The 72089-nt window shown below is 36.6% G+C and overlaps 2 protein-coding genes across 3 annotated transcripts; both read left to right on the plus strand.

The window, feature by feature from the left end:
* Window positions 1-44657: 44657 nt before the first annotated feature.
* LOC120090968 (heme-binding-like protein At3g10130, chloroplastic) lies at window positions 44658-46861 on the plus strand. The gene is made up of 8 exons (XM_039048709.1): window positions 44658-44960; window positions 45049-45135; window positions 45280-45350; window positions 45469-45570; window positions 45652-45756; window positions 45878-46013; window positions 46310-46419; window positions 46530-46861. The coding sequence occupies exons 1-8, from the start codon at window positions 44729-44731 to the stop codon at window positions 46602-46604; spliced, it is 918 nt and encodes a 305-aa protein (XP_038904637.1). The 5' UTR covers window positions 44658-44728; the 3' UTR covers window positions 46605-46861.
* Window positions 46862-49614: 2753 nt separating this feature from the next.
* LOC120090967 lies at window positions 49615-56382 on the plus strand. 2 transcript variants are annotated; one of them, XM_039048708.1, is made up of 13 exons: window positions 49615-50015; window positions 50515-50579; window positions 51114-51186; window positions 51379-51397; window positions 52295-52414; window positions 52835-52904; window positions 53319-53362; window positions 53504-53545; window positions 53683-53742; window positions 53866-53933; window positions 54801-54858; window positions 54975-55092; window positions 56022-56382. In XM_039048708.1, the coding sequence occupies exons 1-12, from the start codon at window positions 49696-49698 to the stop codon at window positions 55062-55064; spliced, it is 1029 nt and encodes a 342-aa protein (XP_038904636.1). In that variant the 5' UTR covers window positions 49615-49695; the 3' UTR covers window positions 55065-55092; window positions 56022-56382. The 2 variants fall into 2 exon arrangements, with proteins under 2 accessions (XP_038904636.1, XP_038904635.1); XM_039048707.1 differs by having other exon boundaries at window positions 56027-56382.
* Window positions 56383-72089: the final 15707 nt, after the last annotated feature.

Genomic DNA, 72089 nt, shown 5'->3' on the forward strand with positions numbered 1-72089 from the left:
GTTGCAACGACAGCGAGAGTTGCTGGTCTTAACGAGAGCGAGAGATACAGAGAAGAAAAGTTCTTCAAATGTGAGTCTCTTGATCCTTTGTATTTATTGTTAAAAGCATGTCGTAATTTATTTTGAATTGCATAACTTGTATGTATGTTTGTGAATGTTGTATTTCTGTCACAATGAATTTGGAACGATCTTGCTTTCGCTCATAGGTACTTTTTGATAAAAGTTCCTTCATATGGCATATAAACCAACATAGATCTCATGTACATTAAATAAAAGTTGATGAACCGGGATAATTAGCCCCAAATAAACTAAGCTAACTATTACAAATAGCAAAGAGTCTCTGGTTCAAATAGGTGAATCGGGTCTTGAACCGTTCGGGCGAAGAAACGCGTCTCTTTGATCGTGTACCAAAACCTTGTGATCGCCTACACAAGAGAGTAAACACTTTACTCAATCATTTACTAATGCTTCCTGAGCTTAAACGATCGTGTACCTTTGACTATGCGATAAAGCATGAAGGCACGTGATCATGCAGCACGCAACGTACAACGCAAGCCTTAAACGATCATCTAAACGACAATGATGCAGTGAAGCACAATCGTCTAAACGATAGCTGAGCAAGCGCCAAGGTTGTTATGACTGTCCTAGAACTCGCAGTTCGTGTTAAACATTATATTTATCAATAATAATAAATTGTTGATTTTGCATTCTATTATGAAAATCCAATAAACATATCCATGGTTATAATCTGAATACTGTAACTTTATGTAGTGATATAAATAGGATCAAGTTAACAGTATATAGCCTAAATAGTCTAATAAGTATAAGGATGAAATTGGATGTCTCATCCTAGTAACACTATTGGATGCGGCCCACTTTGTAGTTGTTACAAAGAGTTGCAAAGTGCTACAAACGATGTGATCCACAGATCGCTCATGACTACTGGAGTGGCCCATTAGTTAACGAATAGGGGTTAGATCGGTCTAATGAGTTTAGTTGATTAATCTCGGATCGTTGGAGCCCATGATCTGTAGGTCCGCGAGGTCCCCCTACTAGCTCATAAATGGATAAGCTTTAGAGTAGTTTGAGAAATTAATTTGAAACGTTCAAATTAAAATTAAATGAAATAGGAGAATATATATCTGAATATGATTTAAATATTTGAAGGTGGATTTGTGCAAAAATTAATTTAATATTTGATATTAAATTAATGGTATTATTTAAAAATTAATTTATGAAATTAATTCTATAAAATTAAATTTTCAGTTTTAAAATCAAAATAGATTTTGAAATCAAGTTTTGATTTTGAGAAAAATTAAAAATGTTGAAAATCATGCACAAATGGAAAAATGAGATTTTCCATTATCCATCTTCTTCATGCTCACACAAAACTCATTTCCTCATCTTCATTAACTCCAAGCATGAGCTGAAACTCATGCAACATTCTTCTTTGCATGTTCACCTGCAATAAATAAAGAAGAATGGAGTGAAATTGATGCATGCATTCCATTAGAAATTTTAGAGAAAATTTTGGGCTGAAGAAGTGTTCTTCAAATGTGCTGGTGCAGTGAGCTTCCCTTTGGTTTTCTGTTGCTTCAAGCTGTTATTGAGTCCCACAACTCATTCTAAAGCTTCAAGGGAAAAGTGGGGAAGATCTTGAGGTGGTTCACGATGTTCTTTGGAGAAGACAATTGCTGCTGATCGAGATCTTGAAGAGTTTTACAAAGGTATGACTACAAACCCTCTTATTTTAGATGAACATGCTTTAGTTTCTGCCAAAATTAGTGAATTTGAATGCTTAATGATCCTTGTTACTTCCATTGCATGTTAATACACTCTTTCAAAGGTATCATATACTGTGTGATCGTGTAGTTAATGACTACGCGATGAAGCATGCTAACTACACGATCGTTTAGTGCGTGCACCTTTTATTAAACGATGAGCATCAAATGCTCTATACGATCGTTTACCTCCAACGTCCAGCGATCAAGCAACCAACGCTACGCGATAGAGTAAATGATTTACCCCATCGTTTAGCACGATCATTTAGTAAATACTACACGATCGGGCAGAACTTTTCTACATGATTGTTTAGTAAAAACTCAACTATCATTTACCTTAGGCTACACGATACGACAAATATTTGGTCTTTTTCCTTGTTAAGAACCGCATCTCCATGCTTCGAAACTTCATCACGAATGACTCAAAAAACTCAAACACTTTGAATTACAGACTCGATTGCTTGTTAATTATACCCAAAAATACAGGGGCCCTTACAAATTAACACTTTGTAATCGAAATGAAAGCTTTAAATAAAGGCAATTAACCCGTAAACATTCATCAACACATCCACAAACGCATTTAATATTTAAACGCAATGCAGAAAACCCACCACGACTGTAAAAGAAGTTCAAAACAGAAGTGAAATTTGGAATATCACAATGGTATGATATTGTCCACTTTGGGCATAAACCCTCATGGCTTTAGTTTTTGTTTCACCCCAAAAGGCCTCATATTAATGGAGATAGTCATCCTCACTTATATACTCATATCCTCTTCTTATCTAACCAATGTGGGACTTTGGTTGCATTCCCAACAATCCTCCCCTAGAACAAAGGACCACTGAGCCTTCCCTCAAACAGTCATCCATCCATCCTCCCTAGAACGGAAACTAGCAGGTCATGCACAACAAGAAATTACAACATGTTACCATATAATCAAGGGATAGAGTATGCATACCTTTGAAGAAACGTTCTTCAAGAATCCCTCAATTAGTCTCCAAGCTTCCAAGACAGCACCCTCGAACGCAACAATCGGCACACAACACGAACCCAATCAAGTCCCACTCGATCCACGAAGTGAGTGAGGATACCACCACAATGGTTATCTTGGTATTCTCGTTGTGAGAATCCAGAAGTTATGGGCTCTGTGTGATCTTGGCTTGAGGAAGATACTGGAGGACAACGATCATGTAGACGATCGAGCAAGTGGGAGATAAGAAGCTATCTATTGTATAGACAATACACTCGATCGTTTAGTAAATGGCAGCCTATCGTATAAACTATCAACTGAATAACTATTGTATAGTCAAAGCTGCACGATCGTTTAGTCTCTGAAAGTCTATCACTTAGTGAAACACTTTCACTTGATAGCTGTTGGATTTTATGTCATAAAACTCGTAGTTTGTAAATTAATAAACATATTCTATTTTGTTTTTCGATAAAATTCTTATTGAAATTGTAATCTTGAATCCAATAAACTAAGGTCCTAAGGCTATTTATTGTAGTTTGAACTTTATGTAGTGACATAAATGTAGATCAAGTTTAAATATATAGCCAAAATGGTCTATAGTATATGAATAAGATTGGGCGCCTTATTCTGGAGACACTATGAATGCGGCCCACTTTGTAGTTAGTACAAACGATGTGATCCTAAACCGTTCACGTGGAGACATGAAAGTGGGGGCATCCTATATAAAGAGTTTACATAAGACTGAACCATGAAATAGTCACTTTTTACGTTCTAAATGTCGTTTTATGTATAAAACTGACTATTTCGTTAATTGATGACCTAGGTAACTTAATCTTAATCCTAAGCTAACTATGAACTCCTGTTCACTTGGAATTATCCTAAGATCTGCATAGGTGAGGGCAGTTCATTATCGTTGGCCCAATAAGCCTCCCATTTGAGGGGTAAGATCAAGTGGATAGCTGGGAACATAGGGTGCAAGACGAAATTCACTCCTACCCGTTATAGGGATAGTAGATAGGTTATTCCCATTAGTACTGAATCCAGGCCTTGAACAAGGGGCCCTACCCTCTCTTAGCTCAAGAGGGGTTCGGTTTATAGGTTGGACCTTAAACCAATTGTTCATTAGAGGATCAGTGGAACTTAAGGAATAAGATGTAGTCTTGGGGGTAAAATGGTTTTTATGACCCAGCCGAGATTACAAACAACCTATGAAGGATTAGCTTACTAATCATGGTTACATCATATGGACACAAATATATCTATAGTAAGGGGAGTGAAACTACGGAACTATAGTGGAATGACCCATGAGTTAACGAATGTTGATTATCTTAGTCTAAAGAGTTTAGCCAGCTAATCTCGGATCGTTGGAGCCCATGATGTATAGGTCCGTTAGGTTCCTCTACTAGCTCATATGGAATAAACTTAGAACAATATGATAGAATAATTCGAATTGTTCGAATTAGGTGAAGAGAGAGAAACCGACAAGTATATGTGATATAGTGGTCGGGTTTTTCATTTTAGAGATACAGCTTTAATATTTGAATGTGATTTAAATATAAAAAATATGAATACGTTCATATTCGGAATCTTGGAAATAATGGAAATGGTGAAAGATGTCAAAAGTTAAAGAGTTGACTTTTGACTTTGAAAAGTCAAACTTTGACCGACCTTATATTCAAATGTGATTTGAATTTCGAGAAAATGAATGCGGATTCATGCTCGGGAGGTCAAAATTAGTCAACATGGAAAAAATCATAAAAAGTCAAAATGTTGACTTTTAGGTCAAAGTTTGACTTTGACAAAATGACTATTTTGTCCTTTGACTAAAGTTAGTGAAAAAATCCAAACTTTTGTTGGATAATTTCACTAACAAATTAGTGGGCTAGGTGTTGGCTTATAGTGGAGACATTAAGCCCACTTAGATAGTGGATTCTAGGTGTTGGGTTTTTATGAATTGATTTCACGCAATTTTTGCATGGCTCTTTTCGATAAATATGAGATTTGAATTTGGATTAAAAATTTTTGCCTTTTAGCCAAAATTGTTTTCTAAATTTGGGCTGAAAAAATCACTATGTTGGAGTGAAATTCAAAACCCAAACCCAACCCAAAATTCCATCTTCTTTTCCATCTCTTTCTCTCTCTCGAGTTCTTCATCCATCAGGTCCCACAATCCAATTCTGAGTCCAGAGCATAGTAGGTCAGCTCTAGTGGTGGTCTAGAAGAGTTCGGATCGAGATTCAGCGAAGAAAAGCATTTCGGGAGCTACAAAAGTTGTATTACATCCCTTTTAATTTACTGGTTTTTCCTAATTTTTGCATGTTTTTTTCCTTTAAATTAAAAGAAATTAGAGTGTAATTAGATCCTTATTCCACTGCTTATGTCTCGTGTTCCATCATGTGGTATCAGAGCATGCTTTAATTATGCAATTGCTTTTGGTGAGTGTTTTTTTCCTTACTATTCAAAGGTTGAATGAAATATGGACTAAAGTGGACTTACTATGATTTTGGCATTGTTTTTCTCTAATTTTCTTATGAAAATTTTTAATTGCTCACATATTTATGAGTATTAATGTGTGAAAAAGGGTCTGTAAATTTGTTAGAGTCATTAGAGTTGAAGTTAGGTTGTAATTGCTTGATTCCGGGAGAGAGAATAGTAGTAAAATTGAAGGTTTTTTTTTTGCTTACAGACCTGAATTTGGCCACTAGACCCGAGACAAGCTCCTAGACCCGACCCACAGCCCGAGAGCCGACCCGATTTGAAGAATCCCCACGCGCGCCAGCTGTCGATGAAGTGCTCCGGCCGTTCCGCGACCCGACCCGGTTTCTCCGCCTGAAGCAGCTGCATGAGCCGCACACCCGTCCGTCGACCCAGTTCGCCGCCTGCGCGCCCACGATTTTCGTTGACTCGACCCGACCCGCGCCTCCGTTGACTGCGCCAGCGCGCATTGACCAACTGGTTCAGATGGTCTGGACCGGTCTGTTTGACCTGGTTGAGCCGGTTTGACCGGTTCAACTTGGTTTTTGGTGTTTTTGGGCCGGTTCGAGTGGTTTCTGAGTAGTTCTAGATGGTTCAAAGTGTTTGAAGCCAGTTCCGGGAAGCTGGTTACTCTTTTGTGTAATAGATTAGTTATTTTATGTTTTTAATGCCAAAATCGGTCCACTTTAGTGTTGTTTACCTATTATGCATGTGATGTATAATGTTGTATGATTATGTGTGCATATAGTATGCCATATTGTTTTAAATCCGCACCATAGGAAAAGCATGTGACATGCATTTGTTATATCTTATAAGTATTATAAAATATATACTATGCATGCTTAGTTTTAATATAAGTGTTATATTAAAGCATGTTTATTTGAAGGAAGAATGTTATAGATGAATCCTTTAGGGTTATAATTGTTATAAAATAACCTAGACTTCTAAAATCTATAATAAAGATAAGATGCATGCTCACATAGGGTTAACCATCGAGCAATCCTAATTTTCATAGAAAATAGGTCGATTCTTGTAAAATCGAAGTTACAAGAAAACTCACCCGACAAGATCTTGGCAAAAAGTCAGATAAGATGACTAAGGTTGAAGGTTTTTAAGTTGACGGTTCACGGAACACCTACTATCTAGAGATCGAGCTGGGGTCTGAGTTAGGTTAAACCGGTTTTATGAGCATGCGTGAACGGTGTGAGGTAATAAAATTTGTTTATCACCTAGACATCTTAGGTTAAAAATCCAGTATAAAAGTTATACTCAGATGAATCACCTAGACTTAGGATATGTTTAGTTAGCCGAAATGTATCGCTAAGTATTTTATACCCTAACCATCTAGAGCACTTCAGCTGGAGAGAAGTAATGTACTTTTAGCTCTAGCATCCCTAAAAGTTCACACCGTGAGATTTATGCTTGGCTTTGGCCGCCCTGGTAGGGGGGCCGCGCAAAAGCCCACGCAGGGCCCCCCCCCCCAGGAGAAGGGCCCCCCCAACCGCGGGGCCCCGCCGCCCGCCAGCCGGAGGGGGGGGATAGGCCCCCCCCCCCCCCATAGCCCCCCCCAAGGCCCCGAGGCCCCCCCCCCCGGATCCTCCATTCGGGAGTGTGTTGCATGAGTCATAACCAAGTGAATAGGGGAAGTTGTTCATAGTAAGTGGGAGAGAAGTATGTCAACAACATCCTATAGTTTCTTCCATTAGGTCGCACCATGAGGATTCCTATAATGCACCTGCTTGTCGCCCTGGAGCGACCTCACAGTCGGAGGGCTGTGTTTTATTAAGATTCGGAACTTCGCGAACTCTAGAAATTGAATAGGGTCTCTTAAGTCTATTTTCATTCTTGTCTTTCCAACTTCAGGAGCATAAGGATTATGATCTTTAAGGTTGAAAATGGAGAGTCACACGAAGAATTACTAAGTGTTTAGTATATTCTTGACCAAAGTAGACGATAACTGAGTTACTATAGGAATAGAGTCATTCTGGTGATAGTATCTAGTCAAGATAGTCCTTGTTATGGAGGAATAGTAGATCACCCCTCGGTGGAGTTAATTCTAAACCATTGAAATATCGTTGCAAAATATAATAATGAAGGGTACATTATTAGTTTTTTTTTTTTGCTAACTTGATTGGATTTAAAAGACTTAATGTTTTACTAAAAAGGATATGTTTTTTCTTTTCAGCATGACTAGCTCTTTAGTTCAACTATTAAACTCTGAAAAACTAAACGGCGACAACTACTACCATGGAAAACAAATTTTGAATTCAAAACTAGTAATAGATAACCTGAGATTGTTTTAACTGAAGAATGTCCTCAGGCCTCTGCCTCGAAAGAAGCACAACGAAATATGATTTACTAGTTTGCTGAAACATGTTTAGTGGAATATGATACTCAACCTGGATATTGGATTCAGGAGTCATTAATCATATTTGCTTCTCTTTTCAGGAAACTAGTTCCTGGAAAAAGCTTAAGGATGCGAGATCACCCTCAAGGTTGGAACAGGAGATGTTGTCTCGACCGAAGCAGTGGGGAGACTGAAGTTGTTTTCAACGATAGATCTATATCATACTTAAAGATGTTTTGTATGCTCCTAAATATGAGATGGAATTTAATATCTATTCAATGTTTTGGAACAAATATATAAAAATCTTTTGAAGTTAATGAATCGTTCATTTTAGAAAAGAGTATTCAAATTTTTTATTCTGCTATACTTGAAAACAACTTATATAAGTTAAGACCAACTAAAGCAAAATTTGTCTTAAATACTGAGATGTTTAGAACAGTCGAAACTCAGAATAAAAGACAAAAAGTTTCTTCTAATGCCTATCTATGCACTTAAGACTTGGCCACATAAATCTCAAAAGAATTGAGAGATTGGTTAAGAATGGACTTCTAAATCAGTTGGAAGACAACTCTTTACCTCTATGTGAGTCTTGTCATGAGGGAAAAATGACTAAAAGATCTTTTACTGGAAAAGGTCTCAAAGCCACAATACCTTTAGAGCTCGTACATTCGGACCTCTATGGACCGATGAATTTCAAAGCTCGAGGTGGGTATGAATATTTCATGAGTTTTATTGATGATTATTCAAGGTATGGTCATATTTACCTAATGCATCACAAGTCTGATTCTTTTGAAAAGTTCAAAGAATATAAGGCTGAGGTTGAGAACCAGTTAGCTAAAACAATTAAGACACTACGATCAAATCGAGGTGGGGAGTACATGGACTTAAGATTCCAGGACTATATGATAGAACACAGAATCAAGTCATAACTCTCTGCACCTAATATGCCACAGCAGAATGGTGTATTTGAAAGAAGAAACAGAACCTTGATGGACATGGTTCGCTCAATGATAAGCTTTGCTAAGTTACCTGATTCCTTTTGGGGACATGCATTAGAGACCGATGTCTATATTTTGAATAATGTTCCTCTAAACGTATTTCAGAAACACTTTATGAGCTATGGAAAGGGCGTAAAGGCAGTTTACATCACTTTAAAATTTGGGGATGCCTGGCACACGTGTTGGTGTAAAATCCTAAAAAATTGGAACGTCATTCAAAACTATGCCTATTTGTAGGTTATCCAAAAGAAACAAAATGTGGTCTATTTTATGATCCTCAAGAGAATAAGGTATTTGTATCGAAAAATGCCACATTCTTAGAGGAAAACCACATAAGAAGTCATCAACCTCACAGTAGACTAGTATTGAATGAAATTTCCAAAAATGCTACAGATAGAGCTAGTTCATCTACTAAAGTAGTAGATAAAACTAGTACATCTGGTCAGTCACATCCTTCTGAAGAATTGAGAATGCCTCGATGTAGTGGGAGGGTTGTTCATCAGCCTAACCGTTACTTGGGTTTAATAGAAACACAAGTCATCATACCTAATGATGGCATAAAGGATCCTTCAACCTATAAACAGGCGATAAAAGATGTGAACCGTGATCAGTGGGTCAAATCCATGGACCTCGAAATGGAGTCTATGTACTTCAATTATGTCTGGAAACTTGTAGATCAACCAAATGATACAAAACGAATTGGTTATAAGTGGATCTACAAAAGAAAACGAGACCAAGCCGGTAAAGTACAAACTTTTAAGGCTCGACTTGTGGCAAAGGGTTATACCTAGAGAGAGGGAGTGGACTATGAAGAAACTTTCTCTCTCGTTGCCATGCTTAAATCGATTAGAATACTCTTATCCATTGTCACCTTTTATGACTATAAAATTTGGCAGATGGATGTCAAGACAGTCTTTCTAAATGGCGATCTTGAAGAGAGTATTTATATGGCTCAACCAGAGGGGTTTATTACACAGGGTCAAGAACAAAAGGTTTGTAAGCTTCAAAAATCCATTTATGGGTTGAAACAAGCTTCTAGATCTTGGAATATAAGATTTGATACTGCGATCAAATCTTTTGGTTTTAAACAGAATGTTGACGAGCCTTATGTTTACAAGAAGATCGTCAATTCTACTATAGTGTTCTTAGTTTTATATGTTGACGATATTCTACTCGTTGGGAATGAAGTAGGTTACCTAACTGACATCAAGAAATGGTTAGCAACGCAGTTCCAAATGAAAGATTTAGGAAATGTGCAGTATGTTCTGGGGATTCCGATTATTCGGAACCTCAAGAACAGAACACTAGCCATGTCTCAAGCAACTTATATAGACAAAATGTTGTCTAGGTATAAGATGCAGAATTCCAAAAGAGGTCTGTTACCTTACAGATATGGAATTCATTTGTCAAAGGATCAATGTCCTAAGACACCTCAAGAGGTTGAGGATATGAGATGCATTCCCTATGCTTTCGCAGTAGAGAGCCTGATGTATGCAATGTTATGTACTAGACCTGACATATGCTACGCAGTAGGGATAGTCAGTAGGTATCAATCTAATCCTGGATATAATCATTGGACTACCGTTAAGAATATCCTCATGTATCTTAGGAGAACGAGGAACTACATGCTCGTGTATGGTACTAAGGATTTGATCTTTACTGGATACAGTGACTCTGATTTTCAAATCGATAAAGATGCAAGAAAATCTAAATCGGGATCAGTGTTCATTCTGAATAGAGGAGCAGTAGTGTGGAGAAGTGTGAAGCAAAACTATATTGCAGACTCCACAATGGAAGCTGAATACGTAGATGCATGTGAAACAGCCAAGGAAGCAGTATGGTTGAGGAAATTCTTGGCAGATTTGAAAGTCGTTCTAAATATGCATCTGCCTATCACCCTATATTGTGATAATAGTGGTGCAATTGCAAATTCAAGAGAATAGGAAGCCACAAGCGCGACAAGCATATTGAGTGCAAATACCATGTTGGAGCCTATGATCTATAGGTCCATTAGGTTCCTCTACTAGCTCATATGGAATAAACTTAGAACAGTATGATAGATTAATTCGAATTGTTCGAATTAGGTGAAGAGAGAGAAACCGACAAGTATATGTGATATAGTGGTCGGGTTTTTCATTTTAGAGATACAGCTTTAATATTGGAATGTGATTTAAATATCAAGAATATGAATACGTTCATATTTGGAATCTCGGAAATAATGGAAATGGTGAAAGATGTCAAAAGTCAGAGAGTTGACTTTTGACTTTGAAAAGTCAAACTTTGACCGACCTTATATTCAAATGTGATTTGAATTTTGAGAAAATGTGGGCTTTTCTATAAATATAGGCTTTGAATTTAGATTAAAAACTTTTTCCTTTTAGCCAAAATTGTTTTCTAAATTTGGGCTGGAAAAATCACTATGTTGGAGTGAAATTCAAAACCCAAACCCAACCTAAAATTCCATCTTCTTTTCCATCTCTTTCTCTCTCTTGGGTTCTTATCCATCGGGTCCCACAACCCGATTCTGAGTCCAGAGGATAGTAGGTCAGATCTAGTGGTGGTTCGGAAGAGTTTGGGTTGAGATTCAGTGAAGAAAAGGGTTTCGGAAGCTACAAAGGTTGTATTACATCCCTTTTAATTTAGTGGTTTTTCCTACTTTTTGCATGCTTTTTTCCTTTAAATTAAAAGCAATTAGAGTGTAATTACATCCTTATTCCACTGCGTATGTCTCGTGTTCCATCAATAGCTTATCTGCGAGTTCTTTCTGAAAGTGGCAACTCTCTAAAATTAGGAATTTTTTTTCCTTTTATTTCACAGTTACCATAAAACTACCAATAACCTCTCACTCAATCGGTTATTAGAGAAAAAGATTTAATTATCACATAATTAATTTATTATAAATAAATATGATAACCAACTTAACATATTATATTTATAACCTATAGTTTTAATATTTCATCTCATGAAACATACAAACAATAATTCTTTTTCTATTATATGGTACTTAATGTAATCATATTTACATTAATCCTCCACTTGATGTATCTCATACATCATACCAATATCATATATAATTGAATTTCCTCTTTTTATTCTCAACTTGAATTCGAGCTACCAAGAGGTTTTTATGGACCTGTAGCTTGAAGCTCCAATGGTACGTGAATAACTGACTAAACTCTTTAGTCACGAAATCCACCAACTGTTAACTGTCGGACACTTCACTAAAGACCGACAACTGCACTCTCCTCACTATAGATATATTTTTGTGTCCATATCAACCAATCAACAATGCGATAACCCTTCATAGATCGCTCGTAAGTACAGTTGGGCCAATTTACCATTTTTCCCCTGTAGTTACATCTAACTCCTTAAGTACCACTGATTTCTCTAATGAACAATAAATCATAGTCCTACTATGATTAGGTTCTCTCTTCCAAAGAGAGGATGTGGCAACTATGTACAAGACCCGAAATTAGCTTTTAAAGGAGCAATCTATCTATTTACCCCTGCTTTGGGGAATGAGTGAATTCCATCTTGTGTAACTGAGTTCCCAGCTCCCCAATCAGATAAATTCCCAAAAAGGTAGGCTTGTTGAGTTGGCAATCTGGCCACAATCACCCATACTAATCAAATGACCGCGCTCAAAGGCAGTAGTTTCTAAAGCACTCAGGATTAAGGTCATGTCACCTATGGTCGTTTAAGTGAGATGTAAGTCTCAATTATCAACAACGTTATATAAAGCGACGAATCATCTCGCGGTCCGATCTTATACAAACTCTTTGTATAGGACACCCCCGCTCGAATTTCTCCATATGAATGGTCAGGATCAAACCATCTGTAGGAGTTCACAGCACATGTAAACCTCTACAAAGCGGGTTGTATCCGTAGTGTCACTAGGATAAGGTATCCCTCATTTATCCTTATACTATAGACCTTTTAGGTTATTACTTAAGGCACGATCCACTTGTATATCTCATATACACGCTTAAGTTTACATATAATAACCATGGATCTTTGTTTATTGGATATGAGTAAATGCAAATAAAATAACTCTTATGTTTATTAATAACAATGTGTACAAAGTTTACAAACTACGAGACTACGGGAGAATTAGGACATCAATCCCAATAGTGTACCCAGCGTTGAGAGTTGGGAAACGATTCCATGTTCTATTATATAGTTCTAGAACTCAAAATCCAAAAACTCTCTATCCCGATCCAATCAAAGTGTTTTAATCTGTCTGTCCAATGCATTTTCAACTTCAGCCTTGAACTCTCTAAACTTTTCAAAGGATTCAGACTTTCGTTGCATCAAATAAACATACCCATATCGAGAGTAATCATCAGTAAAAGTGATGAAATACTCATAGCCTCCCCTGGCTCCACATTCATCGAACCACAAAAGTCTGAATGCACTAACTCTAGAGGCTATTTGGCTCGATAACCTTTTCCAGTAAAAGTCTTTTAGTCATCTTGCTCTCAAAGCATGACTCACACACAGGTAAAGAATTTTCCTCTAATTCGCTTAGAAGTCCATTCTTCACCAACCTCGCAATCCTATTGAGATTGATGTGCCCTAATCGAAGGTTCCAAAGATGGGCATTTTCCTTTAGAGAAACCTTAAGTCGTTTATAATGAGTTACGACAGTTTTAAACATCTTTATGTTATGGAGGGAATTTGTTGCTAACGGCCTTAGCACATACAAATTGTTTTCCAGTTTTGCTAAACAAATCTCAACACCATCTTTAAGAATAAACATTTTATTCAATTCAAAGTGAAGAGTATATTTACATTCTATCAGACAGTTTACAAAAATTAAGTTTCGCTTTAACTCGGGAACTACATACACATCATTCAAAATGATAAATTTCTTCTGTAAAGTCAACTGGAGTCTTCCCACTGCCACAGTTGAGATGACGTGCCCGGTGCCTACTCGCATCGTCATCTCTTCAGCCTCAAGCTGCCGCTAGGATCTGATCCCTTGAAAAGAAGAACAAATGTGATTAGTGGCCTCAGAGTTAATAATCTAGGCAGAATCATCATTCTCCACTAAACAGGTTTCCAAAAATAGTAAATCATATTTTCCTTGTTTTGCATTGGCTTTAGCCTTTTTCTTCTCCTTTATCCAACAAGGACAACTCTGCTTCCAGTGCCCATCTTGGTTGCCATGGAAACACTTTCTTTTGTCAAGCGGCGTTGATCGCCTTCTCGGCTATTTCAGCTGTGGGTTAGCAGGTGCCTTCCCTTTCTCCTTACAATTCTTCTTCTTCTTCCATTTGGAAGTGTTAGAAGTATAAGATGCTGACTTTTTTCCTGAGATCGAACCCCGATGAAACTTCTTTGATGATGAAGCAACATTTACCTCATCAACCTTATTCTCCTTACTTTTCAGCAAGGATTGGAATGTCTACAACTCGTTGAGGAGAGTTGAAAGGGTATAGTCAACTTTGTTCAGTATAACGTTACTGACAAAGTGTAGGAAGCTATCTGGCAATGAGTGCAAAATGATGCGAACCTAGCTGCCCTCATCAATGTGTGACCCATTCATCTCTGCCACATGAAGTGAACCATCATATTCATGAAGGAAACTAGATTCGCGATTTCCATGAGCAGCGGAAACAAGATTATTCCAAATTACAATCATGAATGAACAATATATTTACAGTCGACTTCAAACAAATGGTTATGCAATTAAAACGGAAATTACAGCATGAAAAACTCAAATGAACAAAGACCAAACTCTACGAACATTTGAAGATGCATTTTCACACTCCTTTGCGCACGACCGCTCGAACAACAGCAATCTCGAATGCTCGATCTACACGACCGCAATACAACAATGAACACAACATGAACACTTTGCGTTCGTCCTCAACGATCGCCTTCGCCACGAAATCCTCAGCAACAGCACGAACAACCACCAAAGCACCTCGACGGTGTCAAGTTGACTATGACACCACCAACAAGGCTACTGTTGACATAATTTTTTTTCTTTATCTTCTAAACTACAAATTCATGCCATAAACTTGTAACGCAAATTTTATGCGATGATATGTGATACTACTTCTAGATATGTGTTATTAATGAATGTTCTTGTAGTAGGCTATGCGTTGTCACAAGTTTCCTTGCTTTGAAACCAAGTATAATTTCACCACAAGTTTCTTGGTGTGATCCGAGGTCGAACACAGGGACTATTTTAGGTTATTGCGTTATGTTTGTGATATATGCAACTAGGGGTTTTTCAATTTATAAAAGAATTTATGTACAAGAAATTAAAAATGCGATAAAGTAAAGTAAAGCGGTAAAAATGCGATAATAACATAAATTGCGTTAAAGTAAATTGCGATGATGTAAATCTAAGCTAAGATGTTACAAGATACAGGTTTCATGATACAAGATACTGAGGTCAAGGTTGGCTGTGAAGATTATGCAAAGATCGTGTAATGCGGTGACAAGTCTTATGTGCGAATCAGAAACAGAAAGGATAACTAATATAAACAACACAAGTTCTTTAATTGTGTTAAAGATATAAGTACTGTTTCACTTTTCCCTTGGCGTACACCTCTCGATAATCGGCCACATTCCCATATCTCTGTGGTGAAATAAGGGTGAATGTAATGAACGCAAGGTTGCTTCCATCTCTGGAAGTACTACTCGCTTTAGTTAATGCATTCTTCTAACCTTCTCTCAACAGATCAGAATGACATCTTCACTTCTGCTCTCACAGGTGAAGATGTCGTCTAGCATGCCTTAGCTAAACGCATTTATCTCTTTAGCACAGATTAAGTTACTCGTTTAATCCATATTAATTACCAAGGTATTAAGAAAACTTCAAGGAGAAATCGATTAATGGAGGAGCAGAAATAGACAGAGAAGTGGTAATGGAAACGATCGAGACATTCAATAAAACTATTTAGCATCTGATACATGATTTGTGAATGAAGAGATTAAGAAAGTGAAATACAATTGATGAATAGAGTTAAAAACAGATACAAATAAATGCCAACGTCTTAGCACCGATCTGGATGGAGATTTGCTTGTCGACGTGGATGAACTGAACGGATGGATGAGCTTCCCTCTCAGGCTTGCTCAACTGGTAGCAGGGATCTAGGCACAGAGCTTCACGATGGGGATCTGGTAGATTTGCACTGAGACTCACCTCTCGGCTTTGTCTCTTCTCTTCTGGATTTCTTCCGATCAGTACTCAGCTCAGCCTTTCTCTCAATAATCCAGCATTAATTAGCCCTCGTATCAGTTATACCCGTATCAAGTATATCTTCTCCGAATTGTATGGGGGTATTTATAGGTGAAAAGCTTTGACTCTTGGCTTGTGGACCCCACTTCTTGTTATGGAAATTCTGAAGATGGAGGAATAAATAATTCTTCTGTTATGCAATCAGACCGTCAAATCTGCACAACGGTTAGTTGTACACGTGTCACAATCTTCCGCATTTGCGTTGCTCAGCTGCATCTTTCGATCGGTTGCTCGCATGCGGTGTTGTTTTTATTACCGCATGCGGTTGAGATTCAGCTCTGGATCGACTGTCGCATTGCACCATCATTGCATTAATCATCTCTTCATTGTTGATTGACGGGCGCAATGTGATAGAGATGCGTTGTTCAGTTTCTCGTTGAGCCTTGATCGCAAATGTTGACTTGGTTTTCTGCAAAATAGAGTAAAAATATCCGCTTCTACCATCTTGACGATGTTAGTAGGTGTGATTGCGATAATTCATAATTATTGTATTTTTGAGCTAATTTTCATACAATCGACGAATATTCCTTTTCTTTTGGCCGCAATATCTAAATAAGGCAGCATAAATAACTTGTATTTCTACAAGTTATCACACCCCCAAATTTAGATATATGTTTGTCCTCAATCATATTTTCTACTAAGGCAATAAAGCTCAATTCCTCTCCTATATTTTCGCGTCGATTGGTTGCTCCGAATGTTAAACTTAGGCATATTTCTTAACAACGCAATTTCCTTCTATCCTTGCTAATTCTTAACAAAGCACTACTTTATTCTTCTAAATAACAAAATTCTGCTGAAAGATGCTTTTCTAGTTTTTTTTTTTTTAAAATAGAATGTTTATCTCTTCTTTATCAAAACAACTTGATATGTCTACATGCGGTGGTCAAATCTTGCGTCATTTATTAGAGACTGTTGGTCATGGTTACACTCTTCATTTTTGTTTGTTCCCACGAGTGTTATGCGAACATCCAACTACGGTTGTGTGTCAATTTAAACTCTAATTCATGATATTCAGAAGAGTTGTCTCTTGCATTCTTTTATTATTTTTTTTCTTATTTTTCTTATTTTTTTCTCATTTTTATACTACGTTGTTCTTGGAAACCCACCTTCGTTTTGGATTGCTCCTACGGGTGTCATACGAACATCCAACTACGAGCAAACTCCTTTCACAACTAAACTTTTATCAGGTTGGGAACATTTTTGAGGATTCCCTTACACTGACATTGGAGTTGGGCATAATTTTTTTTTTTCAAATGAAAACATTTTCTTAAAGATCGCATATTCTTGATCTTATCTGCTCAGACCTTCCCTACCCCCAAATTTAAAGATGAGCAAGGTCCTCATTGCATTTTTTGGATAGACTAGAAAAACACTCAGAATAAAAATTTCAAAAAGAAGGTTTGAACAGAACTTTGAAAGATAAAAGGTAAAGTACTGCTAAACTAAGAATTAACTAAGTGTTAGTTAGAATTTACAAAGTATGGTAAATGTTTCTAAGTATAAGCATATATTACATCATGGCAACGTAATGAATAACGCAAAAGTAAAAGATCAGAACATCGCAATATAGACAAAGGATGATAAAGAAAAAGGCACAGGCAAAAAGAAGTGAATATGTACTCATTTGTATTGAATATTAACAAAGTATACAATAATTAAAAAATAACGCAATACAAAATTGTTGCATGTACAAAGAATCAAAGAATTTAGTAAACTTAGAAAAATAATGAATTGAATAAAAATATAGAATGGCCACAAAAATGTAAAGATTATTGTTGAGGAGCAGAAGGATCTGGAGGAGGATTTTGAGATGGTACTATAGGAGCTTCTTCAAAATTCAATTGCTGCCTCAGATGCGGAGGCACCATGGGACCATGAAGAAAAGTTGTGAGAAAATTAAAGTACTCATGGTTGCGTTCCGCAATCTGTCTTTGGTGGCAATGGAATATATAAATATTGCACTGAGTATTGATCAACGCCTCCATTGACGTAGCAGCACTACACTGTATATCGTTGATTTGCTCCATTACCACATCAAACCTCTGGTTGAAGAAGGCTTGTTGTTGAGCGGAGAGTTGTTGTTGTTGGGAGAAGAGGGACCGCATTTCAGCTAAATCTGTAGCCAAGGAGGGGATGGAAGGTTGTGCCTGCGATGTCTCGCCAGCATCGTTTTAGGGTTGGGCAAAGGTGCTTTCACTCAAATCGTATGGGTCATCAATATGCGGCAGTGGAATGGAAGGTTGTGGAGATGAGCTGCAGGTGAGTAAATTGGTGGGTATGCAGTTGGAGAATTTGGAATAAGGAGAAGGTTGGTAAAATGCTCATGGAGTGGAGAAGAAGGTTGTGTGGGTGGGCTCGACGGGCTTGGATGGCGGATTACTAAGGGTAAAGGGTCCAAAGTTTTTGGATCTTGCGTTGTTTCTTCTTGGATTTTCCCTTTTCCCTTATCATCTCTGCGTTCTCTCTTTGCAATGCATTGAGATCGATTGTAGGCCTCTTTAAAGGTAACTTTAGGCAATACGGGGAGTCTTTGAGGACCAGCCTCAGGATTTTGATGTTGATGAGGCCATGGACTTCTTCCATGGGTTCCTCCTCAATGGCTACACCCATTGATAGGCACAGACTTGAAACAGTCCATGGAAAGAAGTATTGTCCTCTAATGTGCCCCACAAAGCCTCGAATTTGACTTGTGATCGACCGGCCCACATCGATAGAAATGTCGCGTGCAATGCAATATATGGCCATAACTCGATCCTTTGAAATGGTCTTGTCATGGGAAGTTGGGATTAATCGCTTTTTAACCAGATAAACCCAAAGCCTTGCCTCCAAAAGTAGAGTCTTGGACACCAGGGTCTTGATGCCTTTGAAAGAAACCGACCACTTCGTGCCCAGTTGCATTAATACTCGCAGTGCATCTTCCAACTGTTGTTCCATGGGATCATCAATGATTTTATTACTCGGTGCATCCAAATTATCTTTCATTTGGTATAGTTTATTGATATCCTTTGTGCTGAAAGGCACCACTTGCCCTTTTATGGTCACCACATCCCTAGTGCCATGTAGCCGTCCATGGTAAAAGTCATGCACTACCTTTGGAACAACAATGGTTGGGTACTGGCAAAATGTGTCCAAACCATGCTTCAGATCACGGTCGTGATGAGGTCAGGTAGTGGCGTTGGCGCAGGGTAAAAGCCCATCTCCATCAACGAGTCGTCATTTTCTTTCTTTCTGGATGGACGTACCTTTGCCAATGCGGGCTTGCTGCTTTCTGTGACCGCTTTGCCCTTTCCTTTGGCCAACACAAGGTGGGATTGTTGCCTTAGTTTTCTTTCTTGTTCCTTGCGTTGTTCCTCCTTCTCTCGCTCCGCGAGTTCTTTACCCTTCTTCTTTTGTAAGCGCCTCCTATTAGCTTCGCGCTTCTTCTTCTTCTCCTCTTCCAATCTCTTTTTCTCTTCTTCCTTCTTCTTTTTCGCTTCATCTTCTTCTTCTATTTCTTCTCTCTCGAACTCTTCTAAAAGCTACTCGGAGACCAGCAACAGATGTTGTTCCTCCTCGCGCCTTTTTATCCCTTCGAGCCTTGCGAGCTCATTATTACTGCGCATTTCCTCATCTTGTAGCCTTCTTCTGCGATTTCCTTCTGCCATGATGAGCTTTGCGCGCTCCATTTTCTCCTGTTTCTCCTCCTCTTCTTTTCTCCTTCTTTCCTGTTCTTCTAATGCGATGATTAATCTTTGAGGGTTAATAGTAAACCCTTGCGGCACATTCTCCCTACAATGCCGCATCAAGGGGGTATCTTCTACTTCTTTGCCCTCCTTCGTTGCAACCATTTGCGTTGTTTTAGGTTCCACTGGCTCCATCAATTGCGCTGTTTCCCCCCCGTTCTCCCTTATAGAGTTTGATTCTCCATCATTTTTCAGGCTCGAAGCCCTCTGCTTCTTTTCTTCTTCCATTTTTTAGGTGTCTTTCTTCACACCGGCGCATTCTTCTTTCTTCCTTCTCTTCCTTCTTTCTCTTCTTCTTCTCTTCCTCATCTTTATCATCATCATCCTTTTCTTTATTCTTTTTCTCCTTGTGATAATGAGATGAGTCAGCTTCTCCAGCCTTTCTCCCTTTTGCTTTTCTTTTTCTTCTTTTCCTCTTCAACTACTTCCAGTTGCGCCTCCACTGCAACCTCATCCATCGCAACTTCTGCCACTGCAACTTTGGAGGTTCAATCATAGGTTTCTGTGTTGGCAGTCACCTCAGGAGTCTTTAAGGCCAGAGTGCCTCTTTCTATCTCTTCTTCGTTCACCACTGCCTCTGACATCGCCACTTCTTCAGTCACCACCACCTCTTCATTCACCACCACTGCCATCTTTTCCGTGAACAATGGTTGGTTTACAACCCCTACCTCGGGTAATCCCCCTCCTTGCTCCAGATTGCTCAGAATGTTACCAAACACCTCCGTATCATCGTGTCCTTTCTTCTCACTCTCAGTTGAAACGGCAGGAGTTGGCACTAGTGTGCTCTTAATGCTTTGCTCCCTTTTGAACTGAGGAGGTCTGACAGCTAAGGGGTTTCTCTGGGTTCTATCGGCGATTCTCGGGACGGTGTGGGGTTGGGCAGCAAGTCTGCAATTGGTAGCGAGGAATGCTGCTTCTTGCATGGAAATTTGATCAGATGAAGGGGTTGATGGTGAGGCAGATTGGTTGGAAGCTTGGCCAGCCATGGATGATAAGCTCGGGAGAACTGGAAAATCGTTGGGATGCTGGGGGAAGAAGAAAGCTCTGTATGCTGGCACTAGGGTTTTTCAGAGTGCAAATGAGGTAAAAAAATCTCACAGACGGGGAAGGGTTCCTATTTATAGGTTGGGCCGCAGTGGGCCCAATGCGATTTTTGTGGCAACAGGCCTCGAGAAGCTCAAAAGACCCATCGTTCGAACTTCCCTCATTGATGAGTTTTCAGAAAAACATCCTTTCGTCTGCAGAATCATCATTTCTTTGGGATACAAAACGATTGGACTCCTCAAATGACAAAAAAAAAATTCTTTAATATTTTATTCGAATGGACGTAAGATAAAGATTAACGCAATGTGCTCACCAATGCAACTGCATCTTTGCAGAGGACGGGCAACAACGCATGCATCCCCGCAACATACCCCTTAACTAAACACATTTTTAGAGGATCGGACGCACGACATTGATACCAGCGCAACACTACCTCAACATAGTGCATTTTGCTAAAGACGGGTAAAGGATACATACGCGCGCAACACACCCCTCGATTTTAACGCATTTGAGTCGGATGAACGCAAAGCGTATCTTGCTTGGTTTAAGATGCGTCCATTATCGCCTTGCATACTAGATGTTGATTGTTTCATTTTATTTATTTTATTTTTCATCAGTGCAAGTTGCTATGACGTGCGACAATAAATTTCCCTTTATTTCCCAATCATTCACCAATTAAGGACTAACGCATTAATTACAGAAAAGTTAAAAGAATTAAAGACAGTAAAAAGTTAAATGCAAAGGAAATAAATGAAAATTTTAATTCATAAAGTCAAGAAATGAATTAAATGAAGAAGTAAAGACAAAATTTAGGAATTCAATAAGACAGAAATTTAAAGAAAACATTAGACATAGATGTGAGATATGGACCGAAAGATGCATTTCTTTGAGTGAGCGCAATCCATATCCCTGCAGGTGGTCCAGCTTGCCTGCCTAATGTCCTAGGGACATTGTTCCTTTCCATTGGATCCCGGGGCTTCTGAGTTGCTGGGCAACGTTCCTGGTGCTCTATTTCTCAGCTCAGATGCCAGCTGGCCCACTTGGATCTCCAAAGTTCTAATATGAGGGACGCCTGCGCTTGCATTACTGCATCATTTTGTCCATATGTTAATTTCAGTAGGGCGTCCAATGAGCTTTCCAGAGGTGTTTGATTATGAGGGTTGCTGGTTATACGATTGCCTTGGTGCCTCTAGTTCGAGTTATGGTGAAAAAGAGGATTTCCTCGACTGCCACTCTGATGGTTGATTGGCCCCCTAGTTAGGATTGCCTCCCCAAACGCGAAGTTAGGATGGCTCCTCTAAGCCGGATTGTAGGTGTTACTGAAGAGGTTGTTCTGGATGGCGCATACTTGCTGGAGATATTTGATGGGCACCTTTCTGCTACATGAGCCCCTCCACAATTAACGCAACTTATTGCGGCCACTTGAGCCGGTGCAGTAGGTTGCGCTGATTTGTTGGGGGATGGCTTCTGACTTGAATTGCATCGATTTGAAGGATGGAGGTCACCGCGGGCCATCTGAGGTGGGCCCAATGTGTCATTGTCTCCAATAGGGAGCAATGGCAGTTTCATTCTTTCTGAGTTTGGCGCCTCGCCCCAATAGCCATCATTCAAATCCAGTTCATCCATGGTTTCGCCGATATGTGGTCAAGGCATAAATTTTAGCCTCAGATCATACGTTTTGTCCATAAAACCTCTCCTGCTGCGGAGCATCACGGCAACAGTCCTACGATTGATCTTATTCAGTGGCCATTATAAAAGGTCTGCCATCAAAATGGCAACAGGTATTCCCGATATGGCGGGCATGTTTTTCACCAATCGTCTAAATCACACCCAGGCAGTGCTCAGGGTCTCATTCTCCATTTGTTCAAAGTTCAGCACGTCCTTTCGTTGCCTTGCGTTGATGGCCGGCGGGAAGAACTTCTTCATGAATCGCTCCACCAGTTGATCCCATGATGTGATCTCGTTCGGCTCCAGTGAGTGAACCCACCTCTTGGCTTCGTCCCTCAAGGTGTAAGAAAACAAATACAATCTAATACTCTCCGGGGTTACGCCAGGTAATGAGAAGTTGCTGTACATTTTGATAAAGCTGGTCAAGTGGGCATGTGGGTCTTCACCTTGCAGACCCCCAAATTGCCTTGCATTTTGGATCATTTGTAGCATGACTAGCTTTATTTCGAACCTTGCTTTCTCCTCGAAAGTAGGCCATGAAATCCCAGGCAAAAATTCATACAAGTTGGGTGCCGTATAATTCCTCATGGGGATGTTGCGATCAACAGCCAGGAAAACAGGATCCTGCGCTGGCCTAACAGCCTCTTGATTTACTACGGGAACCGCATTATCGTTATTATTTGCAATATTCGCTGCTTTCTTTCGCCTTATCCGATTCTGGCGTGCCCGTGCACGAAAGGTACGCTCGATCTCAGGGTCAGCTTCGAATTCTGGTTCAGCACCAGTACTCATAAACTGTCAAGTTGCTCTCCGTGTTGAACAACTAGTACAACGAGATCTTTCCTGCAAATACCACAAACACACTCAAATAATAAACCATTAACCACTCCCCGAAAACGGCGCCATAAACTTGTTGACATAATTTTTTTTCTTTATCTTCTAAAGTATAAATTCATGCCATAAACTTGTAACGCAAATTTTATGCAATGATATGTGATACTACTTCTAAATATGCGTTATTAACGAATGTTCTTGTAGTATGTTGTGCGTTGTCACAAGTTTCCTTGCGTTGAAACCAAGTATAATTTCACCGCAAGTTTCTCGGTGTGATTCGAGGTCGAACACAGGGACTATTTTAGGTTATTACATTAGATTTGTGATATATGCGACCAGGGGTTTTTCAATTTATAAAAGAATTTGTGTACAAGAATTTAAATATGCGATAAAGTAAAGTAAAGCGGTAAAAATGCGATAATAACATAAATTTCATTAAAGTAAATTGCGATGAAGTAAATCTAAGCTAAGATGATGCAAGATAGAGGTTTCATGATACAAGATACTGAGGTCAAGGCTGGCTGTGAAGATTATGCAAAGATCGTGTAATGCGGTGACAAGTCTTATGTGCGAATCAGAAACAGAAAGGATAACTAATATAAACAGCGCAAGTTCCTTAATTGCATTAAAGATATAAGTACTGTTCCGCTTTTCCCTTGGCGTACACCTCTCGGTGATCGGCCACATTCCCACATCTCTGTGGTGAAACAGAGGTGAACGTAATGAACGCAAGGTTGCTTCCATCTCTGGAAGTACTACTCGCATTAAGTTACTCGTTTAATCCATATTAATTACCAAGGTATTAAGAAAACTTCATGGAGAAATCGATTAATGGAGGAGCGAAAATAGACAGAGAAGTGGTAATAGAAATGATCAAGGAATTCAATAAAACTATTTAGCATCTGATACATGATTTGTGAATGAAGAGATTAAGAAAGTGAAATACAATTGATGAATAGAGTTAGAACAAATACAAATAAATGCCAACGTCTTGGCACCGATCTAGATGGAGATTTGCTTGCTGGCGTGGATGAAGTGAACGGATGGATGAGCTTCCCTCTCAGGCTTGCTCAACCGGTAGCAGAGATCTAGGCACAGAGCTTCACAGTTAGGATCTGGCAGATCGCAATGAGACTCACCTCTCGGCCTTGTCTCTTCTCTTCCCGGATTTCTTCCGATCATTACTCAGCGCATCCTTTCTCTCAATAATCCAGCATTAATTAGCCCTCGTATCAGTTATACCCATATCAAGTATATCTTCTTCGAATTCTATGGGGGTATTTATAGGTGAAAAGCTTTGACTCTTGGCTTGTGGACCTCACTTCTTGTTATAGAAATTCCGAAGATGGAGGAATAAATATTCCTTCTGTTATGCAATCAAACCGTCAAATCTGCACAATGGTTAGTTGTACATGTGTCACAATCCTCCGTATTTGCATTGCTCAGCTGCATCTTTCGATCGGTTGCTCGCATGCGGTGTTATTTTTATTACCGTATGCGGTTGAGATTCAGCTCTGGATCGACTGTCGCATTGCACCGTCATTGTGTTAATCGTCTCTTCATTGTTGATTGACGGACGCAATGTGATAGAGATGCGTTGTTCTGTTTCACGTTGAGCCTTGATCGCAAGCGGTGACTTGGTTTCCTGCAAAACAGAGTAAAAATATCTGCTTCTACCATCTTGACGATGTTAGTGAGTGTGATTGCGATAATTCATAATTATTGTATTTCTGAGCTAATTTACATACAATCGACGCATATTCCTTTTCTTTTGGCCGCAATATCTAAATAAGGCAACATAAATAACTTGTATTTCTACAAGTTATCAACTACCTTGGTATTCTCAGTGTGAGAATCCAGAGGGTGGGCTCTGTTCGAACTTGGAATGAGGCAGACGAAGAAGGAAACATCGATCGTGTACACGATTGGGTAAGTGGGAGATAATGGAGACCTATCGTATAGGTTGATGCCCAATCGTTTAGCTAAAGCTATGAGATCGTTTAGCTCGGTCTATCACTTACAGACACTACACGATCGTTTACTTTGGGCAAGCGAGGATCTAGTAAAACTATGCAATCGTTTAATAAATACAGTATGATCGTTTAGCTCATCACTGCACGATCGTTTAGCTCGCCCAAGCCGTCATTTAGTAAATCCGTATTTACTTGACGACTACCATGAGAACCTTTGCGCGAGAGAGAAATCTCCAAAACCTTTATATGAAAACTTTTTCAACAGTTTGTAAATCTTACTAAAATTAGGTAAACCATTTTCCTTTTATCACACGGTTCCCATGAAAATCCAATAACCACCCACTCAATTGGTTATTAAAGAAAAAGAATTAATTATCCAATAATTAATATTATGATAAATATAAATGATAACTAACTTATCATCAGTTTTAATATTTCATATCATGAAACATATAAACCATAGTTCTTTTTCTATTCCATGGTACTTAATGTAAATCTCATCTACATCAATCCTCCACTAGATGTATCGCATACATCATACCGATTATATCATATATAATCAAAATACCTCTTGTCAATTTGAACATTTCAAATTAACACTAAGAACTGATCCTCAACTGAATACATTGAGCTACCAAGGGGACCTCATGGACCTGTAGCTCGAAGCTCCAACAGTACGTGAATAACTAACTAAACTCTTTAGTCACGGGATCCACCATCCGTTAACTGCTAGGCACTCTACTAAAGATCGATAGCCGAACTCTTCTTACTACAAATATATTATGTGTCCATCTTAACCAATCAACAGTGCAATAACCTTTCACAGATCGCTCGTAAGTACAACTGGGCCAATAACCGTTATGCTCTTGTAGTTACATCTATCTTCTTAAGTACCACTGATCTCTCTAATGAACATAAGTCATAGTTCTACTATGATTGAGTCTTCTCTTCCAAAGAGAAGTTGTGGCCACTATGTTCAAGCCCCGGAATCAACCCTTAAGAGATCAATCTTTCTACTTATCCCTACTTCGGGAAAGAAGTGAATTTCATCTTGTGGATTGAGTTCCCAGCTCCCAGATAAGAAAAGTCTCCAAAAAGGTAGGCATATTGAGTTGGCAATCTGGCCACTCTTACCCATACTAATCAAAGGACCGCTCTCAAAGGCAGGAGTTCCCAAAACACTCAAGATTGAGGTCGTGTCACCTATCGTCGTTTAGGTGATATGTAAGTCTCTAGTATCAACAACGTTATATACAGAGTCTAATCATCTCGTGGTCCAGGTCTTATACAAAATCTTTGTATAGGACACCCCCGCTTGCACGTCTTCACATCAATGGTCAGAATCTACCATCCGTAATAGTTTACAACACTTGTAAACCTCTACAAAGTAGGTCGTATCCATAATGTCACCAGGATCAGGTATCCCACCTTAATCCTTATACTACAGACTTATTTAGGTTATCACATATGGCATGATCCACTAGTATATCACATATACATGCTTAAGTTCACATAAGATAACCAAAGAGCTTTGTTTATTGGATATGAGTAAATACCAGAATTAAATAACACCAATTTTATTCATTAAACAATGTGTATTTTTACAAAACAACGAGATTTCGGGAGAATTAAGACACCAATACCAACAATCTCCCATTTGTCCTAATGACGCGGGAGACTAATTTACAATACAATATAAAAATGTACAATATACAATAAACTAGAGCATACCCCAGTATCATCTCCCACTTGCCTTAGTCAAGATGTCGCATGTCCCGCAGACCCAGACACTTCAGGTGACCTTCGAACACTTTAGTCGTGAGGACCTTATAATGAGATCAGCAACGCTGTGCTCCGATGCGATCTTCATGACTATCACATCACCTGGATGCACAATCTCCCTAATCAGGTGATATTTTTATTCTATGTGCTTACCCCAACGATGACTCCGAGGCTCCTTCGAATTTTCCAGAGCACCGTTGTTATCACAATAAAGAATGATAGATAAATTCATATTTGGAACAACTTCCAAATATGAAAGGAACTTCCTCAGCCAAATAGCCTCTTTAGCTACTTCACAAGCCGCTACGTATTCGGCTTCCATAGTGGAGTCTGTGATGCATCCTTGCTTGATGCTTCGCCAGACTACAGCCCTTCTATTCAGAGTAAACACTGACCCCGATGTCAAATTGTAAGAATCTCTATCGGTTTGAAAGTCAGAGTCCGTGTATCTTGTAAGGATAAGATCCTTATCTCCATACGCAAGCATGTAGTCCCTCGTTCTCTGAAGATACTTGAGGATCATCTTGACCGCCGTCTAGTGATTAAATCCTAGATTGGATTGATACCGACTAACAATCCCTACTGCATAGCAAATGTCGGGTCTAGTACACAACATTGCATACATCAAGCTTCCTACAGTAGAAGCATAGGGAATCTGTCTCATCTCCTCAACCTCTTAAGGTGTCTTAGGACATTGATCCTTAGACAAAACAATTCCATGCCTGAAGGGTAAAAAACCCCTCTTGGAATCCTACATCCTATACCTGATCAACATTTGATCAATGTACGATGTCTGAGACAGGGCTAACCATTTGTTCTTGTGATCCTGAATGATCTGGATCCCGAGAACAATCTGTGCCTCACCCAAATCTTTCATTTGGAACTGGGCAGCTAGCCAACTCTTAATGTCAGTCAGATACCCTACCTCATTCCCAATGAGTAGGATATCATCCACATACAGTACCAGGAAAACTACTGAGTTGTTGATGATCTTCTTGTAAACACAAGACTCATCAACGTTTTGGTCAAAGCCAAATGACTTAACAATAGTGTCAAATCTGATGTTCCAAGATCTAGATGCTTGTTTTAGCCCATAAATGGACCTATTAAGCTTGCAAACTCTTTGCACTTGATCTGGAACTACGAACCCCTCTGGTTGAGTTATATAGATGGTCTCCTCAAGATTACCATTAAGAAAGGTGGTCTTGACGTCCATTTACCATATTTCATAATCATAAAATGTGGCTATGGACAGAAGTAGACTTCAACGTGACAACAGGTGAGAAACTTCTTCATAGTCAACTCCCTCAACCTGGTTATAACCCTTTGCCACGAGTCTAGCCTTAAAGTTTTGCACCTTTCCATCTACACCTCTCTTTCGCTTAAAGATTCACTTACACCCAATAAGTCTTACCCCATCAGGTAGATCAACAAGCTCTCAGACGTTATTGAAGTACATAAACTCCATTTCTTGGTTCATGGCCTTAACCCATTCATCTTTGTCAACATCCTCCATTGCTTTCTTAAAAGACAACGGATCCTCAACCCCATCATTCGTAATGACGTTTTGGGATTTAGTCAAGCCCATGTAGCGATCCGGTGGGTTTATAACCCTCTCACTACGTCGAGGCAGTTTCAACTCTTAAGCTGGTTGACTAGACATTTCGACCTTAACAACTCTTATTGATCTGTCAGGCTGTTCAACAACTCTTGTTGAACCCTCAGCAGTCTTAGTCTCACTTGAGATTTCACGTAAAACGAGCTTACTTCGTGGCTTATGATCCCTCATGTGATCTTCTTCCAAGAAGATATCATTTGTGGAAACAAACACTTTGTTCTCACTCGGATCATAGAAATATCCTCCTCTCGTTTCCTTGGGGTGGCCTACAAAGAGGCAAACCTTCGAACACGGTTCCAACTTCTTTGGGTTAGTCGCTAGAACATGTGCCGGACAGCCCCAAATCCTGAAGTGGCATAAAATACCTTTACGACCTCTCCATAACTCAAAAGGTGTTTCAGACATACTTTTTGAGGGAACGTTGTTCAGGATATAACATGTAGTCTGCACGGAATAACCCCAAAACGAGTCTGGAAGATGAGCATAACTCATCATAGACCGAACCATATCCAACAAAGTTCTGTTTCTTCTTTTTGATACACCATTCTACTGAGGTGTACCAAGGGCCGAGAGTTGGGACGCAATCCCATGTTCTATCATATAGTTCTGGAATTTGAGGTCCATATACTCTCCACCACGATCAGATCGTAGGGTTTTTATCTTCTTACCTAACAAGTTTTCAACTTCAGCCTTATACTCCTTGAACTTGTCAAGAGCTTCAGACTTACGTTGCATTAGGAAGAGATACCCAAACCTTGAATAATCATCTATGAAAGAGATGAAATATTCATACCCACCTCGAGCTCTAACATTCATCGGACCACAGAGGTCTGAATGTACAAGCTCCAAGGCTTCCTTGGCTCTGTAACCTTTTCCAGTAAAAGGTCGTTTGGTCATCTTGCCTTCGAGGCATGATTCACATACCGACAAGGAGTTTTCTTCTAAACTCTTTAGAAGTCCACTTGCACTAACTTCTCAATCCTATTGAGGTTGATATGACCTAACCTAAGATGGCAAAGATGGGCGTTTTCCTTTAGAGAAACGTTTGGTCTTTTAGCTATTCTTGCCATACTGAACATTTCAATGTTAAACAAGGCTTTTATGACTAACGACCTTAGAACATATAAGTTATTTTCCATTGAACCAGAACTAATCTCCATTCCATTCTTGAAAATAAACATTTTATTCTCAGAAAAGGAGACGGTATAGCCTTGTTCAATGAGACAAGAAATCGAGATTAAGTTCCTCTTAATATGAGGAACTACAAAAACATTATCCAGTAACAGATAACGTTTCTTGTCAACAAATAACTTCAGCCTGCCTACAACAATAGCTGAAACAACCTCACCAGTACTGACTCGAAGAGTCATCTATCCATGTGGTTGTTGGGATTGGTGTCCTAATTCTCCCGGAGTCTCTTTGGTTTGTAAAGATATACATTGTTCAATGAATAAAATAAGTGTTATTTAATTCTGGCATTTACTCATATCCAATAAACAAAGCTCCTTGGTTATCTTATGTGAAATTAAGCATGTATATGTGATATACAAGTGGATCATGCCTTAAGTGATAACCTAAATAGGTCTGTAGTATAAGGATTATGGTGGGATACCTGATCCTAGTGACACTACGAATACGACCCACTTTGTAGAGGTTTGCAAGTGTTGTAAACTACCACAGATGGTAGATCCTAACCATTCATGTGGAGACGTGTGAGTGGGGGTGTCCTATACAAAGAGTTTGTATAAGACCTGCACAACGAGATGACTAGACTCTATATATAACGTTGTTGATACTAGAGACTTACATCTCACCTAAACAACCATAGGTGACAAGACCTCAATCCTGAGTGTTTTGGGAACTCCTGCCTTTGAGGGCGGTTCTTTGATTAGTATGGGTGAGAGTGGCCAGATTGCCAACTCAACATGCCTACCTTTTTGGAGACTTGTCTGATCTGGGAGCTGTGAACTCAATCCACAAGATGGAATTCACTTCTTTCTCGAAGCAGGGATAAGTAGAGAGATTGCTCCCTTAAGGGCTGATTCTGGGGCTTGAACATAGTGGCCACAACTTCTCTTTGGAAGAGAAGACTCAGTCATAGTAGGACTATGACTTATGTTCATTAGAGGGATCAATGGTACTTAAGGAGACATATGTAACTATAGAGGCATAACGGTTATTGGCCCAGCTGTACTTACGAGTGATCTATGAAGGGTTGTCACACTACTGATTGGTTAAATGAACACATAATATATCTGTGGTAAGAAGAGTTCAGCTGTTGGTCTTTAGTGGAGTATCTGGCAATTAACGAATGGTAGATTTCGTGACTAAAGAGTTTAGTTAGTTATTCATGTACTGTTGGAGCTTCGAGCTACAGGTCCATGAGGTCTCCTTGGTAGCTCAATCGATTCAGTTGAGGATCAGTTTTTGGTTTTGATTCGAAATGTTCAAATTGACAAGAGGTATTTTGATTATATATGATATAATTGGTATGATGTATGAGATACATCTAGTGGAGGATTGATGTAAATGAGATTTATATTAAGTACTATGGGATAGAAAAAATAACTATGGTTTATATATTTCATGGGATAGAAAAAATAACTATGGTTTTGCTAGACGGTCGCTTGTCTAAAGTAAACGATCGTATAGATTTTGTAAGCGGCAGACCAAGCTAAATGATGAGCTAAACGATCGCTTAGCTTTATCTAAACGATTGGGCATCGACCTATATGATAGGTCTCCGTTATCTCCATTTGCCTAGTCGTGTACGCAATCGGTGTTTCCTCCTTCGTCTGCCTCATTCCAAGTTCGAACAGAGCCCACCCTCTGGATTCTCACATCAAGAATACCAAGGTAGGCTTGTTGGTGGTTTTAGACTCAACTCGACACCGTCGAGGTTTTCTGGAGGCAGTTCGTGGTGCTGTGGAGGCTGTTCGTGTTGTGGAAGAGTCTGTGGCCGAGGCGTTCGTTGATGACGAGCACGAAGTGTTCGTGCTGTGTTCATTGCGTTGTTGCGGTCGTGTAGATCGAGCATTCAAGGTTGCTGATTGTTCAAGTAGTCGCGCAACAGAGCGTGGAGATGCATATACAAATGTGTGTAGAGTTTTCCCTTACTGCATTTGTATTTACTCATGCTGTATGAACTATATAACCGTTTGTTTAAAGTTGACAGTAAATGTATTGTTCAATCATGATCGCAATTTGGAATAATCTTGTTCCGCTTCTCATGGAAATCGCTAATTAGATTTTCTTTAGTGGCAACGTTTGCTAGGAACTGAATCCTTGGTAAGAAGAACTGACATGATTGGTAGCACCTGAATCGAGGATCCAGGTAGAATCATCATTCTCTACCAGACATGTCTCCAAGACGAATAAATCATATTTACTATCTTGTCTCCTCTTTTGGAGAGTAGTGGAATGGAGGTCGTTTGCCACGAAATTTGTTTAACACGATTCTTTCCACTGTATATAATTGGTCATTTTAAAAGCTTTAAACAGAAATACTAACGAGTTGCTGAAAAAAAAAAACACATTGACCTACGTTAGGTTTTAAGCAAATACCCTTTGTAAAAACAAAACAATATCCAATAAGGATTTAGCAAAACTAANCGTTAGGTTTTAAGCAAATACCCTTTGTAAAAACAAAACAATATCCAATAAGGATTTAGCAAAACTAACATGAACCCCGTGTGACATCTAGTTTCGCAATGACGCTTCAAAGATTTAGGACAAAAGCCGCTGAAGGGAGGTAAGTTATCCCTCCTCTGAATTGAGAAGTTCTCAACCAATCATTAATACCAGAACAACTCTTACTCCTATAATAACTAGCCATCATTGATTTGGCCAAGAGAACATTAACTTACTTAATAGTCTCCCGTAAGTGTGACCCACCATTTTAAGCCCTAGAGGTCCATCCCAAAAGGCCATCCGAAGGGGAAAAAATCCGACTGAGGCAAAACCTAAAGCGACTCTATCCATTTTTGGAGTTCACCTTGATATTGACCAACTGTACAAAACCCTTCCGAAGGGGGATGCTCCGAAGGCGACACGAGGGCGTACAGAATGATCTCACGGTGTGAACCAATGTCAGAGACCATAGGATGTGTTGACACACACCCTTCACCCATTTACTATAAACACTCTCTCCGTTCACCTTGATATGACTCATGCAAACACCATCCGAAGGGGAATGCATCCTGGGCACCACGAGGCCAAACATGAATATCATAGTATGAACACACAGGGAGAAATGTGAGTGGAATCATAGACCTATCTGATACGCCTTTTACTCCCACTGAGTATTTTATAACTTAGGGTTTAGCTTTCTTAGACAAACACGGCTTAGGATTTTAACTAAGTGACTTTTAGGTTTGCCCAAGAGCAACTTTTACCTTGGATAGTGAAACAACTTTTGATCATCATCCATTAAACTCTTTAACAGAGTCTTTGACCAAATCGTCACATGCTTGTTGAAAATCTATCTAATTCACCTTTCCAGGTAGGTTTCCAGGTAGGGGTGTTACGTTTCTGTCAACTTAAGAAACCAAGCCTAGCCAGAACCCGCCTTAGACAAAAGGTCCCTTATAAATAGGTTTACAACAAATTTAATCAATTTAATCTTATTAAACCGATTTTAAAAGATTAATCTAGGTTAGTAAATTTTTTAGAACCATTTGAACTTAGGTCTATCTCAATCCAATTTTAAAACCCTTTTAAAAAACTTGAGATCACCCTAAGTTCGCATGCAACTCTGAATTATTGATTTTAGGTCTAATTTCTTTTTTAACACTTATAAACGGAAACAACCACAATGCTAAGCTAACACATACAAGGCATTCATAATGCTTGTAAACAGCCTAAGTGTCATGCTCAATGCATTGTTCATTCATTGCTACTTCTTTTATATAATACTTATACAAAACAACAATGAAACAAGTAAAACATGTTTCCATTCACCCTTAGACTATAACACTTATAATAAAAGGATGATGCATATTAATGCTCACGACATGCAAAATATAACTCTTATATTTCATGATGCATACGCATGCTTTCAAGTAATTTCTTCATGCAATATTATAACATTTATAATACATGATGCATGGATAATTGCACAACTTAAGGTGGGTTTTAACTATATGACAAACACTTTGGCATATAAGAACCATACATCACATGTATAAACAACTAAAGTTGATGAATCGGGTAAAATTTCCTTAAAATCACAAAAATAAAGCCAACTATTACAAAGACAAGGAGTCTCCGGTTCAAATAGGTCTGGGTCTTGAACCGCTCGGGCAAAGCATCGTTTCTCCAACCATCGTGTACTAAGCACCCCGCGATCGTCTATATGATAAAACAAACGCTTTGCTCTATCGTTTACTAGCGCTCCCAGAGCTAAACGATCATTTAACATTTACTATACGATCGTCTAGAAATCGAAACGATCGTTTAACTATTACTACATGATCCTGTACCTTTACTAAGCGATGAAGACTGAAGTACACAATCGCTTAGCGTGCTCCGCACAACGCCCGCCTTTCGCGATCGTCTAAATGACTACGATGCCGCGAAGCACCATCACCTAAGCGATCGCTTAGCTAGCGCCTCTGTATCGCATATGCGCGATCGCATAGGTAGTAGCTAAGCGATGAAGCTTGCTAACTACATGATCGTCTTGTGTGCGACTTCTACTAAACGATGAGCATCGCATGCTCCCACTATGATCATCTACCTTCAATGCCTACGGGATCGGGCAACCAATGCTACGCGATATGGTAAATGATTTACCCCATCGCTTAGCATTAGCTAAACTATAGTTTAGAATATACTATACAATTGTCTAGAAAAATCTAAATGATCATTTAGTTAAATCCCAACGATCGGTTACCTAAGGTTACATGATCCGACCAACACTTGGTCTTCTTCGTCGTTGAGAACTGCATCGCCATGCATCAAAGCTTCATCATGAACGACTCGACGAACTCAAACTTTTTGAATTATAGACTCGATTGCAATGTTAATGTCGCCCAAAAACACAGGGGCCCTTACAATTAACACTTTGTAATACCGAAAGCTTGAACAAAAAGGCAATTTCAACCCGAAACATTTATCAACACAACCACAGATGCAGAAAATAGTTAACCACAAATGCAGAAACCCACTGCGACTGTAAAATGCGTTCAGTTCAGAGTTGTATGCAGACTTAGGGCCCATGTAACAGCTCAAACGATATCCAAAGCACCTCGATAGTGTCGAGTTGAGTATGACACCACCAACAAGGCTACCTTGATATTCTCGGTGTGAAAATCCAAAGGGTGGGCTCTTTTCGGACTTGGAATGAGGCAAACAAAGGAGGAAGCACCGCGTGTACACGACTGGGCAAGTGGGAGATGGTGGAGACCTATCGTATAGGTCAATGCCCAATCGTTTAGCTAAAGCTATGCGATTGTTTAACTTATCGTTTAGCTCAGTCTGTCGCTTACAGACACTACATGATCGTTTACTTTGGGCAAGCAATCGTCTAGCAAAACTATGCGATCATTTAGTAAATACAATACGATCGTTTAGCTCGCCACTGCATGATCGTTTAGCTCATCTAAGCCGTCGTTTAGTAAATCCGTATTTACTTGACGACTACCGTGAGATCCTTTGCGTGAGAGAGAAATCTCCAAAACCTTTTTATGAAAACATTTTCAACAGTTTGTAAATCTTACTAAAATTAGGAAAACCATTTTCCTTTTATCTCACGGTTACCATGTAAATCCATCAACCACCCACTCAATTGGTTATTAAAGAAGAATTAATTATCCAATAATTAATATTATTACAAATATAAATGATAACCAACTTATCATACTATATTTACAACCTATAGTTTTAATATTTCATCTCTCATAAAACATATAAATCATAGGTTTTTTTCTATTCCATGGTACTTAATGTAAATCTCATTTACATCAATCCTCCACTAGATGTATCTCATACATCATACTGATTATATCATATATAATCAAAATACCTCTTGTCAATTTGAACATTTCAAATCAACACCAAGAACTGATCCTCGACTGAATCCATTGAGCTACCAAGGGGACCTCATGGACCTGTAGCTCGAAGCTCTAATGGTACGTGAATAACTAATTAAACTCTTTAGTCACGGGATCTTCCATCCGTTAACTGCCAGACACTCCACTAAAGACCAACAGCTGAACTCTTCTTACTACAGATATATTATGTATCCATCTTAACCAATCAGCAGTGCGACAACCCTTCACAAATCAATCGTAAGTACAGCTGGGCCAATAACTGTTATGCCCCTGTAGTTACATCTGTCTCCTTAAGTACCATTGATCCCTCTAATGAACATAAGTCATAGTTCTACTATGACTGAGTCTTCTCTTCCAAAGAGAAGCTATAGCTACTATGTTCAAGCCCCAGAATCAGCCCTTTAAGGAAGCAATCTCTCTACTTATCCCTACTTCGGGAAAGGAGTGAATTCCATCTTGTGGATTGAGTTCTCAGCTCTCAGATCAGACAAGTCCCCAAAAAGTTAGGCATGTTGAGTTGGCAATCTGGCCACTCTCACCCATACTAATCAAAGGACTGCCCTCAAAGGTAGAAGTTCCCAAAACACTCGGTCGTGTCACCTATGGTCATTTAGGTGAGATGTAAGTCTCTAGTATTAACAGCGTTATATATAGAGTCTAATCATCTCGCGGTCTAGGTCTTATACAAACTCTTTGTATAGGACACCCCCGCTCGCATGTCTTCACATGAAAGGTCAGGATCTACCATCTGTAGTAGTTTACAACACTTGTAAACCTCTACAAAGTGGGTCGTATCTGTAGTGTCACCAGGATCGGGTATCCCACCTTAATCCTTATACTATAGACCTATTTAGGTTATCACTTAAGGCATGATCCACTTGTATATCACATATACATGCTTAAGTTCGCATAAGATAACCAAGGAGCTTTGTTTATTGGATATGAGTAAATGCCAGAATTAAATGACACTTATTTTATTCATAAACAATGTGTATCTTTATAAAACAATGAGATTCGAGGAGAATTAGGACACCAATCCCAACAGCTCAGAACATGTTCACGAACATATGTGCCTTTCTTCATTTTGGAGTTGAAGATGCATTTCAGAGCTTCATGTTTGAGTTATCCAGACGGTTGTCCGAACATTCCCCGCAGGGACTCCATGATCTCATGCGCCAAGACCATATGCTCATGCTTCTTGGCCAGAACGTCATTTAGATTGGCTAAGCTGTAAGCTCAGTCCTTTTCGTTCGTCCGTGTCCATCGCTCATAAGCCTCCCAAACATTTTGAGTGGCGTTCTGAGTCAGAATAGGAGGAAACTCCTTCGTAAGGACGAACCTTAAGTCATTGATGATTAAAATTGTAGTTATCGTGTGTTTCCAACTAGCGTAATTCTTGCTAGTCAACTTATCGACACTTAAAAGAGCTAATGTGGCTGTAGCCATATTACGTTGTTGAAAAACAGAACAAACTTAATGAGTCTATGCATTACCACTTTTAGCACCAATTTTACTTTTAGCAAAATAGTTTCTATGTACCCTAAGTGAAAAGACATCTATTTTGCAATGATGCCCCAGTGAGACAAAACAAAAGCTGTCTCTTATACACATCTAGATGTGTATAAGAGACAGAGGCAAAACAAAAGTCACCGGTGGGGTGATCAGATGCACCTTCACTGGGATGAGACATTCTCAACCATTAAGCAGAAACAACTTTTGTAACTAACACTAACAGTCACCATTTTTCGGTCTAGAACTGTTAATCTTTAATAATTTTGCGTAAGTGTAACCCCTCATTTTTTGCCCCAGAGTCTCACCCTAATGCGCCCACCATAGGGAAAAAGCAGATTAGGACGAGAGACTAAAGTGACCTTATCCTATACAGGAGATTAGATAAAGAGTCGTGCAAAACTTCCATCTTATAGGGGGGACACTTCCAGGGTGCCTCGAGGCGTTGGACAGAAACGTTATCCAACCTAATGAGAGAGACCATGAGATATGTTGTCACACGTCTCGTTCCCACTTACTATGAACATTCTCTCCATTCACCTTGGTATTGACCTACCTAAACACCATTCTTTATGGGGACACTCACAGGCTGCCTTGAGGCCGATGATAGTTCTCATGGTGTGAACATAAAGGGAGAAACGTGAAGAGGTTTAAGTGAAGTATCATATACCCCAAGTACCTCCCACTGAATGTTTTACCTAGGGATTCATTAACTTAGATCATTCAGCTACTAATTTTATCTAAGTATGTTTAATTTTCTAAAAAACAACTCTTGTCTTTGATATTAAACAAGTTCAAGTCAAGTCCCATTAAACTTGTTAACGGACTATCCTCAAATTTGTATGCATGGATCAAATCTATCTAATTCACCTTTTCAAATAGGTTCCCAGGTAGGGATGTTCCGTTTCTGCCAATTTAAGTACCTCAGCCTAGACAGAACCCACCTTAGACAAAAGGTCCCTGATAGATAGATTTGCTACATATTTAATCTTTTATTAGTTAATTTAATCCTATTAAATTGATTAAAGGATTAAACCTTAGGTTTGTAATCTCATTAGAACCGTGATCTTAGGTCTATCTCCATCAAGTTTTAAAACTCTTTTAAAACCATGATTCAAGCCTAAGTTCGCATGCATGTCTTTCTTATTGATTTAGTTCTAATTTCCCTTATAACTCTTATAAAAGAAACAACCAAAACCATCCACACTGCTATGCATAACTAGCTATTTATAACTCTTATAAATTTAACCTATGTGTCATACTTCATGTAATGTCCATTCATTACTATATATAACACTTATATACTTGGTAATGAACTAAGCATACATGCTTCCATATATATTTATACTATAATACTTATAATATAAAGATGATGTATGAATATGCTTAATGCATGCATAAATATAACTCTTAAATTATATGATGCATGAACATGCTCTTGAAGTAATTTAATCATGCAAACTACTATATCATAACTCTTACAATATAGAGATGATGCATGACCAATGCATAACCTAAGGTAGGATTTCAACTATATGGCATACTATATAACATATAACATATATCTTCTCCACAATTAATGGACCGAGATGATTAGCCTAAAAAATGGGAAATAAATTCTATTGATTACATAAAACCATTGAACAAACCGGTTCACAAGCGAACCAGGTCTTGAACTGCCCGGGTGAAGCCTTCCTGATCGTTTAGTAAATTAGGCGAGTAACCATGATCGCTTCGCTACGATCGAGTACCATTTACAATGCGATGAAGCATGAGGCCACTCAATCGTTTAGCACACTAATTTAAAACAATGCAAATCTAAACAATCGTTTAGACGACTACAATGTTGTGATGCATGATCGTCTAGTTGATAGAATAACAAGCGTCAAGTAACAACTACTATGTGATCGTGTAGTCAGTGACTAAGCGATGAAGCTTGTTAAGCTACAAGATCGTTTAGTGCACGTGTTTTTACCTTATAACCGAATATCTCATACTCAACGATCGCTTACCCCCATCGTTTACACGATATGACCAACGCTTGGTCTTCTTCTTCCTCGAAGTAATGCACAACTCCTTGCTTTGAAGCTTCATCACGAGTGACTCATACTAACTCAAACACTTTGAATTACAAATTCGATAGCAAGTTAATATGCCCAAAAACATAGGGGCCCTTACAATTAACTTTCAAATGTAAAAGAATTCAAGAATTAGAAGCAACCATCCCAGAAACTCTATTGATCCACATCCACAAACATATTTAACACTTAAACAGAATGCAGACTTACTTACACCCACCAAGAATGCAAATGCTATTCTATACATCAATGGATTTGGAATATCAGAACCTAGCTCTAATACCAATTGAAGGAACTCTTATCAAAGAGAACCCATGAGCAGAAGCACAATCAATCCAAATTCATTGTGACAGAATTATAAGTATTCACAAACATACAAACTAGTTATGCATCTTTAACAAAATTACGGCATGCTTTCGAGATTAAATACAAAAGGAGTGAGAGACTTACCTTTGAAGAACTCTTCTTCCATAGATCTCTCGCTCTAGTGAAGAACTTGGAACAACTACCTTTTGTTGTCGCTTAGAATGCCAACCCAATCGTCTGGTCAATCACGAACAATCTTCTCCATGAATAGGCAACCTCTTGGACACCACTACTCGGCAACCTTGGTATTCCCAGAGTGAGAATCTAGGAGGTGTGGGCTCTGTTATGAATTTGGTAGAGGGTTGGAGGAAACTATGATCGCACTATACGACCAAGCTAGTGGGAGAATGAATTGTCTATCATAAAGACTTTGTGTGCTTGATCGTTTAGTAAAACTCAGCAGGTACACGATCGTTTAGGAAAATAGGCATGATTGTTTACACGATTGTTTAGTGAATCTTGCTTGCAATGCAATCGTTTAGTAAAATGCTACACGATCATTTAGTCAAAGGCGCATGTACACGAACGTTTAAACAAACACTCGAAGGCTGTCGTATAGTCTCTCGTGAACTAAACGATTAGCAGTGTACTAAATGAAGCGATTCTTACCAAAATGAAAACATTTTTCATTTTATCCTTCAGTTATGAAAACTGAAAATAACCTCCCACTTTCACGCACGGCTAAAGGAGAAACCACCCACAATTATCGCATAATTGTTTTAATTATAAATAAATATAATAACTAACTTATAATATTATATTTATAACATATAGTTTTAATATCACATCATATGTAACATTTAAACCATAGTCATTTTCTCCTTTACTTGATATAAATCATATTTATATCAAATTCCTCCAATTAATGTATCTCATACATCATGTCGACTATATCATATATAATTGAACCAGTTTAATCATATCATATATAATCAAACTCCCTCTTGTCAATTTAAACACTTCAAACTTACCCAAAAACTGATTCTCAACTTGAATCCATTAGCTACAAGGGGACCTTATGGACATGTAACTTGAAGCTCCAACAGTACGTGAATAGCTGACTAATCTTTTTAGTCATGAGATCCACCATCCGTTAACTGTCGAGCACTCCACTAAAGACTGACAATTGCATTCTTCTCACTATAGGTATATTTCTGTGTCCATCGGATATAACCAGTCAACAGTACAATAACCCTTCACAGATCGCTCATAAGTACAACTGCACCAATTTACCGTTTTGCCCCTGTAGTTACATCTAACTCCTTAAGTACCATTGATCCCTCTAATGAACAATACAACATAGTTCTACTATGAGTGGACACCTCTCGGGCCATGAGAAGGTGTGTGGCGCCACATCGTTCAAGCCCCGGAATAAGTCTTTATGGGAGCAATCTATCTACTTACCCCTGCTTCAGGGAATGAGTGAATTTCATCTTGTGTAGCTGAGTTTTCAACTCCCCAATCAGACGAATCCTCAAAGTGGTAGGTTTGAGTCGGCAATCTGGTCACACCCATGCAAATCAAAAGACTGTCCTCATAGGCAAGAGTTCCCAACTCACTCAGGATTAAGGTCATGTTATCTATGGTCATCCTAGTGAAATGAAAGTCTCTGTCATGAACAACGTTATATAACGAGACTAAACACTTCGTGGTCTTATCTTATACAAACTCCTTTATATAGGACACCCCCGTTCGCATGTCTCCACATGAATGATCAGGATCAAACCATCTGTAGCACGTCATAATACTTGTAACTATCTATAAAGCGGGGCGTATCCGTAGCGTCACCAGGATAAGGTTTCCCTCCTATATCCATATACTCAGACCATTTAGGTTATCACTTAAGGCATGATCCACTTATATGTCTCCATATACATGCTTAAGTTACAACGACAACCAGGGATCTTAGTTTATTGGTTTGTGGTAAATGCAAATAAAATATCTCATATTTCATAGACAACAGTGATGAAAATATCTCATATTATTACATCACAAGAATTTGTTCATACAAGTGTTTACTAACTATAGGATCCTACGAGAGTTTAGGGTATCAATCCTAACAATAAGGTGGAACTCTACTTATCTTATGCTTGAGCATGCACTCAAAATTGATAAAGCTTTTCAAATATTAGAGAAAGAGGAGTTGGATTATTAGGACTATTTTGCTGAAGATGATCATGGAAAGAATAGGGTAAGGCCACCAAGTAATTCTGATTGGAAAAATATTGAAGTGTTTGTCATATATTTGAAGGTATTCTATGATGTCACTATGAAGATAAATGGTTCTTTATATGTGACTGCAAATTCTTACTTTCATGAGATGTGGGGTATTAATAAGCTTTTAATTCGTTGGAGCAAAGCGCATAACTCTATTTCGTGTACTATGGTTATAAATATGAAGGCAAAGTATGACAGATATTGGGGTTCATTTGAAAAAATTAATAAGCTTGTATTTCTAGCTGTGGTGCTTGATCCACGTTACAAATTAGATTATGTATGCCTTTTGCTTTGAAAGTGTTTATGATGATGCTATGGCTAAAGCTCTTGTTGATGGGATTGAAGCTTATTTGATGCGTTTGTATAATTTTTACAAATCACAAGTCGATGCCTTTGGTGATGATTTGAGTGTCCAAATTGTATTTATGAACAAGTTGAATCAAGTGATAGTTCAAGACTATTGAGTTCGAGAATTATTGTTGAGACTGACTTAAGTGGTCTTGTATTATCACGATACAAGAGAAGAAGAGAAGAAAAACATACTTTAGAATTGAGGAATGATGTGGATTGATATTTGTGAAGAGCTAAGTGATCATTTTGATGTTTTGGGTTGGTGGAAACTAAATGGCCATAAATACCAAGTTTTATAAAAAATTGCTCAAGATGTTTTTATCGTTCAAGTGTCTACTGTGCCTTCTAAATCAGTATTTAGTACATGATGGAGGATTTTTTTATCCTTTTAGAAGTTCATTATCACCTAAAACAGTGGAAGCTTTGATTTGTACACAAAATTGGATCCGTGGTAAAACATTCTTATTCGATCTTCCTTCACAGCTTGAAGAAAAGGAGATTTGTGAAAAAATTGAGAGTGGTAAGTGGTGCCTCCAACTTAATTGTTATTCATTTGTTGCAATTTACTATGCATTTTTGTATGACATTATATACCTTTATATTGTTTTTCTAGATAATGTCTAGCCCTCCATCATAATACAAAAATGAAACTCTACGGGTTGACAATTTTCATGGTAAGTTGAATACTTACATGATATATCTTTTTATTGTTTATTGTTGATTTATTTTATTTAAACTAACTTGGATTTTTTTTTTTTTTAATTTTCAAAACTAAGTCGAATGCTCGGGATGCTAATAATTGTGGTTTTAGAAGTTTGGTTCATAATTTAGTCGTTGGCTGTTGTTATGTAATTCTATAGGATTAAGAACTTATGTGGTTATGTATTGTATTCTATTAATGTTGTACTTTATGTTTGTGTCTAACTATTAACTATGGATTCATGGATATGTGGTTTCACAAATATGGATAATTGTACTTTATGTTTTAGAAATTCGATTCACGGATATGTTTGTGACTATGGATTATAGATATACCAATTAATATTTAAAGACTATTTTACGTTTATATTTATCTTGAATCAATGTTTTTATAATGATTGGGTTGTTGTAAGATTTCTTAATCTACCAAAAACAGGAGGAAAAAAAAACATAACCCGACAAGACAAGACAACCCAACCCAACCCAACCCAAATTTTAAGGGTTTGGTTGGGTTGGTACCCTATTCGGGTTACTCGGGTAGCCAATCCCACCAACCCGATAAAAAATACCCCCAACCCATGAACACCCCTAATAATTTTATTAACTCAAGCTTACAATTTACAGAGATTGGAGGCTGCCTTAACTACATCAATAAAGATAATAAGAGAAAGTAAAAATCGAGATTAGGTAGACTATGAGATTTAGCTACCAACTAATAATAAATACAACTAAAGTCAATACATGTTACCAAGTACAACAGAGAATAATCCATACGGTCATCTCAACAATTTTTATGTCGTAACACTAACTAAATGTCAATTACAACGTGATATAAGTGTTGATTAATGAGTCCAAATTTATTATATACAAAAGTAAAACTTTGGTTTTGTTGGACATTAAATTTAAATTTAAATAATTGGATCTTAAAAGTTTTCTAAAATTGAAGAATTTATTAGACACTTGTGAGGGTTCAAGAATCAAACACAAAAACTTTCTAGATTCAACATGTTAGAATTTTTATTTTTATTTTTATTGTTATTTTTTCTAACTTCAATCTATAGTAAATGCGTAAAAGTATTTACAATTTTGAATTATAGAATAAAAAATAAGTTTGAGAAGGGGAGTTGCTCCAACCCTGATTGTGGAATCGAAGTCGGTGATATAATGCATGATCTCGTCATCCACCGACCTTTATGAAATAGAGAATATGGTGGTGGTTGTCTCTTTTGTGAAAGGTAATTGTACTTGTAACTTGGTTGCTCACTCTCTTGCGCGGGCTGTTTTTACTTCTTTTTAATATTCAACGTGTTTCCTTCGATGTTGAAGACTTCGAGGTTTTGAGTGTCTTGTTTTCCGAATTGGGTGGCGTCTGCTCTTAACGACGGCTTGGTTTGTAGTTAGTCGTGGTTTAAATGAAATTCATCTTTTTTTTTTTTTTTTTCCTTTTTTTTTTAAGGTTCGAGAAGGCAAATTTACAATTTTTTCGACTAAATTTCTTGCTTGAATATTCAAACATATAGCAGTAATTATACTATCATTTGATAAAAATAGCAAACGACGGGATTCTTTTGAATTATGACAAAATGTCTCTATTACACGTGACGTGTTTTTTAGTTAATCCTAAAATATCCTCATTAATATCTTATATTATATCGTAATTAAATTTTGATCTTCCTATTTTATAGTCTATTTTATGACATTCACAAATTATTAATCAATTATTTATTTAATCATTTTACTATTTTTCAAAACCTAAAATCAATTTCTCATTGAAACTTTAAAAGTTTGTCATTTCTCTGATTAACTCCGAAATTTCTTCGATTAAACCAAGCCCACACATCAGGCCCAATCGTAAAATTTTCAGCCCATATTCAATAGTGGCTCGTGGCAAAGCCATGAAAATGGATTCCCGGGAAAATCTGCTCACCGTCACCGAGACCTCACAAAATTTCACTCTCTGCAACAGAAATTTGAAATCCCTGAAGAAAAATGCTCCACTGCAATCCTTCCGTCCTCTCCAGAACCTCGTTTGGATCTCTATGTCCTCATCCTTCGATAATTCGTCGCAGATCGTCTTCAAGCTCCATCGTCGCTGATTCTACGGCCAGGGATAGCTCTGCTGTAGCTACTTCACAGTCGCGAAGGAGCATTTCCGCTCAGGAAGCTCGACTTTCTCTTGCTTTTGCACTTGCTTCTCAAGCATCTGCTCTCTCTCAGCGCGGTAATGTCTCAGTATTTGATTTTTGATTATCGATAGTACTCGAAGTTTTAGTTCTTGTTTAATTCGCTCTTTTCCGGCTGGCCTGCAGTTTTATTGGAATTAGCTTCTGAAACTTCGAAATACTTGTTGCCTAAAAGGTTCGAGAGTCGGAATTTAGAGGAGGCTTTAATGGCAGGTATTTCTATCTAGAGAATTGTGTTTGTTGGTTGTGAATTTCACACTTGCGAGATTCGTCCTGCGATTGAGCTCTAATGCAGTTCAGCTTGTATTTCTATCTCTTATTGTTATGAGCCTAATAATTCGTTTTGAGTTAATCTAGTTCCTGATCTCGAGACCCCGAAGTTCAAGGTCTTAAGTCGAAGAGACGAATATGAAATAAGGGAGGTTGAGGTATAGTTTCCTACCTCCTCAATTTTGTATTGTACAGCCTCGTTGTTTCTAAACTAAGCATAATATTGACTTAGTCTAAGAATTAGCTCACGATATGTGGCAATGATCGGTTGGACAGTCGTACTTTATAGCGGAAACAACCATGCCGGGAAAGAGTGGATTTGATTTCAGTGGTGCATCTCGATCCTTCAATATCTTGGCCGAGTACCTTTTTGGTAAGGTAGATTTGAAGATCCGAGATGAAATTTGTTAATCTTGATCTCTGTTTTCCATCCTAATCCAAATCCGGTCCTAATACTAGAACAAGGCAAGAGAGAAAATGGAAATGACAACACCAGTTTTGACGAGTCAATACAAGTCTGATGGGGAAAAGATGGATATGACAACCCCTGTAATAACCAAAAATGTAAGTTCTTCACATGTTGACACCAGTTAGACCTGCTCCTTACATTCTTCTTCTCAAATATGATATTTATGGGTTTTCCATTCGATGTTGTAAATTTTTTCTTCTATTGTTGTCTTTTCAGGTCGATGGTAAAGATCAGTGGAAGATGTCATTTGTGATGCCCTCCAAATATGGTCCAAACTTGCCAGTGCCCCAAGACACATCGGTTAGGATTCAAGAAGTCTCAAGGAAAATTGTTGCGGTTATAGCCTTTTCAGGTCTTCTCCATTTAACCTAGAAACTCTTTTTTCTCTATGTAGAATCTGGACTTCAGGGTTGAAATTTTGTTCCATAGTCTCGGAGCACATTGCCGAGTTCCGGTGCTGGAAAAGTTTAAATTATTTTGAACAATGACTGACACTAAAAATTTGCTGCCAAGTCCACATCATCATACTTCAGTCGTTACTTTATAAGATGTGAAACAATGTTGTTGATAGTGAGATAACATTCTCAAGAGCCTTGATTCCAAATGTTTTTATGCAATTCAACTGATGTTTCTTCTTCGTTCAATCAGGTTTTGTCACCGATGAAGAAGTCAAACGGAGAGAATCTAGATTAAGGGATGCTTTGAAGAATGACAAGGAGTTTCAAGTTAAAGCTGGCAGTTTTGTGGAGGTAGCACAGGTATTGTGATCATCTAAGTCGAGTAGTATAAAACTTCTCTGTTTTTTTCATAGTACACATGCAATCCTGCTTTATTATAGTTGCTGACTTTCTGTCTATGCGGTTTGCAGTATAATCCACCCTTTACTCTTCCATTTCAACGTCGTAATGAGATTGCACTGGAAGTAGAGAAGAAAGAAGTATAGCAGTATCATTATAGATCTTGAAATTCGTCTCTGGTGTATAGCCACATTTTACTCATATTATATGAACTGTATATGAGTGTGTATATGTCACTTTCACTTTTAAATACAGCTCCATCAAGTAATGGATGGTGCACCAATGGAACTCAATAGTCAATACTGAAGATTTGAACATGCTAATGTCCTCACACATTTCACCCCGGTCTACACCTCCTGGATATAATAGTTGGGAATTTCCATGTTCCTTGGGTTTGGATAAATGCTGGTAAACTGAACTTCAAGTTACTTTATTTATTTATTTTTGCAGGATCATGGCCATTATAATAAACTAAAAAATAATCTAAAGTTGAAATGCCTCATAGGAACCAAACAACTAACTTTAGAGGATTGCTTAGTTTTCTTTACTATTGTTCCTAAGTAGGGAAGAGCTGCATTCATTTTGTTTATTATCATGGCTGGCAGTGTGAATTGATAGGGGAATTATATTTCCTTCTCAATTGAACTGCCCCAAACACTTTCATCATAGAGATCTTATTAAAATTGACAAAAATACAATTTGGAGGTAAATGGTTCAAGTTCCTATAAACTCTGAGCCATGGTGCTACTGCTATTCTGAGTAAAAAAGTAATTGCACATTCATAATTGTAGTATGAATTGGCTTGGAAAATTAACTGCTTCAATTTTGCTGGATGAGCCAGAATCATATAAGCTTCAATTTTAAGAATGGATTAGTTTTATATAATTTTGACCTTGTTCATTAGATTTTGCACGTTTCTGCCTGCAAAGGCTCTTAAACACAGCAGGATAACTAGGTCAGATTGAAATACAATAAGAACTCTAACTCCATACTCGGATTTTGTTATCATAAACCTCCTCTGTCTGGCCTCTATCTTCTCCAGCGTAGCATGCTTATTCTGTTAGTTAATTCTTTTCCTTGCTTTTGAAGAATTATAAATTCAGGTTTCTGGCTAGATTACTTCAGAATGCAGTGAAGTAGAGTTTTCATTCCTTTTTAGTTAGTATTAATGAGAATTTTAGCTCCATCCATGTCTTCTTCACTCGGCTTAAACCTATCAGATATCGTTTTGTTGATTTATGGAAGATAGTTCTATCCGCAACATCTTTTGCAGTTGATTATTATTACTATTATTATTTATTACCAGTTCAATCCTCATAGCACTATTTCACACCTCGGAAATAAAAAATCTAAGTTGTTTCTGGTAGCATTAGGCCTCTAAGGAGGAAAAAAACGGTATACGTGACTCAATTGCAGGTCCACATCTGGCTGGAGATGTTGCATGACTTGAAGCTTATAAGACATTGTATAACCAAGAAGATCTGACACAACCTGACGAGAACTCGTATGGATGTTCTCTTATTTATTTATGTAATGACTATGTTGATATTTTCCCGTGTAATCAAACAGTTGCTCATTGTTCTGTGCGTGAATGCTTAGCTTGAAATTTTACTGCAAAAAGTTTGAATTCGTAGTGAAGGGTAAGAAGATTAGGATCTGAGTTTGAATTCGTAGTGAAGGGTAAGAAGATTAGGATCTGAAGATGGATAAAATTTTTAGATGTCCTGGTATATGGTTGTTCATTATTTGGAGGGTCTCTGTTTTTATGTGAAACATCGTCTTAGAGCTCATGATGAAGACCCCATGGTGAACTGTTGTTAGGACTGATTGAATAGTTGAAACTATTGATGGAGCAGGACAGATTTCTGAAAGCTATGGAGTTTAATTTGATAATTTTTTCAAAGCAAATGTAATGCTTCCACTCTCACCTTTCAGAGCATTGAAAGACAGCAGTTCAAAGCTGTTCACATTAATACGCTTGATTATTAAGAGAATACATGTAAAAATGTGAACAGAAAGATGCTAAACTCATTTCAATTTCATATGAAATATCATTGTTTTCCTTGTAGGATTGAGGATGAAAAAGGCAATCCAACATTTTATCGTCCGTACGTATTCTCTAACTTTTCATCTTTACTCGCAAAAGTGTGTTCATCAAGTAAAAACATATACCCAATATTTCTTATTCATGAATTTTCTTGTCATTTTCATAACTCAGTCAGTACTAGTAGCCTGTAGGATTGAGGATGTAAAAGAATTTCAGTGATTTAAACGCTTAGAAAAATTTGTAAACCTTCTTTCTTTCTTTCTTTCTTTCTTTACTCTTTTGATTTACTTGTATAGCTTTATACTTCAATAATTTTTGTTTTTACCGTTAAATTTTGAATGTTGTCCTAAGAAAATACACTTTAAGTTTGTCACAAAAAAATCTTTTTGCTAAATTTTGATGATGAAAATTGACATGAAAATTGATATGTGAAAATTAGAATACATGTTATAGTATTTGCAATCACATAGAAGATTAAGATTGTGGTTACTATTTATTTTATCTCAAAAGATATGGTTAAAATTATTTACATAATCAACTTTTATGCATCAATTGTCACACTAATTTATGTAAATGATATCATGTATATCTTTTAATTTTCACAAACATTAATTTTCATCTTATATATATATAAAAAAAAATCTCCAATATTACGTAAATGATATAAGATATCTTTTATTTTTTATAAACATTAATTTTCATCTTATATAACAAAGAAAAAGAACTCTCTAATATTATTTAAAAAAAAAACTCAAAGTTCAAATATAGTTCTTTTTACAAAAGTTTAAAGACCTAATTCTAATTGTATGTTTTTGACACATCATGATATTTTGTATAAATTAATGATATAAAAATTTAGGAATAAGATAGATAAGACGGTAGAGGCTCGGTGTTACCGCGAGTATATTTAGCGACTTACGACGTGTAGTTCCAAACTTCTAAATGCAGAGGCGACGTCAAGAAATGGACGATTCACGATGTATAGTTACGTGTGGAGCAAGAACAGATAAACCGTCCACGACGCCAAATGGATAAATCGTAAGAGCATGCTAAACTGTATTACCTGTCAAATTTCAGACCACCTATTATTAATTTATTATACTTTTTTTCTCATTTTACGCCTGCAAATCACGTGCCCAACCTTTTCAGCTGCCAGGGACTGGCCACTGATCGGAATCCGAAGAAGAAAAATGGCGGGAGCTCTGAATTTGTCATCAACTCCCTTCTTAAGACAACTTCCGAACACTAAAACCCCCAAAGCCTCCATTTCTATTCGAGCGACCTCAAGGCCATCTGAGAGTTCTTCAACTTCAACTTCCGTGGGGACTAAAGAAAATGAAAACCTAGGGCTTTCTTCATCATCTTCTTCTTCTTCTTCATTTTCTCCTCCGCCCAATTTCAAGCCACCGGAGCCCAAGCGTTTCGGCGTCAGACCTGACAAGATTCTTGATGTCCTGGGCGCTTCTCTTTCCTTAATCTTTAGGCTTGGAACTGGTATATTCGTCAATGGGTATGAACTTTCTCACTCTATTCTATTTTACTTTTGTTTAATTTTTTTATATATATTATTATTTTGTCTATTCTTTTTTATTTCTTATTTTCGCTTACAACTACTTTGGGTACGCCGTTTTAAGTTCGCTATAGGGCCTTTCATATTGCAGATATAAAAGTCGCTCAAAATGAGCTTTCAGTTATAGAATTTATGTCTCAGAAATAATAAACCATCTGTAGCATAGGAAATTCTGAACCATGATGCAGATGAGAACTATTTCTTCGGGTTTGTTTCGAAATTATTATGTATGAATTAAAGGAAGTTACAGGAAACATAGCTGAAGTGCTTGTAGAATAAAGCTTTTTTGTTGAAGCAAATGTCCAGAGCAAGTTACAGAATAGATTTCACTAAATGAAGTTCAGATTTTAATTTTACTTAATTCCTGTTGAGCGTGACCGTGGATGCTTGGAAGTTTGAATGTTGTAAGTGAGCTTGCTTCTATGTTGTATCTTGCTAGGTACTCGGCCACATTGGTTCCCAAAAATGAGTTCCCCCCAGACAAATATGCTCTTGAAATTGCTGGTAACTACTATTATAAGTTTTTGTTGGTTTTAGCTGTAAGATGTTTATCTTCGAATTATTTCACTTAAAAATGTGGAGTCCACTTCAAGGATTGTCTTGTGAAAATAGTTGAGGTACACACAAGTCGGCCTAGACACTCATGGATATAGGAAAATTGTGGAATGCACTTGTCTATTTGCCCAATTTTCCTTTTATCTATTCGAACATGTTTGAAAGTTATTTTCTCATTGATATTACCAACAACCGAGTCCGTGATCATGGAGTAGAACCTTTTGACCTGACATCCTAGAAAGGAAAATCTTAAAATTAATGTCTATGCCTGCAATTCGTGGCCGAGTGTTAAGCTAATGAGGCCAGTTTACTGACTTGGTCTTAAGATGAACTGTTTTGAGTTTCAATTATTAAATAAAGAAAAAAGAGGGAGAGAGAAAAAGAAGGTCAGCAGAATATTAATGAGGTTTGGTTCTCATTAATTAGATGCATGTTGACAAGTTTCTTTTGTGGATTTTTATTATTTTTACGGGTGAATGATAGGTTTCAAGGTCAAAGAGACTTCAAAGTTAGGACCTCGCCCAGAGAAGCCTATTGAGATATATGAGTTTGAGAGGTACTTCCCTTTCTCTGTACTGTGAGGTTGGCACAATGTAGTCTTAGCACTTGTGTTCTAAAGCCTAGACTGACTTCCTCCTCTTTGTTGAAATTTTCATGTGTTATGAATTTACTATGATTGAGTATAGACTAACTTCAATCTTTCTTTTTATTACCATCTCAATTCATGGACCGTCATCAACGGATACAGTTGTCCATTTTGTCGGAAGGTAATTTTACCCCTAAAGAACTTCATCAAATGAAGGATCTTGCATCTCCATTTTTTTCATTAGTCCCTTTGTATATTTATCACTTAAGCCCCTGATGGTTAAGGTCTTTTTGGAATATTATTTCACTTGCCATGAATGATGATCCAGGCACATGAGTATGTTGTCTAGTTGGTGTCGATAGTTTCAATCTTGAGATGACCTCTTCAATGCCTTGCATACAAAAAAAGACCTTGTCTCAGATGTTGAACTGAATACAGGCTAATTTATTTAATAGAGATCAAACTTGAAAGTGTAAAGTATCAAAGATCAAAGAGGTAATATAATAGATTGATCACTCTTCAACTCTTTGAGTCTGATCACAAAGTTAGTTTCTTCAAATTTTCTACAATGTCAATTGTTAAAGATTCAATGACCATGTGCTTTCAACTGTTGCAATATCACAAGAGTCTTCCTTTGGTTTTATGCTTTGACAAAAATAAAAGGATCATGCCTATATGAGCATAACTCAACTGGCATAAAGTGTGTATTTTAGACAAGAAACAACTTCTCATCGATGTAATGAAAAGGAATAAAAGTTTAAAATATATAAGCTCCCAAAAGGAGAGGGGGAAAAAAAAGAGATACAAACAACAAATACAACCACTCAACTAGCATAAAGTATGTACCATCGACAAAGAGGTTAGAGGTTCCAATTTACTACCCTGCCTATTTTTGAATTAAAAACAAAAAGATCCTCAAATGTTTCATAATACGTGAATTGAGCGATAATGTTATTTTTGTAGCCTTTATTTTCTGTGAATTGTGTCCTCCCTTTTGAGGTTACTGTATTTTGGATTTTTGTGCCTACAAATTTTTTTAAAACAATATTTTTAATATTCTTTGCTTGTCTGCTTCCAGGTCAGGGAAATTGTTGCTGTGTTAGATCTAGATATTCTATTCTATCCTTGCCCTAGGAATGGTCCGAACTTCCGGCCCAAAGTTCTTCAGATGGGAGGAAAGCAGCAATTTCCATATATGGTTTGAAATTGTCCTTTTTCCATTTCATTCATTTAATGCCTTATGTCTTTCTATTTGGAGCAAATCTAATATTTAATTATATATTGCTTGAGGAAATGTCAAGAATGAAGGAGGCTGAAATGTGACATACCTAGTATGAATTATGGGTTTTACAGTTTTTCTATTTATTTTCTGATGCATCTCAAAACACGAATTTTTAACTCATCACCAAAAGTTTTCATTCCAAATAATTGATAACCCAAACTCAATTATTCCATCGCTTAAAGATTGACCATTTCCAGTTTCCTCCTTCCCTACAATGTACAGATTGTTATTAGTTCTCTTAATCTCTTCCTTTGTGTATGGCTTGTTTGCAACCTTTTAGATTAACCAGCAACTCCTGATGAAGTGTTAAGCTTCAAGTTTGGTATTTGGTTGCAGGTTGATCCAAACACAGGAGTTTCAATGTATGAATCAGATGACATAATCAAGTATCTGGTTCAAAACTATGGTGTGGACTCATCGCAATTCATATGTTCAGTTTGATCCATTATTTATCTCATTATTTCTTATTGTTTGCTTACTCAAGTTAAAGATTTCTTTGAAAATAGGTTTGTTTTTTTCTTCTTCTTTTTATTTTTTATTTTTTATTATTATTATTATTTTTTATTTTTGTTCATTGAACTTCGGTTGTTCCTTCCGTTTTGCAAAGAAAATGAGAAGGCTGAATCTCTTTCTGATAATTTTAAAAGTTTTGCCAGCATGTCAATGTTGAATTAGGCAAGGATACTCTTTTTTCCTTCAATCTTCGAGCATTACAATTCTAAAACTGTTCATTTAACCTTTATAGCAGTTTTACTGATCAAACATGCTATATCTGACCTTGGCTTATTCTAGTTTTTCATGATGTCTTATGTTTATGTAGGTGATGGAAATGTACCTCTTTTTCTCTCTCTTGGACTTTTGACGGTTGGTAGTTTACGCCTTTTTTCCTTTTTTCCTTTTTGTTTTAAGTATTTGATGGAACTGTAGAAATAGTTGAGATTGGGTAAGGTTGTAAGTTTCTCCATTCATACGTAACAATATTTTTTTTTTTTTTTTTTGTTGCAGACGTTGACAGAGGGCTTTGCTATGATTGGTCGTTTGGGCAGGGTTAGATATTTTCAAATTCTTACTTGTTCATGAAACTTAGTAACTTTGTAGATAACCTCTCTTTGGAAAGGAATTAAGACAGGGAAGCAAACCGAGGAACTTATAGCTTGCCCATTTGTTGCTTGTGTTAATTGCAGGGTTCTATCTATAAGCCATCAAAGCTTCCTCCTGCTCCGCTAGAACTATGGGCATATGAGGTCATTTAATCGGACTTGTTTCATAACTATTAAGTTCATTTCCTTGATGTGTAGTGATGGATATTTGTAAGATCTCTTCCCTTGTACAGTATTTTGAATCTCTATGCTTCTCTCCTCTCTCAGGGTTCTCCATTTTGCAAACTTGTTCGTGAAGTACTTGTAGAGTTGGAGTTACCACATTTAGTACATTGGTAAAATCTCTTGTACCGTTCACTTTTCAAGGCAGATTATGCATTAATTACTTGCACTCACCTATCAATATCATCTAGATCTTTGCATATAAATCTTTGTCAATATGGCACTGGGGCCAAGCCTTTTAGGGGGGAAAAGAAGTAGAAGGAAAAAGATTACTAAGCTTGAATATAGAGTATTAACAAGAAAATATTGGGACTGCATTACACATTACAATATTAGTAGTGGCATAATGATAATTATTGTGGGGTTGGTTGAAAAAATAGAGGCAGTTAGAAGTTTGGAAGACAAGAATATGATTGGAAATTAGATTTAGGTGGGAGAGAGTTTGCCCTCTTGAAAGGCTATAATTAGTATAATCTTTCATTTATATCTCCTTTGTGTCTAAGATTGTAATTTGGGTAGCCTAAGTTTGTTAGGCCGAGAGAATCTAATGTCGTTTCATAGACTCCTAGCCTAAGCAAGAAATTGTGAAGTATTACAATTTCTTGCTACTTCTTTCCAAAATTGACTTGTCCATTGGATTACAGTTACAATGCAAGTAAACCCAATTTTCTAAAATCCTTTCCTTTGTCATAATTTATTTCTCACATTGATTTTTTGGGATTTATGCAAATTAGCTTACTTTGCATTTACACACAAAAAAAGGGCCAAGACATTTACCACTCTAGATTCTACCATCTCCCAGTCTTATTTTGTTAAATAATTATTTTCATCATTTTAGTAATGCAGCAAATATTTAAAAAAAAGGAAAAAAAAAAACTCAAAGCTACGTTCAGTTCAGTTTGATGCTAAAACGATGAATGGCTTAGTAAAGTTAAGTACAACAATATTTTTTGATGTTTAGTTCTCTTTGTTCAATTCAGCTGCGCTCGTGGGAGCCCGAAACGACAAGAACTGTATGAGAAAGAGGGACACTTTCAGGTACATCTAACAAGTTGCACCTACAGGGACTGTCCTTTCTTTTCTTCTTCTTGAGCATTTTCTGATTATTATCCAACAAGCAAAGTTAATGATATTTTGAATCAAATGGCTGATAGGTTCCATACTTAGATGACCCCAACACAGGGGTGCGTATGTTTGAAAGTGCTGAAATTGTGGAGTATCTTCAAGCAACTTATGCTCTTTAGCGACCCATGCTTCCAAGTCATTTCCAAGGTTTATCTCTGATTCTCCTGTTCCTTTTCGCACCATGTACACATAATTTAGTTTAATAGGTCAATGAAATTAAATGATGTCTAAAAAGTTTCCAAACTTATAATTTTCTGTTTAATAGGACTCCAACTTTTAAATTTTCTAATTTTTTTTTTTTTGTAAATTTTAAAATTGACTAATATGTCAATAACCTATTAGATACAAAATTAAAGTATAGAGACGTATTGAACATTTTTCTAATGTTTAAAGATCTATCAGATACAACATTGGTATAAACACATATTTTATGCCAGTTGAACTATATTCACTTTGATATAAACACGATGTGAGTTTATTTACCTCAAATTGCTCCTTCGTTAAACTATACCAACACTTTATTATGGAGGTCATCAGCATTTTCTTTAGTATGAGCATGCTATTAATGGAATTATTTGGGTAGGTTACAAAGGCATGTTTTAAAATTAGTTTGTTTTTTGAAAAATAAAAACCATTATTTTATCCATAAATCGTATTGGCAGGAAACAACTTTTAGATAGTTTTCAGAATTAACTAAGAGACCTGCATTATTCGTTGTCTCACTTTTTTCCGTTTTGTTTTGTATTTTTTTTTGTTTTGTTTTTATTTTTTCTCCCCCTATTCGTATATAATAGAAAGTAGTGTTAGAAATATAGTATACTATACCTACACCTTTTTTTTTCTTCTCTTCTAATAACAAAATGGGAGATCATTTTTAAAAGCCATCTCCAACAGAATCTATGCACTAGAAGTTTCAACGCAAGGCATATTAACATGATCCATTCAATGTGGAGGTTGAAGTCTATCCCACAAAATATATTGACCTGTTTTCGTGGGGAATCTTTATACCTATTTGAACCCTTGAAAGAAAGAAGCTGTTGATAGGTGTCTCATTTTCTCACCAATTTTTGTGGCAGTACAGGTAGGGCCTATATAGCTCTAATGGAATCCCTCTACCCCACATCACATAAAGGAACTTTCTGCCTCTTCACTGAGACCTTGAGATATCAGCCACATGATTCCCGAACCTTCGAGTCGATGCGTAAGTGAATGTTCTTCTATATGATTTTACTCGAGACTGCCAAATACGATCTATTCTCGATGTCTGGTCTATAACAAAGATCAACTATTACTTTTCGTATACACCACAGGTAGTCTTTGACCTTCTATCTTGACCTAATTCTTTTTCTCCAAATATAACTCAATCTTGGGAAAGAAAAACCGACTTTAAGATTGACAAGACATTTTATAATTTATATGCATGCTGATAGCAGAAAAGCCATCTATAATTTTGTCAACAAAGGGTTGATTAAATTAAGGAAGCATTCAACTCTCTCAGTAATGAACCGTTTTAGGGTCAGTTTGGTACATTTTGTTATTAGGTAATCAATTTGTTTTCTAATTTTTTTTTTTAGTTAAATTTGTTTAGGTTTGTATCTAATACGTCTCGGAACTTTCAAATTTGTGTCTAATAGGTCTCCGAATTTTAAAGTGTATGGTAAGTCCCTAAACTTTTGATTTTGTTTCTGATAAGACCTTGAACTTTTAGTTTTATGTCTAATAGATTCGTTAATTCACAAAGTATGTTAGACACAAAATCAATAGTTCAAGGACCTATTTGATAAGAACCTTTTAGACACAAAATTAAAAGTTTATGGACTTATTAGACACAAAATTGAAAAATCTAATGGTTTATCATAAATATGTTAAAATCTAGAGATTTATTTGACAAGCACGTTAAAGTTCAAAATTTAGAACTAAACATATAATTAAACCAAACTTTTCTTCTATCATTCTTGCTTTGTAACTTTTGGAGAGTTTTAATTTCACAAGCTAGCTTTGAACACTACATAATAAAGTAGTCATCCAAGATAAAAGAAAAAAAGAAAACTATATGGATGGATATTAGGTCAAGCAAGCAACCCAATATGAGATTGCCAAATAGTGTTTTGGAGAGGACCAATTTCCATTCTCTTTTGGAGGTGCCTTCTGATGATGCACTTTGGGTGGCTTTAGTTACATATCTTTTGGTTTGGCTGTGGCTGTTGTGGATGGGGGTGCCCATGAAAGGGAGGTCTGACAAATCTTCCAAAGGGGAAATGGTTTGATCAACTTTAAAGGCTTTATGGCCATTACTCTCTAACCAATAAAGCTTAGACAGAGAGAAGAAATTGTATGTGGTTTCCTTTCTGTTTTTTTTTTTTTTCTTTAAAAAAAAATCACAATTTAGTCCTTGAATTTCAATTGTCCAACTTTAATAAGTATTGAGTTAATCTTTTTATTTTTCCCACTAATTTAGGAGTCCAGTAAATTATAAAAACTAATTTGTTACCTAATTAAAAGTGCCGATTTAGTTTGATTAAATTATTTTACGATAAGGATTAAGTTGTTACAAATTAAAAGTATGGGGATTATATTGTTACATGGTGAAACTAAATTATTACATATTTGAAAGTAAGAATCAAATAATTGCCCATTAAAATTTAGAGATCAAAAGTGGTTTTTATTTTATTTTCTTTTATTTATGGGATGCTTTTTATCCATGGGGAGTTGCTTTATTGTTCCCTCTTCTTAGGGATTTTTCGCTCTATGTTTGAGAAGAATATCTTTAAATCATTCTTCCGATGGAGTTGGAAGTTTTTTTTTTCCCCCTTTTGCTTTCAATTCTTTGTTTATGTTTAAAGTATGAAAAAGAAAAGAACAAAACAAAAGACCATTTGATAATTTTTTCTGGCTTCTTGTTCTTTCAAATTTAAATTAAAAATGTCAAATTTTTATATGAAAATTAGTTTTCAAGGTTAAATATCTAAAATTTTTAAGTTGAATTTATTTTAGATGTTGTTATGCATTTTATAAGTTGAATGATTAATCATGCTTTCATTTATGTTTTGGGGGAAAAAATGGAACAAAAAAGCATGAGTATTTGGCCATAGTTTTTTAAATTTTGTTTAAATTTATATTTTGTATATTAGGTTTAAGAATTCAAACACTACTTTCACCTATAAATTTTGATGTTTTTGTTATCCACTTTATGTCAATATTTTTATAATCCAATTTCTAAAAATTAAAAATAGTAGCTTTAAACAACTCATTTTTGTTTTTAAAATTTGATTAAGAATTCAAATGTTTGTTTAAGAAATGTGAAAATCATACTACGTAAGTTGGAGGAAACAAATATAAATTTAAAAAGAAAAAACTAAAAACGAAATCATTATTATATGAGACTTAGGTTTCATTTGATAACCATATTGTTTTTTAAAATTAAATCAATAGACACTACTTTCATTTTCAAGATTCTTTCCTTGTCATCTACTTTCTACCAATGGTTTAAAAAATCACACCAAATTTTGAAATCTAAAGAAGTAACTTTTAAAAACTTGTTTTTATTTTTGAAATTTAGTTAAGGATTCAATCATTGTACTTAAGAAAGATGCAAAATAGACTTAATTTTCAAATGTTAAAAAAAGAAAAAAAACGAAATGGTTACTAAACGGGTCTAAACTTTTTATTTTTTATTTCCATTTTTCAGATTTTTGAAAAATATCTAAAAACATTATTTTATCATTACCTCTTATAATATAATAAATATATTTTGAAAAGTATAATATATTAGTTGTAAGAACAATTTTTATATTTTAATTTGAAATTTTAGGAAAATAGCAAGAAATGATTTTCTGTTCAACTAAAAAGAATAAGAAACAATAAATAGTTAACACATGTAGTTATGCTTCCTTCCCCTTTAAGAAAGAGGAAACAAAAACAAAGACATTGCTAAACGTATCCTAAATTATGTCGACTATAAATTTGTATACAATTTTGAAATCTCACTTAATGGGTTATTTTCAAAGGTAAAAAAATGAACTAAAATATTTATAAATAGAACAAAATCTCATTGTCTATCTATAATAGATCGTGATAGACTATTATTTGTGTCTATCTGTGTTATGATAGACACAGATAGTAATCTATCGCGATCTATTGTAAATAGACTGTGATATTTTACTATTATTTGTAAATATTTTCAAAAGTTTTATCATTTAAAATATTTTTTCCTAATTTTAAACTCTTCTAACATCTCTTACTAAAATTTCTTTCTTTGTCCAACCTATATTCTTAACATGTTTCTTGCACTTTACTTTCATTGACTAATATTTCCTACTTTTATTTTAGAAAAAAATCAATTTATACTATGAACTTTGAGGATTGTATCAATCAATTTAAATCCTTAACTTTTATTGTCAAGAAAGATGAAGGAGAAAGGGCAAGTTGCAACCTAGCCATTCAAATTGCTTTCAACAGCTACATTGTGTTATCTTTCTAAATAAATGGCAAAACAGGGATAATAAAAAGTAGACCAAAGATGTGCATATTGTAGGTATCACTACTCTTTGAATATGAAAGGACTAAGAAAGCTAAATAGCGTGGGGGGTCTGTTCAAGGAATCTAAGCAGTGAATTATGTGAGGATCCACCAAAATAGTATTTTTTTCTTCCATAAATTAACAAATATGGTTAATAGAATTTAATTTTAAAAAGAAGAATCTAATATGGTTATCTTCCGAACAAAATTTCCCTAAAGTACTTTTTTTTTTTTTATGAAACAATTGGGTGAAAATTTAACTTTCAAAACAAGAGGGAACCAACCTTTTGATTGAAGAATCTCATATTGAAAAAATTGGTATTGGAAGTCTTGATTCATGTTTTGGAGGGAGTGAGGAGATAGACTAATGTGGGTTCGGTGGACGTCCCACACACGTACCAGTCGGGTGGCTGGGTGTGTGATTATTAATTTTTAATAAAAATATTATTATTTGTATTTATTTTTTATTTTATTTTTTTCTTTTAATCGAAGAAAAAAAAAAAGGAAAAGATCCTCCCCTACGCGCTGCTTTCGTCAAACTTTCGGGGGTTTTTTTTTTTTCTGTTCTTCCGTGCACATTTTTGAGGCTCACCGTTTTTTCCGCTCGAAGGCCTATAAAAGGCGTGGCCTTCAGTAGTTCGAGAAACACAACTCATTTTCACTTCATTTCATTTTTCCTCTTTTAACTCTTTCATTTTAATTTTTCGAGCAGTGGATTTAGAAAGGACATGTGTTCTGATCAGTAATGGTGCGTTTTCGATCGGGTTTCTTTTGGCTGTTTTATCTTGGACGTCGTGGCAATTTTCAGACCTGTGCATTTTCAGACCGTTTGCACACTTGGGCAGAGTCGCGAAACATCTTAAAGAGAGTGAGTTCCACGACTCAGTCTATAACGAGTTTCTTTTTTTTTTTTTTTTGCATGTTTTGCTCTTTGCTTGACCGCCGTGTTTTGACTGTTTATTGTTCGTCCTTTTGAGGGTCCTGCCGTTTTCAATAATAAATTTCGTTTTTCTAAGAGAATTATGTTTTTACAAAGGAGATTATAATGAAGTATTGTTTTAGAAGGATGAGAGCAAATATATAAGTTGTGGGAAAAAAAAAAGAAACATTCTAATCGTCGCTTTAGCAAATCAAAATTACGAACCTTTTCAATCGAATGGTCAATCACCCAAGAAAGCAAAATAACTTTCTTTTTTATTAAAAAAATGAATTGACCCAAAAAAATTGATGTAAAGCTATCTTTCTTAGCTATCTTTCTTTCTCTTACCTTTATTCAAAAAAGAAAATATAATTGTAGGTAATACCCACACTACAAGAGCCTCCACAAACTAGTCCCATTAGTGCGATGTAACATCACACATGTCCACTATTCTTTGATGTGGTGGGAGAGGGACAAGAGAGAGAGAAAAAAATGGCTTTGATTGAATCTTATCTTCACTCCTCTTTAAAAAATAATAATAATAATAAATGCATTTGACTTTCCAAATGATATATATATATATATATAAATGTCTACGAGGGAAAAGTTCGTAAGATTTGAAGTGATTTCTTATTAATGGATTAATTTCATTATTTCAGTTGAGGATTACATTAAAAAAAATTGAAGGAATCTTACACGCTTTATAAGTGAGATGGATTACTCCTCTTATTATCAATTGATATTGAAATAGAATTTCATGTAATCTAATAATTTTGACAAATAATCTTACTAAAAAGATGACATGTTTTATATCAAAACTATAGATTATGTGTAATTTACGAGGAAAATGTCATTTTTCATGGTATTAATCTAAGGTCAATTTTATTTTTAAAAAATGAAATTAAGTTGGTTTGAGAGGTGTTCGGTGCTAAAAGTAGTGTAGTTAGTTTTATCTAACCCAAACAAATGAAATTTATAAGGCTCAAACTACGAGTAAAACTATTGCGTACCAATAGTGGAGTAAGAGGTCGATCACAAGGAAACCTCTAGAGGGGGAGGGGGAGGGGGGGAGAGTCGATAGGAAAATTTTTAGTAATGAGAGAAATGAGAGATTATGTAACAAATTTCAATGAGAAAATGAATCTTGGGGATTTTATGTAGATTTAGCAATTTCTATTATGGACCTTAATAAAATTTATGCAATTAAGTTGTTCCATGGTTCATTAAGAAAGCACCTTAATGCCCTAATTATCCAATTAAACAATTAACTCTAATTTCGTTCTTAATTGCTTCCTAAAGACATTCCACAATCATTCCCTAAATTGCATTAAACTCACGAGTTTTCTTAACTATGACAATTCTTGAAATCAAAAGACTGAAAATTCAAGATTGATTGTATGAGTGTTCTAAATTAGTATGTTCTTTCAAGAAAATAGGAAAAGAAGTCTAAGTTTTCTATCAAGATTATGAAGGAACTCATTTAAGAAAACCTATGAGCGGAAACAATATCTTTCCATCCCATTGTGAAAGAATTAAAGGCATTCACAAACATACAGAACAGTTATGCATCTTCAAACAAATTACAGCATGCTTTAGTAATTAAAAACAAAAGGAACGAGAGACATACCTTTGAAGAACTCTTCTTCTACAAATCTCTCGCTCTCGTGAAGCTTTGGACATCAACCTCTCGTTTAGATCGCCTACCCAATCGTCTAGTGATCACAAACAGTCTTCTCCACGAACAAGTACTCTTAGACACCACCACTCGACAACCTTGGTATTATCGGAGTGAGAATCCAGGAGATGTGAGCTCTGTTGGATTTGGTAGAGGGATGGAGGAAGGCAATGATCGAACTATACGATCAAACAAGTGGGAGAATGTACTGTCTATCGCATAGACTGTGATGCTTGATTGTTTAGTAAAACTCGATTAGTACACGATTGTTTAGTAAAACACTCTTGATCGTTTACACGTTCATTTAGTAAATCTCATTTGGCACGCGATCGCTTAGTAAATCACGCTAGATCGTCTACTTGATCGTTTAGTAAAAGGTGCTTTACACAATTGCATAGTGTCTCACTTATAAGACTATCGTGTAGTCTCTAGTGAGCTAAACGATTAGTTAAAGCACCAATGAAGCGGTTTCTTTCAAAATGAAGACATTTTTCATTTTATCCTTTAGTTATGAAAACTGAACATAACCTCCCACTTCACGGTTAATGGAGAAAAATAACCAACCACAATTATCTCATAATTATTAATAAATATAATAACTAACTTATGATATTATATTTATAACCTATAGTTTTAATATCACATCATATATAATATTTAAACCATATTTCTTTTCTCCTTTATTCAATATAAATCATATTCATATCTAATTCCTCCAATTAATGTATCTCATATATAAATTATATCACATATAATTGAACCAGTTTAATTATATTATATATAATCAAACTTTAATTTGAATACTTCAAGCTAACCCAAAAACTGATGCTCAACTTGAATCCATTGAGCTACCAAGAGGACCTTATGGACTTGTAGCTTAAAGCTCCAACGGTACATGAATAGCTGACTAAACTCTTTAATCACAAGATCCACCATTCGTTAACTATCGAACACTCCATTAAAGATCGATAGCTGCACTCTTCTCACTACAGATATATTTCTGTGTCCATTGGATATAACCAGTCAATAGTACGATAACCCTTCACAGATCGCTCGTAAGTACAGTTGGGCCAATTTACCATTTTGCTCCTATAGTTACATCTAACTTCTTAAGTACCACTGATCCCCCTAATGAACAATACATCATAGTCCTACTATGAGTGAACATATCTCGGGCCATGAGAAAGTGTGTGGCGCCACATGGTTCAAACCACGGAATCAGCCCTCAAGGAAGCAATCTATCTACTTACCCCTGCTTCGGGAAAGGAGTGACCATCTTGTGTAGCTAAGTTTCTAGCTCTCCAATCAGACGAATCCCCAAAGTGGTAGGTTTGAGTCGGCAATCTGACCACCCGCACCCATGAAAATCAAATAAGCTCCTAACTCACTCAGGATTAAGGTCATGTTACCTATGGTCATCCTAGTGAAATGAAAGTCTTTGTCATGAACGGTGTTATATAACGAGACTAAACACTTCGTGGTCCGATCTTATACAAACTCCTTTGTATAGGACACCCCCGCTTGTATGTCTCCACGTGAATGATCAGGATCAGACCATCTGTAACATTTTACAACACTTATAACATCTACAAAGTGGACCGTATCCGTAGTGTCACAAGGATAAGGTTTCCCTCCTTTATCTATATACTACAGACTATTTAGGTTATCACTTAAGACATGATCCACTTGTATGTCTCCACATATATGCTTAAGTTACAATGACAACCAGGGATCTTAGTTTATTGGTTTATGGTAAATGCAACTAAAATGTCTCATATTTCATAGATAACAATAAAGAAAATATCTCATATTATTACATCACAAGCGTTTGTTCATACAGGTGTTTACAAACTACAAGACCCTACAAGATTTAAGGCATCAACCCCAACAGATTACTAATTCTTACAACCTAACTATAATTTTGTTATAGAACCATGTAATTTTGCATACAAAAATTGATTATATTTGATTTGTCAATTCATTTTTAATCAATTTTATTCAAAATCTCAGTAAGAACATCAAGAATAAGTAATTACATGAAGAAATTCAAAGAATAATTTCAAGAAAAATACTAATCTACATAATTCCCCAAGATAAAGACTTATCTACTCATGGAGATGTAAATTCTTGAAGAATTCCATTGAGAATTGCATGATTGGTACAATGAATGAAGTAATTTTGACAGAATCTCTCTAAGATTTACAAAGAATAGCTCTTAGGATTCGTGGAAATCAAAATCTCTCTTAAAAAATGAAGTTCTTCTTTGAGTTGAAGTCTAAAACTGAAGAATTTGTACTGAAGAGGGTCGCAGCATTGCGATTTACGATTTTGGAGGTCGACGCTGGCTTGTGCAGGCGAGCGCGCATGCATTTTTTTTTATTTTTCGTCATTCTCCGAAGCATTGCAACACTGCGTAGAGCATTACGACGCTATCCTGTTTTGTAGCAAAATGGTGCTTTATATCTTGTAGCAACGAGGCAACATTGGGTTGTGTTATTTTGGGAGCGTTGCGACACTCCGAGCATTGTTGATGTGTGTTGATTTGCTTTAGTTGAGGGGTAGATTGGTAATTTGACTTTGATCTTCTTCTTAAGTGATTCTTTTGGTCTATTTTGGCTTAATTTAGCTCCAAATTCTTTGTGATGACTCAATTGATTTCGAGATCGGACTTTACCTATAAAATAGAATTGAGGGAATTAATATATAAATCATGGATTCACTTATTGTGACCTTTCAAATTTTCATTTACTCATTGAATTGATTCACACACTCATTTGACTCTCATCTCTTTTCTCAACAGTCAAGAAAGTAAAGATACAAAGATCCAATTAGAAGTTTAAAATTTTGCTAACAATGAGTTGAAACTTATTTTTGAAAAGAAAAAGTCTTTTTCTTGATAAGTCATAATAGAAAAGATTACTAAGTTTTAGTTTATTTAAAGGCCAAAACTAGTGGAAAGGTTGAAGGATTTCATATCTAAGAGTTCCATGAGCGTGTTCGGATCGCTCCGATCTCACAGTGACCGAAATACAAATATATACGTTCAACATATAGTTATGCAAACAAATCTTAATTAACGGCATGCTATGAACAATAAATTAACAAAGAGACAGAGTCCCATACCAGTTGAAGACAATCTTCAATCTACAGAACTCCAATGCAGTGGAACCCTCCAAGTGATCTACCAACGCCCGGCGGAAACGTCGACTGTAGCAGCAAGAACAATGCAAACTCACGACCGTAACAGGGAAGACACCACCACTAAAGAGCCCCGGGTATTCTCAGAGTGAAAACCCAAAGGGTGGACTTTGGTGAATTTGGTAAAGGACGGAGGAAACACGAATCGTGTAGGCGATAAGCAAGTGGGAGGGAAAACGACACTATCGCATAGTAGAAGTGTTTATCGTTTAGTAGGAGCTACACGATCATGTAGGATTTACTGAACGATCGTTTAGGAAAAGGTATATGATCATTTAGTTAAATCGGCACACTATACGATTGTTTAGAGAAGCTATCCGATCGTGTAGGTGAGAGTGAGCGATTGTTTAGCGCGAGGTGGACGATCATTTAGGTAAAGAAGAGCTATCGTATAGTCTCTTAATTTTATTAAGTGATCGCTTAGAATTCTCCAATGCGCGTTTCACGAAATCTTTTTGGGCGGATGACGGGTGACGCAAAAATGAAAACAATTTTCATTTTAACTCATCGGTTACAATAACCGACGCTGTCCACTAACCCACATCTGAACGTGAAATTTGGCATAATTATCATATAATTAACCAACTAATTAATTAATAAATATAATCATATTATATTTTTATCCTATAGTTTGATATCACATATCTACTATAGTATTTTCTCCTCTATTTGATATAAATCATATTTATATCTAATTTTCTCCAAAATAATGTATCTCATACATTTGCCAATTATATCATATATAATTAACCAGTCCAATTATATCATACATAATCGAACTTCTCTTTGTCAATTTTGAATATTTCAAATTAACCAAATCTCGACTTTATCCAAGCTACAGGGACTAATGGACCTGTGGCCGAAGCTCCAACGGTACGTGAATAGCTGACTAAACTTTTTAGCCATGAGATCCACCATCCGTTAACTGTCAGGCATTCCACTAAAGACCAACAACTGAACTCTTCTTACCACAGATATATTTCTGTGTCCATCTGATATAATTAATCATGAGTACGATGACCCTTCACAGATGCTTGTAAGTACAGTTAGGCTAAATTACCGTTATGCCCCTGTAGTTACATCTCACTCCTTAAGTACCATTGATTTTTCTAATAAACAATACAACATAGTCCTATTATGTGTGAACACCTCTCGGGCCAAGAGAAAGTGTGTGGCGCCACATCGTTCAAGTCCCGGAATCAACCCCTAAGGAAGCTTTCTATCTACTTACCCCTGCCTCGAAGAAGGAGTGAATTCCATCTTGTGTAGTTGAGTTCCCAACTCCCAAATCAGACGAATCCCCAAAATGGTAGGTTTGAATTGGCAACCTAGCCACTCGCACCCATACAAATTAAAGGACCGCTCTCAATGACAGGAGTTCCCAACTCACTCAGGATTGAGGTCATGTTACCTATGGTCATCCTAGTGAAGTGAAGTCTCTTTCATGAACGGTGTTATATAACGAGACGTTAACACTTCGTGGTCAGGTCTTATACAAACTCTTTGTATAGGACGCCTCCTCTCGCATGTCCCCAACACGAATGATCAGGATCAGACCATATGTGACAAGTCATAACACTTGTGACCGTTCCACAAAGCGGACCGCGTCCATAGCGTTACCAGGATAAGGTTTCCCTCCTTTATCCATATACTATAGTCCATTTTGGTTATCACTCAAGACATGATCCACTTGTATGTCACCACATACATGCTTGAGTCACATCCAGATAATTAGAGATTTTATGTTTATTCGTTTGTGGTAAAGCAAATAAAACAAGGAAATGAGCAAAATACAAGATGTGAAGTAAATATCATATATTAACAACACAAGCGTTTGTACATACTATTTACAAACTACAGGACACGAGACTTTAGGGCATCAACCCCAACAAAGGTGACATCTATCTTTCAATTTCTCTTCGCCCTACATGACTTCGTTATCAGTCTAAGATATATCTGAATTGCATTAGAGAGTGGCAATTTTAAGACAACGGTGCCTTTTTAAACTCACGCACACAAAACTTAATTGGCATTTCTTTTACCTAGAGAGATAGCTTTCACACTCACATCATCGGGAATCTATCACCCTTTTCTTGAGGGCCCTAATAGAAACATGATGAAGGTAGCTCTTTTCACCTCTATCCATACATACTCACACTTTAGTGAAAGTCATGTTATTTTTATTTTGTTTTGCAAGCTTGCTTTATTATTATTTTTTTTTTAATACTAGCAACTTTTTTTTTTTTTTTTTTTTTTTTTTTAGAGAAGGCCCTATTTTATCCTCCTTGTCTAGACTTGCTACTCTAACAAGATGGTTATTCTTAGACCAAAAGTTGTCTATCAGGGTAACAAAGAAAATCGAGTAGATGTGACATTTCTAAAAGTTTTAAGATTATAAATAAATCTAAAAGCTAAGTAGTCGGTTTTTTTTATAAAATTTAAAAGGGAAAACATTTTTTTTCTTTTGAAAAAATGGTTTCATAATTTTGTTTGAAGATTTTAAGAAGTCTAAAATTTGTTTGTATTTTTACTTGAAAGAGTACATCATCAAAATTCCATTGATAAGAATGAAATGGTTGAGTAAATCAAATGATGAATAAAACAAAATGAATGAGATTCTTTTATTGTATGCTTTCATGCATTCAATCATTCATGCATTTATTTCATTCAAAGCAAAATGGTCTTTTGGAGCATTAAAAATTCAATGATCATGTTTTCAAAGAGTCGAAATTAGGCTATCAAAATGAATCAGAGCCTCAAATATATCAAGATATATCAGATCAGAGTCACAACATCTATGTAATCAGTCTAACTAATTAACTAATCTATTAACCTGTTGGGTTTTATGTCCTAAAAATTCGCAGTTTGTAAAATGATAAACATTTTCTATAATCAATATACTTGTTATTGATCTCATAAATTGTATGAAAATCTAAATCCAATAAACTAAGACCCATGACTATTGTATGAGTACTTGAACTTTATGTGGAGATATAAGAGTAGATCAGGTTCGAGTTAATAATCAAAATGATCTATGGTACATGAATGAGGTTGGGTACCTTATTCTCGTAACACCATTGGATGCGGCCTACTCTGTAGTTGTTACAAAGAGCTATAGAGTGCTACATACGATGTGATCCTAATTTGTACATGTTATGATATGAAGAGTAGAGGCGTCCTATGCAATGAGTTTGCATAAGATCAGGACCAAGAAATAAGTCACTCTTACTTTATAACGATATTAACTGTTTAAGACTGACTATTTCACCTAAATGACCTAGGTAACTCGATCTTAATCCTGAGCTAACTATGAACTCCTGTTTATTTGGAATTGCCCTTAGATTTGCATAGTTGAGGGTTGGCTCAACAGTGCCGGCTCAATAAGACTCCCATTTCAGGGGTAAGACCGAATAGATAGCTAGGGACATAGGGTGCAAGAAAGAGTTCACGCCTACCCGATTTAGGGATAGGAGAAAGGTTGTTCTCTCAAGTACTGAATCCAGGAATTGAACAAGGGGACCCACTCTTTCACTGGGCTGAAAGAGTTTGGTTTGGTGATTGGATTACAAACCAATTGTTCATTAGAGAATCAGTAGGGACTTGAGGAATAAGACGTAATCTCGGGGATAAAACAGATATTTGACCCAGCCGTTATTACGAACAACCTGTGAAGGGTTAACTTGTTGATTATGGTTAAATCATGTGGACATAATATATCTACAGTGAGGGTAGTGCAAATATGGGATTTAGTGGAATGACCCATTAGTTAACAAATGGAAATTAATTTGGTTTAATGAGTTTAGCCAATTAATCTCGGATCGTTGGAGCCCATAATCTGTAGGTCCGCGAGGTCCCCCTAATAGCTCGTAACGGACTAGCTCTAGAATAGCGTGATAAGTTAATTTGAAACGTTCAAATTAGAATTAAGGGAATTAGTAATTATATGAGATATAATTATGTTTAATTTTAGAATTTAACGGAATAGGAGAATTTATATATTTAAATATGATTTAAATATATAAAGATGGATATTAAATTAATTAAGTTTTATTTAATAATTAATTTATGAAATTAATTAATTTTTCATTTTTAAAATAAAAATAAATTTTATAAAATCAGAATTTGATTTTTAGTTAAAATTGGAAAATTGGAAAATAAAACACACTTAAATGGAAAATGAAGTATTTCCATTATCCATCGCCTAACTAGCTCACACATATTGCAATATTTGGCCTTGTCTTCTCCAAGCATGAGCTGCAACTCATGCAGCCTTTCTCTTTGCATGTTGATCTGCAATATAATGAAGAGATTGGAGTGAAAATCGGACATGCAATCCATAGAGTTTTTTAGAGAAAAACTGGTTTGAAGAAAGGTTCTTCAACAAGGTTGCAGCAGTGAACTTTTCTCCTTCATCACTTGATTCAAGCTTGTTTTGAGTCCTACAACTCAATTTAGAGCACTAAGAGAATAGTGGGGAAGATCTTAAGGTGGTCTACAATAAGATATGGAGAAGATAGCAGCTGGAGATGGAGCTTTGAAGAAGTTCTACAAGAGGTATGTCTTGAAACTCACTTTTTCTGCAAAAGCATGCTTTATATTTTGCCAAAATTAATGAATTTGAATGCTTAGATGATTCTTGTGCTTCCGCTGCTGATGATACAATCCTACAATTGGTATCAGAGCATCAAATAAACATTCAAATCGGTTTAATTTTGGTTTGGTGGGTGTTTTATATGAGAAATATGAAACTGATGCACTGATATGGTTTTCTAAGTTTTAGCTGTTTAATTCTCTTTAATTTCTCATTTAAATTTGTAATTGGCTCTTGCTTGATGAGCTTTAATGTGTTTCCAAGAGTCTGTAGTTTATTGGAGTCATTAGAGTTGAAATTAAGCTGTAAATCGAAGAAACAATCGAAGAGGCTGAGTTGCAGTTCCAGAAAATTAGCTTCTATTCTTATCATCGTTGAGGTTCTAGTTGCTAAACGATCGTCTAACTCCAGATGCTACACGATGTGAAGAAAAGCTAGACGATCGTATAGCAATGGGCACTGGTCGTTGTGATGTTGAACGCTAGACGATCGTGTACCTGCGAGAGCTAAACGATGCATTCAATTTGCTATATGATAGCATTAAGCGATCATTTAGTTTTGGTGTGGGAACTAAACAATACATTGAATTTACTATACGATGGTACTATGCGATCGTTTAGCAACGATGCGCGCTAAGCGATACGATGAAGTGCTACGCGATAGCACTGATCGATCGTTTAGATGGAGAGCTAAGCGATCGTATAGACGAAATGCTAAGCGATGCGTTGAAGTTTCTATGTGATGAAACTAAACAAATCTCTTATCTACGATGCTGAATGACGCGATGATGTTCTATACGATGGAGCTAAGCAACCGTTTAGCTACGACGGATACTAAAATGATGACATGCAGTGCTAGACGATGGTGTTAAGTGATCGTTTGGTTCTATACGATAGAACTAAGCAATTCAATGAAGAGCTATACAATAGTCTTGAGCGATCGCTTACTATGATCGTTTATCGTTGATCGGGAGCTAAACGATGCGTTGAGTTGCTGTGCGATAGCACTACGCGATCGCATACCTTCATGTGGCAGCTGGGCTATGCATTGAATGCTATGCGATGGCATTAAACGATCGTTTACCTTTTTGCGCGCTAAACGATCAAGCATTTACTAAACGATTTGGCAAAATGCTAGACAATGGTCGTCATTGCTAAATGATGAGACTTAGCGAGATGTTGAACATGTGCAAGGGCTGCCGGTTCGACCGGTTCGATTCAGCTTCGAATGGTTCTTGGCTGGTCCGGTTCAGACTTGGCTTGTCCAGTTCAGACAGTTCGGGTCCGGTTCAAGCTACTTGAGTTCGTTTTGGAGTGGTTCGAGCGGATCAGGAGTGGTTCGAAAGCTATTTTTTGTAATAATTAGGTTTTATTTGCTTGTTTTTTTGCCAAAACTAAAACCATATCAGTCCGTGATTAATTATTTATGAATTTGATGTATGTTATAATTAAATAAATCTTGTATGTACATATAGTATGCCATTTAGATTTAAAATCCCACTGTAGGAAGCATGTTACATGCATTGAAAGTATGTTATAATTGTTATAATATATAGTATGCATGTTGAGGTTTCTTGTATTTAATATAAATGTTATATTAAATTTTAATGCCTCAAGAATGTTATGGATGAATAAAATGTCTAAAGTTTTATAAGTTGTTATAAAATTGGGTTAGACATTTAAAATCCATAAACAACAGTTGCATGCTCACGTAGGTTGACCACCTGTTTTAATTGTTGAAACTTATAAAATCAAGGTTACAAACTCAACCGGTATATAATCCTGTCTAAGGTTGGGGGTACTTAAGTTGACGGTTTATGGAACACCTCCTACCTGGGGATTATGGCCGAATTATTGAGCGTTGATAACCGATTTTATGAGCATACGTGAATGATGTGAGATAATAAAAAGGTTTATCACCTAGACATCGTAGGTTAAAATCCAATTATAAGAGTTATACTTGGATAAACCACATAGACTTAGGGTTATTTTATTAGCCAAAATGAACCTAAGTATAAATCTACACAAAATAGAACACTTCAGTGGTAGTTTAATAACTTTTATATGATAGAGTTATTAGAAAACTTCAGTGGAAAATTAATAACATATACGATATGTTATTTTTAGCTCCCACGTCTCTAAAAGTTCACAATCTAGATTTAAGCGGTACTTCGTGTCACCCTGGGAGTGACCTCCCTATGGAGAGTATTTTTTAGCTTAAATCTAGATTTCGATGAATAAGAG

This window comes from Benincasa hispida, chromosome 11 (genome assembly GCF_009727055.1).
Source record: "Benincasa hispida cultivar B227 chromosome 11, ASM972705v1, whole genome shotgun sequence".
NCBI classification, from domain to species: Eukaryota; Viridiplantae; Streptophyta; class Magnoliopsida; order Cucurbitales; family Cucurbitaceae; genus Benincasa; species Benincasa hispida.

What these genes read in the sequence shown, in the direction of transcription:
- LOC120090967 (XM_039048708.1), top strand. Translation starts at nt 49,696, where the DNA reads ATGGCGGGAGCTCTGAATTTGTCATCAACTCCCTTCTTAAGACAACTT. An exon ending in TCTCTCTTGGACTTTTGACG is followed by an intron (nt 53,363 to 53,503) that starts GTTGGTAGTTTA and finishes TTTTTGTTGCAG; the next exon opens with ACGTTGACAGAGGGCTTTGC. An exon ending in TTACCACATTTAGTACATTG is followed by an intron (nt 53,934 to 54,800) that starts GTAAAATCTCTT and finishes TGTTCAATTCAG; the next exon opens with CTGCGCTCGTGGGAGCCCGA.
- LOC120090968 (XM_039048709.1), top strand. Translation starts at nt 44,729, where the DNA reads ATGCTCCACTGCAATCCTTCCGTCCTCTCCAGAACCTCGTTTGGATCT. An exon ending in ATCTGCTCTCTCTCAGCGCG is followed by an intron (nt 44,961 to 45,048) that starts GTAATGTCTCAG and finishes GCTGGCCTGCAG; the next exon opens with TTTTATTGGAATTAGCTTCT. An exon ending in ATGAAATAAGGGAGGTTGAG is followed by an intron (nt 45,351 to 45,468) that starts GTATAGTTTCCT and finishes TCGGTTGGACAG; the next exon opens with TCGTACTTTATAGCGGAAAC.